Source organism: Salmo salar, chromosome ssa20 (assembly GCF_905237065.1).
Source record: "Salmo salar chromosome ssa20, Ssal_v3.1, whole genome shotgun sequence".
NCBI lineage: Eukaryota > Metazoa > Chordata > Actinopteri > Salmoniformes > Salmonidae > Salmo > Salmo salar.
Genome location: NC_059461.1, coordinates 18,665,771 through 18,726,718, shown reverse-complemented (window position 1 = coordinate 18,726,718; position 60,948 = coordinate 18,665,771). Strand labels below are relative to the sequence as shown.

The following is a 60,948-nucleotide window of genomic DNA, read 5'->3' as shown; positions in this document are numbered from 1 at the left end:
GAAGTACACTAATGGAATATTTTGTGCGCGTCACCCTTCTTTACCATTCAGATAGTGTCTTGAACGCACGAACAAAACAGAGGATGTTTGGACATAACTATGGATTATTTTGAACCAAACCAACATTTGTTATTGAAGTAGAAGTCCTGGGAGTGCATTCTGACGAAGACAGCAAAGGTAATAACATTTTTCTTATAGTAAATCTGACTTTGGTGAGTGCTAAACTTGCTGGGTGTCTAAATAGCTAGCCCTGTGATGCCGGGCTATCTACTGAGAATATTGCAAAATGTGCTTTCACCGAAAAGCTATTTTAAAATCGGACATAGCGAGTGCATAGAGGAGTTCTGTATCTATAATTCTTAAAATAATTGTTATGCTTTTTGTGAACGTTTATCGTGAGTAATTTAGTAAATTCACCAGAAGTTTGCGGGGCTATGCTAGTTCTGAACGTCACATGCTAATGTAAAAAGCTGATATAAATATAAATATGAACTTGATTGAACAAAACATGCATGTATTGTATAACATATGTCCTAGGGTTGTCATCTGATGAAGATCATCAAAGGTTAGTGCTGCATTTAGCTGTGGTTTGGGTTTATGTGACATTATATGCTAGCTTGAAAAATGGATGTCTGATTATTTCTGGCTGGGTACTCTGCTGACATAATCTAATGTTTTGCTTTCGTTGTAAAGCCTTTTTGAAATCGGACAGTGTGGTTAGATTAACGAGAGTCTTGTCTTTAAAATGGTGTAAAATAGTCATATGTTTGAGAAATTGAAGTAATAGCATTTCTAAGGTATTTGAATAACGCGCCACGGGATTCAACTGGCTGTTGAGTAGGTGGGACGATTTCGTCCCGCCGACCCTAGAGAGGTTAATCTATTTTCCTTGAAAATTGGATACAGAACTTTACGCCGTTTTGCAATTTCCTTCGGGAACTGGTCATTCATGCCAATTTTGGTCCCAGCAAGTCTTTTAACCATTAATTTATCTTTAAATGAAGCAAATATGGCAAAGATTGGGCGTTCATACCTCTGCCATCTGTCCGAAGCGGTGTACACGTTCAAGTTGGATTTTGTCGATAGTGTCGCATGGAATCTGAAGCGCTATTAGAAGGAACTCTCTAACTACAGATTCAGGAACTTCTTCTTTCTCTTGGATACCTGTAAGTACCAGATTCTCTCTCATGGATCTAGTCTGTATGTCAAGTAAGGCTTCTCTCAGAACGGTGTTCTCCTTTTTAAGTTGATTCACTTCGGTTTCAATCTTATTGACTGTCACTTTTAGCTTGTTTGTTTCCTTCTCCAATGTCGCAGCTTTTTCATCACTCATCTCGAGGCTTGCCTTCAACTCTTTTATATCCTTACTGAGTAATTCAAGTATACCCAGTTCGTCATTTATTGATTTTAACAGATCGGTTTCGACCTTTACCATTCCCGGTGGTGAAAATATAAAATCGTCTGTGTCTGTAGAAGAGTCACATTTTCGTTTTGAAATCAGTTCCCCTGTCTTACTCTCCGTCATGTTTGTGTTTTGCTTGTTTTCGTAATATTTGTCGATACATTTCTCTAGTCTTAAAATGTGTTTTGTATTTTTATCCAGATTGAAGGTTATCACCCACCAGATTGTGTAGTGCTAATAGTTAGTCTAACTTGCTGATATTGAATATTACGTTTTTATCTTGAGGTGCTCTACATAACTATCTTCAGTTCGCCATTACCTGTCTCAGTCCCGCCCACTAATAGCACTATTAGTGGTGAGGTGCGGTAGCGCACACACCTAGTTAGCAGATGTTATTGCGGGTGTGGCAAAATGCTTCTGTTTCTAGCTCCAACAGTGCAGTAATATCTAACAATATACAGAGAGAATGGCACCGGAGGGGATGGCTGCTGTTTTATGGGCTCCTAACCAATTGTGCTATTTTGTGTTTTTTTGCATTGTTTGTAACTTATTATGTACATAATGTTGATGCTACCGTCTCTTATGACCGAAGAGCTTCTGAATATCAGAACAGTGATTACACACCTTGAACAGGACCAAGATTTTTTATTTAATGTGTCTGACGCGAAGGATATAATGTTTCTCCCAGACAAGGCCCAAATCCCGTCATTCACATGAAGAAAATAAGGAAATATAGGGGGCGCAGACGAGAGAGCCTTGTGAAAACGTGCAATCACTGGAGAATAAACTGGATAAACTGGACACTTAGAAGAAATCCCGCTATGCCCTCAGACAAACCATCAAATAGGCAAAGCGTCAATACAGGACTAAGATTGAATTCTACTACACCGGCTCTGACGCTTGAAGGATGTTGAAAAGCTTTCAAACTATTATGGACTATAAAAGGGAAGCTCAGCCGCGAGCTGCCCAGTGACGCGAGCCTACAAGATGGGTTAAATGTCTTATGCTTGCTTCGAGGCAAGCAACACTGAAGCATGCATGAGAGCACCAGCTGTTCTGGACGACTGTGTGATAACGCTCTCCGAGGCCAATGTGAGAAAGACCTTTAAACAGGTCAATATTCACAAGACTGCAGGGCCAGACGGATTACCAGGACGTGTACTCCGAGCATGCGCGGACCAACTGGCAAGTGTCTTCACTGACATTTTCAACCTCTCCCTGACCATGTCTGTAATACCTACATGGTTCAAGCAGACCCCTATAGTCCCTATGCCCAAGAAAGCAAAGGTAACCTGCATAAATGACTACCGCCCCATAGCACTCATGTCAGTAGCCATGAAGTGCTTTGAAAGGCTGGTGATGGCTCACATCAACACCATTATCCCAGAAACCCTAGACCCACTACAATTCGCATATCGCCCCAACAGATCCACAGATGACGCAGTCTCAATCGCACTCCACACTTCCCTTTCCCACCTAGAAAAAAGGAACACCCATGTGAGAATGCTGTTCATTAACTACAGCTCAGCTGTTCATTGACTACAGTAGCGGGGTGAACAGGCCGTGGCTCGGGTGGTTGAGGTCCTTGATGGCCTTCCTGTGATTCATTGGGCAGACCGCACCACCCTCTTCACCACCACCCTGTGGTAAGGTGCACCTACAATCCTGATCCCCAAGGCTGCCATGAAGCTGACTTGTTAAATAATCAAATACCGAATCATGAGATAGTTGATTGTTGAATAAGGATTAGGCCTGTAGGAATTATGTAACATATATTGTTATGTTACCATGTTAGGCTACACTTTGACAAAAAAAGAAGAAAAGCAAGCAACCAGAAATATTATTATTTATCTAAAATATAAGGACAGCTCTGGATGAAAGATTTAATGTTCACAGGCCTGATGAGCGTTTTTACTTCTGGGTCTTAGTCCTGGATCTTTCAGTGTCTTTCTTCCTTTTCAAGGTTTACCATCTCCATTTGTATCTGAGTTGACGCTAGAGGATGGAGGGGATGGCTGGGACCCTGAGGGCCTGTGGCCATTGTCCTCAGAGTTCCTCCTTGACCTCTCTCGGGCTCCTAGACCTCCTTCAGCATCTCTCCCTGAGCATAGGTCAAATGTATCATCCTCTCCTTGACAGTCTGTGGAATCACATAGAGATCAGGAAAATAATCAATGAGAATAAAATGCATATATTAACACTTCTGATGTACAAATACATTTCAAAAAGTAGCAGATAAATGATACAATAACAAAACAAACATAAAATATCCAACTGTATTGATTGTGGTGTACAGCAGGTCAGCCACCAGGGGGAGACACGTCGAGGCCTGGTGACAGACGGAGTATACATCACGAGGCGACGGCTCCATCTACTGGACGTGCCAGGTCTCGACGGGCTCTCCGGCCAGGATTAATTGGGGCTGATTGGGAGTTCATGAGTAATCAAGGGCTGATTGCTCACCAGCTGTACAAGTCCCATAAAGCTGCCAGAAGGGCAGCACACAGGAAAGAGACTGGGGGAAGAAAGGACTCCCATATAGTTGGGGTCCATTCCAGAGGTAACAGGAGTGAGTTCAGTTTTTGATCCCCACATGATACAGCAAGACCCGGAGCCCAGAAGACGGTATCACCGAGAGGGTCTCATGGGGGAGACCTATTATTTTCTTTGGAACTAATATTTTAATAAACACCTTTGAAACTGCGCTAATCCTACTCTGATCTGTGTAAACGTTTTGACCCAACCCCCTGGTCTGCCACAAGTGGTGGAGAACGCGGGCATTCTGATAACATGGTCAGATCAGGGTTGAAGTTTACGCAGCATCAGCATAGACGAGTTGGTAGCGCAGTTCATCCGGGCCCAACAAGCCCAACAGGCAGTTCAGGAACAAATGCTGAAGGAACAGCGGCTACAAAACAGCTGCCTCATTGAGGAAATCAGGAAGCTACAAGGAGGAGCGTCTACAGAATCACATCCAAACCAGTTTTTAAATCAAGCTAACAGAAGATGACATCGAAACCTACCTCTGTACGTTTGCACGGACGGCACTAACAGGAAGGATGGCCAAGACAGAAGTGGGCCAGTCTGCTGGCCCCGTTACTCTCTGGGAATGCCAAAAGGCATATTGGGACCTGAACGATGAACAGGCGGCTAACTACAACGGACTCAAACGTGAGATACTCAGCCGCTACGGGTACAGCCTGGCCCATCGGGCTCAAATCTTCCACAACTGGAGGTTTGTAGCCGACGCATGCCCCAAGCCCAGATGAGCGACCTACTGCATGTCACCAGGGGATGGCTCCTAACCGATGTATCCACTCTCTCCATCCTAGACAAAGTGGTCCTGGATCGCTTCCTACGAGCACTACCCCACAACATGGAGGGCAGCGAGTTTATGTGTACCCCAGACCTTGAAGGGCCTCCTGGAAGCAGTGGAGACACATCAGAACACTCAGGCCCTGCTGAGTGGGAGCCAGGCCAAGTCGGCGACCCGTTCGAGGAGTCGGAAGGACAGCCCCACTGCTGTGTACCCCGAACCGACAGTCGGCAGGGCCAAAGGACAGCAAACCCCTGGAGAGACGGCTGCGGTAGGGCCGACCCGCCACCGACGACCCCAGGTAGATGGGAGACCAAAGGAGGTGTTTTGAGTATGGCGCCCAGGGGGCACATTGCCTGGAATTGCCCGGCTTGAGAGGAGTTGATGCCATCAGCAAGCCCCGGAGGCTAGGTGGTTCGCGCAGTGAACTACGTCACCTCCTGTTGGGCACACCACGAATCAACTGCACCCATGGTCCCGGTGAAGGTTGACGGACACAACACGGAAGCTCTATTAGACTCCGGAAGTATGGTTACCCTCGTAACCATGAGCCTGCTGAACCAGGAGACCGAATGTGGTAGGGAGATGTCCATTTCCTGTGTTCACGGGGACACAAAGCGGTATCCAACCGTATGGGCCAACATCGTGACGCCACAAGGGAGCTGCCAGATGAGGGTGGGTGCAGTACCAGAGTTGCCGGTACCTCTCCTAGTGGAACGAGATTGTCTGCTGTTCGCGGCCCTGTGGGGGCATGAGCTGAGGAAGAAGGTACGAGCCGCCCGAAGACGACCCATCACCTGTGCGGAAGCAAACGGTTGACCAACCTGTATCTACGGGTCCGGAGTCGGAGGGGGTGCCGGAACCCAACCCCCCTGGGGAACCACGGGAGGAAGAGCCCAGCCTCACCCTCCTCGATTTTGAGGGGCCAATCGAGACACCTGCTGAGGGCCAACTGAGGGGACAATTCGGGACGGCCCAGTGGGAGGATCCTAACTTGAAAGCCGCCGCAGCCCAAGTGATAGCGGTGGATGGACAGCTACTTCCGGGGGTGACTGACTGGCGATACCCCCATTTCCAAATCAAGAATAACCTTTTGTTTCAGGGGTCGCGCCAACAGGGGGAACTTAGAGAGGTATTGTTGCTGGCCCACACCCACCTGTTGGGGGCGCACCTGGGAATGGAGAACAACTGGGAACGGATCGCCGCACGGTTCCACTGGACCGGGATGAGAAGGGCCGTGGAAGACTACTGTCGCAGCTGCCTGGAGTGTCAAATGATTACCCCAAAGGCCCACTTCCGAAACCCACTGGTCCCCCTACCGATCATTGGGGTGCCCTTTGAACGCACCACCATAGTGGGACCCCTGGTAAAAACAGCACGAGGACACCGGTAAATCCTGGTAATAGTAGACTATGCCATCCGGTATCCCAACCCCCTTATGCAGCGTGGTAGAGCACGTGGAGACGATGAGGGAGCGGATGACAGCCATATGGCCAGTCGTGAGGGAACATATGGAGAAGGCCCAACGCGCCCAAGCCTACAATCGGGGAGCCCAGCCCCGAGAATTCCAGGTGGGAGACAGGGTGTTGGTCTTAATCCCCACGGCCGAAAGTAAGTTCCTGGCAACATGGCACGGGCCATACGAGGTGATCGAGAAGCTGGGACCTGTCAATTACCGCGTACAGCAACCAGGGAGACGGAAACCAACAGATTTACCACGTGAACCTGTTGAAGTGGCACGACAGGACAGCCTTGGCCGTGTTATGGTCGGGACCCAGGACGCCAACGGTACCAGTGGTGGTCCCGAGCAATGAGGACCTTGACTCGGCCCAGAAGCAAGAGTTCGTCGATCAGAACACGGCAGTGTACTCAGAGAAGCCGGGCCGCACAACCCTCATTGAACACCACATCCGTACCCAGCCTGGGGAAACAGTACGAAAGAGGCCATATCGGATTCCGGAGGCCCGAAGGAAGGCCATGAAACAGGAAGTGGAGGCTATGCTGAGGATGGGGTCATTGAAGAGTCCCATATTGCATGGTGCAGCCCGATCGTGTTGGTGCCCAAACCGGACGGTAGCCTCCACTTCTGTAATGATTTCCGGGGTGTGAACGACATAAGCTTGTCCAATGCCTACCCCATGCCGAGGGTGGACGAGCTCGTCGACCGATTGGGAACGGCTCAGTACATCAGCACCGTTGACCTGACCAAAGGATATTGGCAGGTACCATTGGCACCCTCATCCCGGGAGAGGAGAGCGTTTGACACCAGACGGATTGTATCAATGCAGGGTGCCCCCGTTCGGTCTCCACGGAGCCCCACCCACATTCCAGCGACTGTTGAACAAAGTACTTCAACCCCACCAGCAGTACTCAGCGGCCTATCTGGATGATATCATCATCCACAGCCAAGGTTGGGCAGAGGACCTGACGCGCTCAGACAAGCCGGGTTGACCGAACCCCAAGCAATGCAAACTAGTGTTCGAGGAGGTGGAGTACCTGATCGAACGGGGGGAACTTCAAGCCCCAGGAGAGGAAGGGTCAGGCAGTATGTGACTGGCCCGTTCCACGCACCAAGGCACAGGTCAAGTCCTTCCTGGGACTGGCAGGATACTATAGCCGGTTTATCCTCAAGCTATAGCTGCAAAGTTCCCACCTCACCGATCTAACCGGGGCCTGCCTCCCGAAAACAGTGAAATGGACGGATGAGACAGAAGCGGCGTTCAGGCGCCTAAAGGTCTACATCCGATTCTCGTAACACCCAATTTCCACGTGCCGATGTTGGTCCAGATGGATGCATGTGACACGGGACTAGGGGCCGTTCTGTCCCAGGTATACAATGGGGAGGAGCACCCCATTATGTACATCAGCCGAAAGCTGATACCCAGAGAGAAAAAAATACTCTATTGTTGAGAAAGAGTGTCTAGCGGTGAAGGGGCGCTAGACACTCAAGTATTACCTGTTAGGTACCCACTTCACCCTGGTCACGGCCAGGGGAAGGGACACAAACGATCGGGTCACCAGGTGGTTGTTGTCCCTTCACCGCTTCTCTTTTTCTGTTGTGCACCGGTCAGGGGCGAAGCATGGAAATGCGGATGCCCTATCAAGAAGGGAGACATACGTCGCACTGATGACAGTCCCCTCCCCGACAGAGCTAAGGGGGGGGGGGGGCCTACAGCAGGTCAGCCGCCAGGGGAAGACTCGTGGAGGCCTGGTGACAGACCGCGTATACATCGAGGCGACAGCGCCATCTACTGGACGTGCCAGGTCTCGACGGGCTCTCCGGCCAGGATTAATAGGGGCTGATTGGGAGTTGGTGAGTAATCAAGGTCTGATTGATCACCAGCTGTACAAGTCCCATAAAGCTGCCAGAAGGGCAGCACACAGAAAAGAGACTGGGGGAAGAAAGGACTCCTGTGTAGTTGGGGACATTTCCAGAGGTAACAGGAGTGAGTTCAGTTTTTGATCCCCACAGGACACAGCAAGACCCGGAGCCCAGAAGACAGTATCCCGGAGAGGGTCTCATGGGGGAGACCTATTCTTTTCTTTGGAACTATTATTTTAATAAACACCTTTGAAACTGAGCTAATCCTGCTCTGTCCGTGTCTGATCTGTGTAAACATTTTGACCCAACCCCCTGGTCTGCCACATGATATACTGACCACATCTGTCAAAGCTGTGTCCTGAAGAAAAATCATGGAATTGTAAGGTGCGATGGTGCTTAGAGGACATGTGAAATGAGTTTCAAATTCAAGGATGAACTTTGATTGGTTCATGCTGAGTGTGTTGGCTAGATTTGAGAGGTGAAGAGTCAGACACTTACTTGGTTGCAAAGGGTTTTGACAGCTGAGGTTGGAGCTGCTACAGAACCTGAAGGAACTGTTTGACACCAATGAGAGATGGCACTTGGACTTTGAGGCCAGTGGACCACCACCATGGCCCCGCCACATCCCATCCCATCCACACAGTCCAGGCAGTGCCAAACAGCAGGACCTGCAATACACACATTTTCCTCAACAACGTTCTTTGAAATATTTATCTCTATTGGTATCACACCAACACACCTACATGTATATATACACACGTTTGTTACAAATGAGCTCTTCTTTGATCAACTTAATCCATTCATTGTCAGATCTACAAATCTGTAAGCCTCCTGGCCTGCATGCATATGTAGCCTAGAGCTCCAGTGTTACCTATGGACAGAGGGTGGTGATTGAGCATGGCCTTAGGGATGGGGTAGAAGCCAAAGCCATCCCACAGCTGGCAAACAGTTATGGCTTTTCTCTGTCACAGTTGGGCGGAAGGTTGTGCTTTCTCCACAGATCGTCCGAGAAGCCCGACCTATCCCAGTCAATGCCATCCCCTCCAGTCTAGAGTAAGCGCTATGAAGACAGAAGAAAATGGAAATAATTTTGGGGAAACAAACTTATATTATTCTCAAACAAAACATGGGTTGCCAGAATTACCTTATTCAAGTGCGACACTACAAATGTTTATTTTCATTGACTAAACTAAATCCTATGAAATAGCAGTTCCTCTCCTCATTACACACACCAACAGGACATTACGATAGACAAGTGTTGTCTACAAGAAGCATACATCCCAGACAGTATATTTTGAAAACATTCAGTTAAGTTGACATTCTTTAATTCATTTGTTTATTAACAGCTGTTAAAAAAAAATATAAAAAAAAAAAAAGTCTTACATTCTTCCTAAAGCACGGATAATCAAGGAAGTACGTGACCACTGACCACTCTCTACATGAGATGTTGGAAAACAGAAAATAAACACAGTTATAAAACTAGGCAGAAAAGCTCACTGTAATAAGAGCTATCAGGGCCCGCATCTTCAGAACCAATGCCCAGTCTCACTCTCCCATGACTCTCCCTCATTGCTAGACATGTGGAGCCAAATCAGGGTTTTTCCCATCTCTCAACAAGCCTGATGAATAAGGACTGAGAGGCTGCAGCAAGTTTCACGCCTGTTAGTTACATGTACTCTACGCATTCCATTTCACTCAAAGAGCACTGGAGACACCCCTTTTAATGACCAGTCAGATCATAGGTCAGCCATACTTCGAGTTACAAAAGAATGCCATGGGGCAGTACTATGACAGTATGAGTGACCTTGCTGTCCAGTTTGTATGTTGAGCGATCCTGCTGGGTGTGTCGCCTCAGCACCCTCTCCCTAACACTGTGGAACACCAGAGGCTTGTTCCTGAGGAGGAAAACACTGGGGACCCTGGGTGCTGAGGGGGGGGGGCGTGTTTGAGCCTGGGATAGCCTCCAATGACAGGAGCTCCTGGGCCTGGGGCCTACCAGCATCCTCCTCCTCCCTCTGGGGGTCAGTGTCAGGCTTGGTCAGGACAAGGTCAATTGGGTGGACAGCTTGCTGTGCCACTAGGGAGCCCAACCCATGCTCACTTCTCAGCTGTGACGTCAACGGTGTCAGCTGGAACGGCACCCTCTTCCACACATTCTTGGACTTCTTTCTGTTCTATAAAACACACAATATAGATGAGTAAATGTAACTGGCAAACGATATAGGCATTTTCATTGACACTAATGTAATAAAGATAAATAACCTGCCACATACAATTTATGAAAGCAGTGAAAATATGGTACTCACCACTTGAGGTTTTTGAGGGCGGAAGGCAAATGAGCTCCTTGACAGCTACATGGGGAGACTTAGGCATGTGTTCAAAAAGGCAATTTGACAACAAAATCTGCATATCTGCCAAGTTTAATGCCTAAAAAGGTTGTGGTAAGCAAACAATACAATGTTCTAAAGTCTAGGGCTATAATATAAAAAAGATACAAAGTGACTGATATGACGAAAATTAAAGATAAAATCCACATCAAATACAATAAATCATGTGACCTATTTTAGGCGTGGCACTGAAGGATGTGTTGGGGATTGGGTATCCACATCAATAGGGAGCCAGAGCCGCATGATGCACTGGAGCAGCTGGCCAAATGATTGATCTGGGCTGTGCCGAGCTGAGCTGCAATAACATCCACAGACATTACACAGCATCAGCTCTACTACAATCAACATTACCCACCATGGAAAAGAATAGTCTACAAAAAAAAAATACTACTTTGGTATTCAACAAAGGGTGTAAGACAAAGTGAACAAGCCTTGCGTCTGACATTAGGCTTACCATCTGCTAGTGTAACTGTGACCAACCTTTACTCCCTTGTGTTGCTTGTCACTAGGACTATAGTCAACAGAGTTGAACCCTGGAAAGTGGAGATCTGCACTGCAAAGAAGAATGAGAGTTCTAATTGCTGCAGTGTAGACCCTTAATCGAATCGATTGTTTCAAACTTTTAAACATATTCAACTAAAATGTATGACTCATCATTTTGGGGGGTGTTTTCTGTTGCAGTATACTGGATGGCCAATGGCAATATACTTACTATATTGAATTGTATTAGGCTATAAATCTGTTCTGTTCTCTCTCACCTCTCCAACCTTGTGTTGTGCTCCCTCTGGTGGGCTTGTGACTGGCTGGAGGAAAGAGTTAGAGAGGCATCTGTGGCAAAATTCTCATCTTGTAGAGCAACCATCACTTTAGGGGTCTTTCGGCCTTCATTCCTCTATGATAAATTAACCACACTAAGGGTTAGAAACCTTTCCACTGATAACAGAAAGAACAGCACTCTCAATCAACTTTGACATAATGGCCCATATATGAACCTGCTCAATGCATTTTGTGGCACTGCTGTGTGTGTGTGTGTCTTTGAGAGCGAGGGATAGGGAGAAATTGAATACATGACTGACTACCCTCTACAGGGGAACTTCTGTATCTGATGTTCTGGACTTTATATGGTGTGGGATGCATTTGGCAATGTGCTGCTCCAACTCCCAGCAGCAAGGATGAGGACACATGGCCCAGAAACAGTGGGCCTCATCCAGACCCTCACTGGCAAGGCTGCCCATGGACTACACTTGAGAGAATGAGTGAGTGCAATCATTTAGTCCTGTACATGTGCTACACACTAGCTATTTCCAGTGTCCATGCTAGCATAACACATTAGCATTCCCAATACATTGGTTCAATCTAAGTAGTGTGCTATTATGTAAATCAGAAGAGAGCTGATTACTTTTTTGGCGAATCCCAATTCTCATTCATTGGAAGGAAACAACTTCAAAACATGCAGAGAAGCTTACAGTAGCTATCTAGGCCAGCCACTTCTACAGTAACTCTGCGGATATATATATTTTTTTTAGCAAAAACCATCCCAGTGCAACGCATACGTAGCTCATGGGAGGGCAAGCCAGACAAGTAAATGGAATAGGCTAAGAAAAATCAATGTAGCAGCTAGCTAAACAACTTTGTTTTTTGAAAGAACGCTAGCTACCCAAGAGCTACCTTTCAGAACTTGTGTTACCAAGCAACAGCGAGAGACTAGTTCTTCTCCACCTGCTGGTCAAAGTTGTTTTTACACCAACCCCCATCCTGTCTCGGAGGATGCCCTGGACAGCTCTCCATACTCATGACACTCATTTTGGGCATATTTCTTGATTATATGGTGTTATGTAAATGGCTATCAACACCAAATTCTGATCCAGTTTTTTTGTCAATGTGTTTTTAAATGTTTTAATTGCAAGTATCAGTATTCAATTTAGCAAGTTGTTGGTTTGATTCTGGATGTCGTCACCAAAATGATCCAGAAATCGCACTAGTGCAATATCTTAACGAAATACAAGAAAAGGTCAAGTTGGAAAGGAAACAGATGTCCACGTATTCTATGCATTTTATGAATGAATATCAGTTAGCAAAAATTTGTAAAAGTTAGAAGTTCTTGAAGAAGCAAGCTCTCTTATCATTAGCACATAATACATGACCGCCTTGAAACCCTTGAAAACAAACATACAATCATACATGACAGGGGGAAAAAAAATCTAAATAATCAGCTAGAGAACAAAATTATGTTAATTTAAGGCCTAATGAAGTCAACAAATTACAGGACTAAACAGATAGAGATCATTGATTTTGATTGACTGGGGGGGGGTTGTTCTGGTGGAAACCACCTTTAATCCATTCTTAATTGAGTAAAGGTGGTTTCCAGGCAGCAACAGTCAGGTCCAACCAAAAGATCTCAACACAGCACAGGTCTCTAACCACAGTGTTCAGAGCAGTCAGACAGGACGTCCTTCTCACTCACTTGAGTTGCCTTATCTGAGACAGAGACTGAGTTCACCACATGTCTCTTCCATGTAGCCCCTTTTAGGACAGTGGAAATGATATCTCTAGAGGGCCAGTCCCTCCATCTGGACTTTAGGACTCATAAGACTTTCATCACTTCAGCTGTTGCTCATCCCAGCCAGTCAAGATCATCATCTTCATCCTCTTCGTCGCCAAACAGAGGGGCTGGGGGAGGTTGCCCCTTCAAGCTCTGAGAAAACATGGGAAAAGTATATAAAATGTGAGTTGTGTTCAGTAATTCTCTGCTGACCACAAAACACTGTTCAGAAATGAAGTAATTCAGAACAAGTTCCTGTCATAGACTTTCAACAGTAAAGAATGGCACTGAATTCGATCCCGAAACCATCTTTGTGTTACCTGATGTACTATTCACAGAGTAAGCCACGAAACAGATAAACATAGGCTTCAATGACAAACAAGGGGAACAGAAGCAGTGTGTAGACATCTGAGAGAACTGGTGTGGCCCTACAGATCCTTTCTCACCAGCTCATCATCATCCTCCTCAGTGGGTGGGGGTTTGGTTGGGGCTGTGCTCAGGAAAAATGTCTCCTTCCCATTTTCCTCTCCTACTCCCTCAGTCAGACTGAGAGAATAGTAAAACACACGAGTGAGAATGGACGGGGGGGGAGAAATAGATAGATGCAGGAATTCATGCATATTAGCAAGGGACAACAGGCTTATTATGAACATAGATAAGGCTCAGTAAAATTAAACTTGGTTGAGTGTTAGTTCACTGGTCTCTCTATATGACTCACCTTGTTACTTTCCCAGGACTATCATAAAGAGGGCTTGGTGGAGGTGGAAGCTGTGTTTGAGGACCTGTGGCTTTGGAGCTAGTTCTTTTCAGTTCACCCAGGGGACCCTCAATAGTCACACTCACTTTCTTCACCTCCGGGCTACTTACATCACCTTCGGACTGAGTTTTCTGTCCTATCTCAGAGGGCAGACTCTCCTCAGGGTTTATGCAAGTGGGTTCAGAAGGCTCGGTGGTGATCTCTCCCTGTGGTTGGGGAGATGGTGGTCGTGGCTGGGTTGAGAGTGGTTTGTGCTCTGGATCTGTGTCGATGTCTGCCTCTGGCTCCACCCGAGTTGGTTTCTTCGTCTCTGGTACTGCCTCAAGGCGAGCCCTCTCCTGCACATCTCTGGGGTCTCCCTCCCTCTGCACAGAGGACTCACTAAGCTGCTCAGGATCTGTCCTCTGCTCCTCCTCTTCTTCTTCCTTCCCATTCACATGAGCATCCTGTGCTGGTCTCTCCTCTCTACGCCTCACGTCACTGTCCTCCACCTCTTCTTCTTCTTCCCTCAGATGTGATGAACTTCTCTCAGTACCGTTGAGCAGTTGCAAGGTAACACTCTGTAAAGGGACAAAGACCAACATTAATTCACCCACATCCTTTTCCGTCCATCTTCATTGTGAATAACACGTTATTGAGATAACAGTTTTGGTCATTGTCCTGAAGAGATACTGTACCTTTATGGTGTTGACGATTACTCCGAGCACAGTGCTGCCTGTGTAAGTCTCATGTAGGTCAAACTCCCCCCTCAGAGAGTGAAACACTCCATTCATTACACGCTTCACCTGCCAGGAAAACATGGCCAGGGTCAAAACATGAAATACAGTTTGATTTATTTATTTTTGTGTCGTACACCAATTAGTGCGCAGCCCGTATGGCCATATAAAACACTTTCTTTAAGTATGTGTGAACAAAACACACATATATTTTTTAATGCATAACAAAGTACAGCTTTCGTCTTGTCACATTATACACTTCTTCTCCCGAAGGCTATGAAAATAAAATTGGGCCATGTCAAACTCCCTTTCTGAAAAAGAATACTAGCCTGTGTTCATCATGTAGCCAGAAAACTTCAAGGTGAGCATTTATTAAAATGTATTTTAGACCTTTAAGTTCAGACTGACATATGGTTCAGGACTTTAGTTCTATTTTATAAAAATGTATGTTCTAAGTTTTGGTTTAAACCAAATATCTACTGCCCATTTTTCCAGGTAAGAAAGACACAGCTGTCTGAAAGAAAACATGGCTCTGTGTCCCTCTCACCTCCCCTGCAGTGTCCTGTCCTGCACTGTCCGCGTCGCCCCCTTGCTCTGCCAGCCTCCTTTCCAGCTCAGCCACTCGCCCCTCCAGCTTCTGTCTCACAGCTGACCACTGCTCCTCCAGGCCTGAATACTGAGAGAGCGAGAGAAAGAGGGCTTCATAACATTATGGCGAGAGTTAGCTGCTAATGCGATTACTAACACATAACCAGATCAATACCTTTTCTTGTAGGACCTGCTGCTCCTCGTCCTGTCCCTGCTGCTGTAACAAGCACTGCTCCTCTGAGTCCCTGGACTGCTTCAGAGCTGAGAACTGTTAGAATGGAAGAGCCAGTTAGGGTTCCGCACCACTACTCCCACAGATTAAGCTGCAGAATAAGTCATTTCACAGCCTTGTACTTATGTTGTTCCATTGTTGTAGAACAACAGTAACAAATCCCCCTTAGCCACACATAAATCGATGTATGAACTCAGGCGTCCAAAGTGGCGTCGTGAGAGAGACAGTTTTGTGTACGGTATAATATGGGTTAGGCTGTTGACCTTTTCCTGTAGCTGGGTCAGTCTCTGCTCCAGTGTGTCTCTTTGCTCTGCCAGTTCGGCCATCTCACGCCCCTGCTGCTCCTTGGCCGAGGCCAACGCCTGCTCACACTTCCCCTTCCACTCCTCCTCCAGCTCTGCTTGCAGTTGGGCTAGCTGGAACACACACCACAAACACAAAAATACAGGACACGCAGTCAGGCACACACACAAAATTACTCTTCATAGACCAAAAAAATATCCAAAAGGAGATTTAGCTGTGTAAATATTTGTGTTATTATTTATCACTCCCTCCCGATAGAAGATACATATACACCAGTGTTTACGGTAGGATTTATTTCAGCAGCGGTGGTGAAGTTAGTTGGGGGGGGTGGGGGTGTTGTGATGGGGCTGAAAATAAAATAAGAAATCCCAGTTATAAAGCTAATTTCCTGCAATGCTACACATTTTGCCATGGGGCTGAGAGAAAATGTGTAGTTTTAAAATAATTGACCAGTGCAAATCTCTTTTAAAAAGTTAATATTCTGTTAGCTCAAACACCAAAACAATGCGGGTAGGAAAATTATTTCGCTCCTATTCTAAGTAATTACAGGTCATATTTCATAGGAATCTGGAAACACTGAACAATTACTTTAAAGCTAATTTCCTGCAATTCTACAGTTTGCCATGGTTTGTGCCGTGTTCTTACACTATCTTAGTGACTCAAACATTATAATGAAATCAATAAGGGCCCCATGCCATGACATTTTTGAAATTTTAGATTCTCCCTGTGTAAGAACATTTCCATCCAACCATTTCCTGTGGATGAATTACCTGAGGCATGAAAAAAAGTCATGACCGGGCTGATTGTAACATGAAACGCCGGTACAATTTTAGAAATGCTGACAATTTGTTGGTTCTACATGGCTGTAAAATGTATTATGCTAGAAATGGCGGTGGAAACGCCTTTATGCGCAAATATTGATATAATAACCATCAAATCAAAGTAAACTTGGGAGTCACATGATATGGTTTATGGTCCTCCCACTACGACCCAGAAAAGCCTGCAGTTTACTAGGCTACAGATGAAATAAGTTCTGATGAACTTCACAGGGTGGTGAACGTGCACGGTGATGAGCTTGATGCTCCTTTCCAATAAATATTGAGGGTCTTATTCTGGTGACATGATGATCGATGCTTAGCTTCCATTTGACAAATACAATTAATATTGCTCATATCCATAATAATCTCATAATGTAGGTAGCCTATGGTGAGCTGTTGGTTAGGCTAGAGTTTACGTGCCAAGACCAGAGTGGACCAGTTATATAACGCAACAGATTTTGTGACAAAATCCATCAGTAAAGTTGAAAATGTGATGGAAACCCATTAACTTCTATTTTTAATTCGGTGCATGGGAATTTAACGTCATCACACACAGCCTTTTATCCGCAAAAAAAAGTAATTTTGATGGAAACATCTCTAGTGGGAAAATGCAGATTTTAGAATAGTCGCATGAAAATCTGTCGCAAATTGGATAGAAACCTAGTTAAGGTCTAGTTTTTACTCTGGTGGCTGTTAGTTCTCAAAGATGATCTTATTAAAAAATATATAGGTCCATTATCTTTTCTACATACTTTATATCTGGTTTTAGTTGTTTAACTTTAAACTGAAAATGTTTTACCATCACCCAAAAAGAATAAATAATTAAATATATATATATATATTCATATTTTTGGGAGTGGCGGCCATGATTTAATAGTGGAGCCCGCCGCTGCCGATTAATTTAGGGGAAACACTGTACAGTACCTGTTCTGAGGCTGCCTGGCCAGTGCTGGTCCTGGCCTTGCGGAGCTGTGTCCTCAGAATTTCCATGTCCTGCTGGCTGCTTCTCCTCAGCTCCTCCATCTCCTCATCACACCGCTGCCTCTCTGCCTGCCACTTCCTCTTCCTGTCCGACACCATCTGAGAAGAAAAAGGATGATGATACCCTTAGACACTGATCTAACGTCAGTTTTAGGTCCTTCTCCAATTCTAATGGTTAAGGTTTAGGAGTGAAGAGAGCTGAACTGAGATCTGTACGCTGATCCTAGATCTCTGCCTCTGGGCAATTTGTACCATGGACGTCTGAGAGGAAGCCCACGCACACCGACGTAAGCATTGGTGCCCAAATCTGAAAGATAAACCAACAAGAACATTTACTGTGTGCCATACTCACTCGTTCCATACTTTCTTTGTCAGCCTTCAGGTCCTGCAGCTCCTCCTCCATGTTGTTCACCCGGAGATCCATCCCTTTGCGTTTCTGCTTCTCTGTGCGGTACTGAGCCTGGCCTCTCTCTGCCGTCTCCTTCAGCTCTACACACACACAAACCCCTTTAGTGACACTTCCTCCGTCCTACACCAAGATGAACACACCCTCAAAACCCTCTCAGTGACACCTCTCTAAATAAAACACATTGTGTAACAGTAGTACCTTCCAGTTGGGTCTCTAAGGAGGAGATGCGCGTGCAGTGTGTGTCGCTGTCCTGCAGGGCAGAGGTCAGTTTGTTCTGCAGCTCTGCAGCCCTCTGCTGGTGAGACGTGGCCTCCTGCTGCAGCTGGGACACCCGCGCTGTGCACGTGGCCAGCTCCTCTGTCAGACGTACCTGAGGGACAGAGACAAGCACTGTTAGTTACCAGTGTTGTCTGGCTACACAATACACAGCCCAGAAACAGGCTGGTGTCCCAATAACCTCAGATTTGCTTATTTTCCTCATCTTCTTTCCTTTATGATCACTAATCTGACTGGAAGCAAAGCAACATGGTGGGAACTGTCCGTGTCTAGCCCTTTTTCCAGTGGTCATGAACGAAAGGCGACGAGGAAAGGAGGCCATCTCACATTTTTGGGACACGGCCATAGACAGGGAGTTGACAGTGGTGGTGATTGGCTGGACATGAGTGAGAGACAGAATTAACATGGACTCGAACAGCATGACCCTGTGGGAAGAAGATGACTGATAATGAGGAAAGGGTTGAAGAAAAATGAAATGAAAGAAAAGCTAGCGAAAAGGGGGATGGGGAAGATGACAAGTGGAGGGAGGTAGAGAGTGAGCAAACAGGCTCACCTGGCCCAAGCCCAGGTCCTGAGGCAGAGCATGCTGGAAAGAGAGAACGGTCACTACTAAAGGTCCTGAGACTAACACCGCAGGAAAAAGAGCCAGGAGCAGTGGCTGGAGGTGAGATTCTGTTAGTCCCAAGACACACCAAAGTTCACGTAAACGCCACTGAAATCCCCACAGCCATGTTAGATGTCATGAGAAGAATTCCTAGAGCCATCGCTATGGGACTAAATAATTACACCTCATACTGCCACTGGCTGGGGGAGTATAAGTGAACGTTTGTTGATCCTTGCAGGGCGGGTGATTTACCTTATCCTGCTCGGCCTGCAGCGCCCGGGCCTGGTTGTGTTCACTTGAGGACTTTAGGGAGTCATTCCTCTGCTCCATCTGCAGGTTACTCTGCTCCATGTACCTGGACGACAACAACAGGGAAATTCAGCTTGAATGGAAACATGGCTGTGCCTGAAATGGCTCCCCAACTGCTGATTCTGCTCTGGCCAAATGTAGTGCAGTATAGGAATAGGATGCCACTTCAGATATGCCCAATATCCGTCTCCTACAGCAGGTCAACGTCCGTCTCCTACAGCAGGTCAATGTCCGTCTCCTACAGCAGGTCAATGTCCGTCTCCTACAGCAGGTCAATGTCCGTCTCCTACAGCAGGTCAATGTCCGTCTCCTACAGCAGGTCAATGTCCGTCTCCTACAGCAGGTCAATGTCCGTCTCCTACAGCAGGTCAATGTCCGTCTTACCTCTGGTTCTGGTTGATGAGCTCCCCGATCTTGCGGTTCTGCTCCTCTATACGTGAGCTCTTCTCGTACACGTCCTTCTTTAAAGATTCATTTTCCTATAAAGACAGTTACACATTTAATGATCAATAAATATATATTTAAAGAAATTGAAAGCTTAAAATCCCCCCACCCCCAGACTATACCTGAATGATTCTTTGGATGTTGTGCATAATCATGGCAGTTTCCATAGTGACACTAGGCACAGCCAATGAGTGGCCTCCTTGCCTCTGAAGGTCATCAACCTGTCAAAACATGAGGATCGATGAGAAGTGAAAAAGTGATGTCTGATAAAACCATAGAAATACCCTTCATATTACTGCTGACCTTTGAAGCCAACTGGTCCACTTTATCTGCCACTTTGCCAACTGCAAATCGGATCTCAGTGTTATGCTGCCGAGCTTCAGCCATAAGGAAGGAAGTGACCTCGCCAGTGCCTCCCATGTATGGTACTGCCTGGCTGGGGTACATCTGGCCCATTGGTTGAAGTTGAGAGGGAGACATAGAGGACTGTGGGTAGGCGTAAGGCTGTGAAAGAACATAACGGACTGATTTAAATGACACAACAGAGAATGAAGAGAGCTTCATTAGAAAGGGAGGTTAGCCTTAAAGTCAATACAAAATAGCATGGAAATTAGTTACATTTTTGACAGTTGAACGATGAAGCCGACATGGGTCATTCTCACCTGAAAGGCATGGGCGGAACCTGACATCACAGGCTGCGGAGCAGCAGTTGTCATAGCAACAGGCATCAAGGCAGAGGGCGATGCCCCGTGAGGGTGAGAAAGCACTTGAGAAAAAAATTCATATGTACAAACTGAGAAATGTCATCCAAAGGCAACCTCCAGGGCATCAACAAACAGACACCCTGAAAAAGGAAGTTTTACAGCAATACAAGACAGTGGTCTTAAAAAAAACATGGGAGTGATGACTCCAGCAGAGGTTGTGGGAGAGCTCACCTTGCACTGGAGCTTGGGGGGCAGTGGAGCTGTGTACAGGAGAGGGAGCAGGAGGACGCTCCTTCACTCTGGGGTCCTGGAGGAAGACAGAGATTCTCTCTCGAATACTTATCTCAGCTAATATACTGTAGGTACAGCTATATGAAAATAAACCCTTCATCTCACCTCCATTTCTGAGTCACTGGAGTCTGGCTGGGAGGAGGGCCCTGCCATGAAGGGCAACATGGGCTGGCCCATCTTGGCCATGCGAGAGATCAGCTTGGCTTTGGTGGCATCTGGATTCTGGAGCAATGGGAAGATGAAGGAATAGGTTATACTTCATCAGGTCAGCTGTGCCTAGGGCTGTTGCTGTGAACAGTATTACCGCCACACCAGCAGTCATGAGTCAAGACCGCAGTAAAATTCCACGTGACCGTTGAGTCACAGTCAGGGCTCTATTGTCCCTCCATCAGGTCACTAATGGTCTGGTACTGAGGGTTCTATTGTCCCACCATCAGGTCCTAATGGTCAGGTACTCAGGGCTCGATTGTCCCACCATCAGGTCCTAATGGCCTGGTACTCAGGGCTCTATTGTTCCTCTAACCACTCTGACGTCAATGCAAATACAATCAAAAATCACATCAAACACTCATCAAAACAGTATTGTGATTTTAAAACTCACCTCACTGTGATTGATCAATTTGAAGAAAAAAGTTCAACAGCAGGTTGAAACAGTAAAACATGTTTGTTGTGGATATTGTTTCAAAGTCTAACAATGAAATGGACAGCACTTTCTAAGGTGATGATTAATTCAAAACACCCATATGCATATTACAGTTTATGCATACGAGTCCAAGCCCCCCCCAAGAAACTGAATTAAAATAATGATTTTGCTGTAATATAATACAATACATAGACTACCACATATTACGCATGGCAGAAAACATCAAACAAAACTAATTTAAATGTCTTTGATACATACTGTAATTGGTAGCCTATATTCCAAAATTAAACAAATTCAAGTAATCGTTTTTGGAGTGTGAACTGTATCATTATGCATACTGGATGGACTGGTTACCTTATGCTACTCTCCAAAATGTCTATCTGTGATTCTGGGAGAGAATGTATGGCCCTAGGCGATGCTGTTGGTTCACTGATTGTGCAGGGTGGCTTACAGTTCAAATACAAATGCACTCATTGTAGGTTATTTGAATAGCTTAGTAATAGGATAATTAATTGAGGGAACCCTTTAGGTATAACTAAACCTAGGAGATATAAATAAAATACTAATCTCTATATACATACAAACACAGTACCAGTCAAAAGTATTTTTACTATTTTCTACATTGTAGAATAATAGTGAAGACATCAAAACTATGAAATAACACATGGAATCATGAAGTAACCAAAAAATAAAAAGTGTTAAATAATTAAAATATATTTTATATTTGAGATTCTTCAAAGTAGCCACCCTTTGCCTTGATGACTGCTTTGCACACTCTTAGCATTCCCTCAACCAGCTTCATGAGGTAGTCACCTGGAATGCATTTCAATTAACAGCTGTGCCTTGTCAGAAGTTCATTTGTGGAATTTCTTTCCTTCTTAATGCGTTTGATCCAAGCAGTTGTGTTGTGACAAGGTAGGGGTGGTATACAGAAGAGGGCCCTATTTGGTAAAAGACCAAGTCCATATTATGTCAAGAACAGTTTAAATAAGCAAAGAGAAACCACAGTCCATCATTACTTTAAGACATGAAGGTCAGTCAATCCGGAAAGTGCAGTCGCAAAAACCATCAAGAGCTATGATGAAACTGGCTCTCATGAGGACCGCCACAGGAAAGGAAGACCCAGAGTTACCTCTGCTGCAGAGGATAAGTTCATTAGAGTTACCAGCCTCAGAAATTGCAGCCAAAATAAATGCTTCACAGAGTTCAAGTAACAGACACATCTCAACATGAGCTGTTCTGAGGAGACTGCGTGAATCAGACCTTCATGGTAAAATTGCGGCAAAGAAACCACTACTGAAGGACACCAATAAGAAGAGACTTGCTTGGGCCAAGAAACACAAGCAATGGACATTAGACAGGTGGAAATCTGTCCTTTGGTCTGATGAGTCCAAATTTGAGATTCAACTGGAGATGCTAAACGTGTTTATGTTCATTAACAGTCAATAACCGTGAGACCGGCAGTCTTTTGCATGACAATAACCATCTGACAAAATATTATGATCGCCACAGCCCTAGCTGTGCCTGTTTTATATAAAAGTCTAATGTGACTCAGATGAGAAAGAGAGAAAGCACTCACTGTCAACTGTTCACTGATGGAATTCGACTTTGCCCAAAGTGGTGGTTCCCTGAAAAAGAGATGGCGAAAACAATGGAAAGAGGAACAAAGACAAGAAAGAGCTGGTTGTGAGTATGTTCAGATAAACCCATGCTTTTACCCTGGTCTCCCGGGGCTTGTAGCACGGGGCAGAGTTGGCCCTGCCGGGAGGTCCAGACCCGGGTTCTCCACACTGGGGGCAGGTGAAGAGGCAGCAGAGTCCCGAGACCCAGCACTGGCACGGTCAGACCCACTGTCTTTCGCCAACTTCACCTGGGGACACAACAGAAGGACATGATGAGACAAAGACACTCATTAAATATTACATTTTGGCTTAGAGTTACAGGAGAGTCCCATTTGCGAGATGCTGGAGGTCCTACCCGTCGTAGCTCTGCCTCAAAGATGAGTGTGCTGTCTGCTGGGATGCGGTTGGCCACTCCCTGGGAGCCATAGCCCAGACTGGGGGGGATCACCATGAGACGCCGGCCTGACTTCCTCATACCCACCATGCCCTCCTCCCAGCCCTAGCAATCAGAGAGGACAGAGGAAGCTGTGCATTCCCCATGCAAGTCTGGTATGGAATGCCCCTACTATTCTTCTTTAGAACAGAGGTGGTAGCTGTGCCTATACGACCCACATTATTCACCCATTGTACATCAATGAATCACCTTAATCACTTTTCCAGCGCCAAGTTTCAGTCGTAGCAGCTTGTCTTTGTTCAGGTTGGAGTCAAACACCTGAAACAAAAGTTGAACATTACAAGAACACTGCTGTACCACTAGCTCCCAGGGCAAAGAGGACACACAGCAATGTGCGAAGCACTAATCTCAAATGGCACAACACACACAGCCATATCTTACCTGACCGACGGCATGGTTCTGCAGGAGCCAGCCTGTGTATGTCACCTCCAGGGAGTCTCCATTCTCAACTCCCTGCCCCTCCCCTAGTGTCAGGTCCTGCACCACCACCATATCTAAGGAGGGGGCGCTGTTCACTTTTGCCAAACACACCTAAATTAAAGAAACAGCCAATTTAAATCACTTTTATACCACTGTTAAAAGAAATTCTGCACAAAGCAATTAAACATGACCTAAGCTTAGCTGTCCATCACCTCTTTACAAAAGTCTACAGCAGCTTTCTCTGTGTCAAACATCAGGGACCAGTTCTGGCGTTGGTCATCATAAAAAGTGCAGTAGTTGTTGGGCTGAACCTGCAGGAGACAACGGGAGAGAGTGAGATTCTTTTGGAGAAGCTTACTGGCTCTCTTTTCACTTGCTCAGCTTCCTCTGACAACAACAACAAAAAACTCACCGTAAAGATGAAGCCAACATGAATCTTGGCCGCAGTCACTTGTTTCTGCTGACTGATGTAAAGCAAGAGTTTGTACTACGAGAAAACAGACAGGGAACTTTTAGATCAATGGCAGCAAACTTGCATGACGACAAGCATTTTCAAAGCGATAGAATTCTCATGAAAATGGACAGTTTCCAATAAAAGCACAACTCTGGTCTCACCTCTTTTGTTGTTTGGTTACCCAGGACTGCAGCTCCCAGCTTTCCTTGTTTCTGATAATGTCCGTTAAGACTAAAAAGAAAGATGCACCGTCAGTTATGGATTAAGTCAAAACCAATGAATGGGTCTAATGATGTCACAGGATCCACGGGGTGGTATTTCTAGTCATTTGTACAGTTTAAAGATACTCACTATTTGAAAGCATGGATAGCTGTAGCCAATAGTACTGCAGGAGCACCGGGAGGGACAGCAGGTTTCTGGGCAGGAGGACCTGGAAATGAAAACATGTGGTAAACACTTCTCAGGTTCACCTGAGCATATTAATCAAACTTTGGTCACATTTCCTTGCATCGGTTAAGCTATGTTTTTACCTGGATTTGAGGTCTTCCTGGGCTGTTTAGGGGCTGTATATTGAAAAGATTCATTCCCCTGACTTGCTGCTTGGTCCAGTCCAAAAAGTGATGCCAGCTTTGCGCTGAAATAACACAGAGGAAGTGATATTTAGGTTATTTCTGTAAGCCTATTACCTGCGATCGGCCTATTGGTGTAATGAGATAGGAGGTAGGCCTAGTAGGCCTCCCTCCTAAGTTCACAAATATTTTATCAAAGATATCAATAGACCATGGTATGTTCCATAAAGACAAAAACATCTCATTGAATGAAAAGCTAAAAGTCTTGTGTTATTTTCAGCAGCTGTCCTGTTTCATGGTTAATCATTTCCTGGCTCACTGTTCCTGATTTCACCAAACACAACAAAAAAAAAAGTTAGTGAAAAAAGTTTATGTATATTGAGCAGAGAGAACAAAAGTCCCATGCCCAGTTGACACAGCTACCACACACTGTATATCAAGACCCATGCCCAAACAATAGAGAAAAGCTGCTCTTATGAGCCCTTTCGTCTGACAGACTGAGGATATCTGAATCCCAATACAACTGCCTCCAACAAGTCAGCATTCTGTAGTTAACATGAACAAGTCATTGCGGTGTTAGGTCAAGTAGCCAACTTCCACATTTAACAGGTCGTTGAATGCAAGATGACGAAAACACAATACCATTAGTGTAGGTCATTTTATCACAGCAGCTCTTACTACGACGACACACTAGAATAGCCTATATCATCATGTATTGCAAAATCTCTAACAATATCACGTTGCCATAAATGAAGGGTAAATAGAATGATCACAAGAACATTTTCCCAGTGGCTACTAGAACCAGGCAATCACAAATTAAAATAATAAAAACGCCCCATAAACTTCCTCAACTGCTACAGACAGTCCACCAGTGGCAAATTAGTCTTATGCTGTCATCAAGATAAAACATCAGGTTTTCCTTTAACTCTTCCCACCAGAGCAGGACAATACTGACCCTTGGATCTCCCTCCACAGGTAGTCATTATTACTAAGAGCAGAAGACATGGTGGACACCTTGAAGCCTGTCTGTTGCTTACGACTGGTGGTGAAGAGTAGGCTCTTTAGCCTACATGTGTAAGGCAGGCATGGGCCACCAAACACACTGCGTTTCAGTGTTCCCACCCTCAGTGATGCCCTCCACTCCTTTCCTCAATGTCTTGCTCCCCAATGCAGTCACACATCCATGGCAGATTTGACACCAATATCACTGGAAGAGCTGTGGAGCTCCGGCTCAGTCTGCAGTCCAGAGTGTGCTGAGCTGAAGGAGCAGGCAGCCCTCGCCCTACTGGCCCTAACTAGCAGCATGTGAGAGGAATTAGGAGCCACAATGCTCGCCTCCCCCCCTCCTTCTGGCCCAGACAAGCTTCATTCCACCAAATCATATTAGCTGAGGGAACTATTGCCCTACTAGCCAGGAAATGTTAGAGAGCAAAACACATAGGCCGTAGTTGGCAGTTAGTCTGCATTGTACAAGTGATTTATAGTTATCTATTTCAGAGCAGACATTACATTTACATTTTAGTCATTTAGCAGATGCTCTTATCCAGAGCGAGTTACAGTAGTGAACGCATACATTTCATTTCATACATTCCGATTAATCCAGCAACTAAAAACTGGACTCGCAGGGGGGGGAAATCACAAACGACCCAAAGCATAGGATCTAGCAACTGAATGAGTTGCATGAGGCACCTCCTACTGTACCTTCAAATCCCGTGCAGTACTGTGTCTCTGGGTAAGAGGTGGAGGACAAAGACTGTCTCACAAGGCTCTGACTGAGGATGCGCGAGGAGTCAGGTCACCCTTCCCATCGATTATTATTTTGCAAGGCATAGATGCGGTAGAGGGTCAATCGAACTGGACCAAAACAATGGAATTGACATGAAAACACATGGGGGAAAGATCCTGAGACTCCTCATTGCCCCCCCATTAAAATGAACCTACATCAAGGCCATTGTTTGTGTATTTCACACTAATTTGAGGTGAAAATCTGAGCATAACGCTTGCCTGGATGTCAATCCAAACATGTTCATGTCATGGTTACCAATCAACTGCATTAAAGTTAACGAATTTGACAACCACCACCGATTAATGAAGGCTAGTTATGAAGCTTATATGAACCAGAGGTAGCATTTAGCAGTCACTGAAAAGAGACAACTTCTACATGTTATGCAGCGAAAACGGCCAAATATATCAAAATCGGACTTAAGTAACAACATTATGGGCCTCTTACAATACTTCAATCATGACGAAACCACGGGGGAAACAGAGGTTTGACTTAGATTGTTGACAACATGTAATCTGGATTTCGTCTCCAATGTTTATTGAAAACAAAAATATATTTGCACAATGACCACTTGTTGTCTCTCAAATACATCATTATAGTTGTTGGTTCGTTAGCTAGAGAATATTTGGCCATATTAACATTGACAGGAAATCAGTCAAAACAAGACATGGTATCAATGACAATGAAACAAAGCTGAAACGAGAAACGATTCCCCCACATGGCAATTTCTTGTCATTCTTGCTAGAAATCTGTCCAGAAAAAGAAAGGAAACTTACTCACCCTCCAGTAGGTGACAGAAAATCTCCATCCTCGTCGTCAGGGGCAAACATTATGAATGGATTTGTAGCAGTTCTGTTTTTCTCAGATAGTATGATGTGTCTTGGGGTGAGAACTATAATACTTATTGAGAAATAACGCTATGACTGCCACCGCTCACTGAACTTGGATCGCTTCCTGTTCAGATCAGCTGACATACCACCTGATCCATGGTGCTGTAAATCTTTCTGCTCCGGGGTAAATTGAGGCACTCTTTAAATTCCATTTCCGGTTGACACACAGCGGTAGCTTTTCCTTTAGGTCTGACTGCAGGTCCAGGGTCAGTTTATCCAAAATTGCTTTATTTGGGCTTGTGCAGAGAGGAAGCGGCGAGGCGGTAATTGACTCCATTAAAGCGGTAATTGAAAACGGTAATTGCCCCATTGGGCTGATCTAGAGTTATTATATACCGGAAGCTCTGGCTTATCCTACCAAAAGCACCTGAATCAATCAAAAATGACTTTAGATAAGCCCAATGGGACAATTACCGTTGCAGTATACAATGATAACCACTAGAGTGAACTGTTACTCCAATTTAAACATCCCAGTATTTGCAGGTTACCCCCCAAAAGAACAAAACTGACATTATAGACCACTTATTACGAGGGACACTGTAATTAGGATACTTATTCCATTGAGCTACATTTGCATGTGTCAACAGGCTATTTTATTTGAGAACTATTACAAAAGGATGGGGATCAAATGTATTCTGTCCCTATAATAGCATTAGCAGGGTATATCAATATGGTCCGAGTTTAATCAGATGCTCTTATCTGACTTTTGGCGATGATTGAAATAAAAGACAGATGTGGGGGGAGGATGGATCAGCACCTCTCCAGTGGGGCCGTTCAGATAGTGGCTTTCATTAGGCCTACATTGACAAATGGTTTTCCTAAAAAAGAATCTGTCATCAGGTTGAAAATTGATCTCATTTATATTACATAAACATGACCACATGTCTTGCTATTAAGGATAATTAATTTTAATACCCATGTATTACTTCCTTGCCAACTTTATTACAAGCGATAATCTCACAATATTACTGGCCTATTCCTTGATAAAGGGGTTAGTGCAATATAATTTTGGGTCTGCCAAAACAGTACCGTAAATCCATGTGATTGATCATTTGGAATAATTTGATGTTTTATTTGTTTTTGCATAACAAGTTCATCCTACACAGAACATGAATGGTGTTATGAGTTCGATTGGTGTTGTTGCTCTTTTGAAATATTTTCAAAGAAGCATTTACGTAATTGTACAAAATGGTAGGGTTAGGCAACATCATTAATATCATGGAATTGAGTAAGTATAAGTACATGTCTCACTTTGATAGTAAGCAATGAATTCATATCCATGACCAAAAGTAAAGTAGCTAGGCTACATATCAGTAAATAAATTGAAGATTTGAGCCTGAGAAATGAATATTGTCTTTGCATAGCCGTTTGTTAGAATGATATGCCACTTGGCTATTGATTTTTATACTGGATAAAAATAGATGCACCTGTTGTGCACACTGATCAGCGAAACAAGAACATTACTAGTTCCTGTACATTTCTGAAGAGGTTTTGTTAACTCAGAAATCAATTTCAGCACACGTACTAAGAAAGTAGTCATTTGAGAGACATGATCTAATGGTAAGATGTTGCATTTGTCACGCTTAAGTTTTGTGCAAACCAAGTTGAACATGTTTATTAATGTACCTATTTCCTCTCTGTCGCGTCACCACTCCAAAAGGTAAATAAAACACATACACACAGTCATATTAAATATATACATCAATCTCATTTACTCTCTTACATTATTTACATGGGATCATTTTACAACAACAATAATCCTTTAGACTTTTGAGCATTTTAAGTATCCTCACGTATTAAAAATATAAAGTTCCATATTTTTACTCAATAATATGAGTCCAATTTGTGTTGTACTAGGCAGCAGCCTGTGATTTCCTGTTCCGTTTCGCGCGACGGGTGGGGGGAAAACTGATGAACTCAAAGTGTTTGATTCTATCCATGTTGGGGAAAGGTAGTGGGCCCTTGTGTAGCCTCTTGATGAAATGGACCTCTCTCTGGTTCTCCCTCGTCTTTGAGGCTTTGATGGGTCTCCCTTTCCTGGTGAAAGCCACATACCAACCCTCATACTTGGCATTCTGGAAGGCAGTGTAATTGTTCTCCAGAACAATCTCTGTGAAGATACAATCCCTGCTTCTTCCATTAAGCTGTTGAGAGGATGAGAGAGAGGAAAGACATCAGGTCAGAGTGCCACTACTAGAAGGCATATAGATCAAAACAACAACATCTGGATAGGTTAATTAAAGTATGTCCCTCTGAACTACATTGCTATCTATTGATTTTCAAGCTCCAAACAAAATGGAATACTTCAATGTTCTCCTGAAACACCGGAACAGACTAGTTTACAGTTATGACGTTTACTTGAGTTGTATCACCATCAAACAAATGCAAACAATGTGTACAAGACAAGCTCACATCCATTGTATCTACATTTTCAGACGGTTTCATAACAACTACAATGAAGATATCATATCAGTAGAGCCTCCTCCATTTCTAAACAATAAACTATGAACAGTGAATGTTAAATACATATCTAAACCACAATAACTATATTGTTGGATTTGTCCAAAGGACAGTTACTGCCAGAAAACTACAGCCTTCATCTGTACTTATTTATTCACTAGATGAAACCAGAACCTAGTCTTTCAACACCCCAAAAAGATGGAGCGATGAAACCCTTTACTTCTCATGGCAAGCAGACAACACTGAATACATATTTTCCATTTCCATGCAGGAAGTGGAGGGTTGACTTCCGACCAACCACCAAAGGGAATGAGGAGAGTTTATCCCATGCCTTGCAACTGTAGATCTGCTACAGTTGGAAATACACGTTGGTTGTCTCCCCATCACCGACCCTATCCAGGCTAATGAATAACATTACAAACAAGTGTCATTATAACACACTGTGAGCCAAATATGTCTGCCATATGACAGGGAGAAACACTGGTTAGTAAATACATCCCTTTTATTGCAGTTTCACTATTTCAAACTATTTTTCTATTTGTTGAAAGAAAACTTCACTTAAAGAATTTACAATCACAGTTACATAACAATGACCATATAACTATGAAACAAGCAAGCTGGAATTTGTTCAACTTTGAAAGTGATGTGGATTTGACATTATACCTTTCCAACTAGTTTCCCCTTCCCGTTCATACAGAGGTAACGTCCACTCTCTGCACCTTTGATCCGAACCCGACTGCCAAAGGTGTCCGTTTCTACAAAGAGACGTGCTACCACACACATATCCATATGAAAATACAACAATGGTGTGATAAATCCAGTATGTCAATTAACAATATTTTGTACACTCCTTATATCATATTACAATTCTTATATAGAAGTGGAATGAAAATACAAAACCTTACGAAGCTAGCAATAAGCTGACCTAATTGGCCTATAAACAACTGGCATGTATTGAAGAGAGATGATCTTAACAGCCTATGATGTGAGATATTATGGGTTTTGGGTTGAGACATTAACAAGCCATTGCTATGATTAATTAAGTGTTGTTATGCATGTTTGAAGACAAAAGTAATCAGGGTGGAATACACAAATACCAATTGCATTTGTTCTATTGGTCCATTGATTTACTCCCTCTGGTTAATTAGGGCTAACAACAGGAATGTGTATTGGACCTGGACAAAAGACTTGGCCTGATTCGCCAGACGAGATTTAGATATCCCGTAGGTAGGCTAAATTACCATACAGCCCTATACAGAGGGTGGAGGCAGAATTGGGTGGGCAAGTAAGCCTAGGCTACAGACCTCTTAGACAGACAGCACATTGCAAATGCAGTCCTCGTCAAAAACTATTAATAAGCCTTGCATGCATGCGTCCGACTGGTTGAAAACAGTGTCATGGTCCTCATGAGAAGTGAACAATTTACCGTAATTGTTGCCGTCCTCAGCAGTAGCAGTGACCCTCTTGCCCTGTATCTGGACGTGCTTCCCGCTGGTCCGGCTGTATAGTTGGTAAACCCTGACCTGTCGCCGGCTAAACTGGTCCGTCACTGCGCCCTGCTCCCTCACATACTGGTTAAAATTAGGAGACGGGTGATTCTCCCCCTTTTTATGTAAAGGGAAAAAATAATCACTTATAGGATTTTCTTCTAACCTCTAATTGAAATGTTTTCTAAAACAAGAGACCACTGCTTGACTCCAGAGCTTCACTGAATAACATAATCCCAAAAATACAAAATCTGGGTTTGTAAATTATTTGGTAAAAAAAAAACGTTATCAACTCTGGTAGGACAACATATGGCGTTGCATTAGGCCTATAATAAATGTATTCAGAGGCAAGAGGCCCACTTAAAAATAACAAGCAAATCAAGACATTTCAAATTTTACATTTATCATCAAATGCTTATTAATAATAATTTGTCTAAACTATCTGCACGGGACTTTGAAAGAGGGTTTACCTGAGCATGGCACCACAGCACGAAGAAATGAAAAGATCTGCGAAATGAAATCACAATAAATAAAACATCACCAACAATAACATGTTTTTCGATAAGGATGTTTCAAAAGGTAAATATTCTTACATGTAAATACAGCGCTGATTTATTCCATACATTCTCTTGTTATGTAATCCAATTGCAAATGTATTTCTTCACGGAGAGCAAGAGACCAACGGATCCAAAGTAATCCAACAGAGTCCCCTGGTTTCGGATATCCGCTTGACCTGTCCACTCTGTGTCCCTTGTTTGTTTAGGAGTTTTATTCCATTCACACACCAACTTTCAGATGTGAAACACCTTCTTCAACGTGTTTAGGAGAAACACATCATGGTACGCATATGAGGAAAATGGTAGGCCTATCTATACTCCAATTACAGCAGGTGTGTTGAAGTGTGAAGGTCTTCCTGAGAGTATCCAAAAAGTAAGCAACCAAAAGAGTCACCGAGATCCATCATACAAGTCCAGTGGAAAAACTATTAGGCCCTAACTATTGCCATTTGGATGTTTTTTCAAGAGAAAATATTGTTCCCCATACGTAGCGCAATGTAGCCTCAAGTAATTCCAGGTTTAAAAAGCCCTCTTACTCATAGCGCGTCTTGGCCTCTTGCTGCGCAGTGGTTAAATGTTGAAAGGCTGGTCCCTCCCATAAACTGGTTGTCGGAGGTTTTGGATTGTGGGTGGGCAGGGCACTGTGGCCTGTAAAGAAATAATAAAAAGGGGGCAAAAAGTTTTAATAGCACACGGGTAGGCCTACAGATGATAATGTAATTCACTTTGGGTATTAAGCACAATATTACGCAATCACGGCAAATTAACCAACATACCTTATGCATATCAGCATGTACTTTATCTGTTTTTATTTTTTTATTTTATGGAAATACACAACATTAAAAAAATACATCCTGTTTTTCATCTCTTGCGCTCGATCGCTCTCTCTCTCTCGCTCTCTTTCTCTCTCTCACCTCTCTTTCACGACGGATGTAAATGCGAGTTATCTACTACGTTATAATGCATTTAGATCCTAATTAATCGCTGTATTTAAAAGTGAGTAGCTTAATCTCACTAGAAGGGGTGGGGCAATGAGGTGTAAAATCCATTGCTTTCTCCATTCTCTCTCGTCGAGAGGTTTACGGCTAAAACAAATCATGTTAGCAATAGTCTAGTAGCCTAATCAACATCACTAACTGATGACTGACTGATGTGACCAGGATGCTTATTTCCCGCTTGTTAAACTGGCATTAATTGAATGATGGTCTATTTTTTGTCCAAGTTTACACCAGTGTCAAAGTCGTTTTGAGATTATGGACATGTCTCTGAGAGATTGTGATAGTTGCATAATTTATTGTTTCACTGTTTTTCACACTGTGCATTCATATCCTGTATTCTTCACATAGCTCATTATAATACTGTACATTGCATTTTTGTTACAGTGTTTATACACGCCATAACTCTCTATAATATACAGTGCATTCGGAAACTATTCAGACCCCTTGACTTTTCCCCCCAAAAATTTACATTACAGCCTTATTCTAAAATGGATGACATAGTTTTTCCTAATCAATCTACATTTACATTTACATTTAAGTCATTTAGCAGATTTAAATCTACACACAATACCCCATAATTACAAAGCAAGAACAGATTTTTAGACATTTTTGAAAATGTATTAAAAATAACAAACTGAAATATCACATTTACATAAGTATTCAGACCCTTTACTCAATACTTTGTTGAAGCACCTTTGGCAGCGATTACCGCCTCGAGTCTTCTTGGATATGACGCTACAAGCTTGGCACACCTGAATTTGGGGAGTTTCTCTCATTCTTCTCTGCAGATCTTTTCAAGCTCTGTCAGGTTGGATGGGGAGTGTCGCTGCGCAGCTAATAACAGGTCTCTCCAGAGATGTTCCATCAGGTTCAAGTCCGGGCTCTGGCTGGGCCACTCAAGGACATTCAGAGACTCCTGTATTGTCTTGGCTATGTGCTTAGGGTTGTTGTCCTGTTGGAAGTTGAACCTTTGCCCCAGTCTGAAGTCCTGAGCGCTCTGGAACAGGTGTTCATCAAGGATCTCTCTGTACTTTGCTCCGTTCATCTTTCTCTCTATCCTGACTTGTCTCCCAGTCCCTGCCACTGAAAAACATCCCCACAGCATGATGCTGCCACCACCATGCTTCACCGTAGGGATGGTGCCAGGTTTCCTCCAGACGTGACGCTTGGCATTCAGGCCAAAGAGTTCAATCTTGGTTTCATCAGACCAGAGAATCTTGTTTCTCATGGTCTGAAAATCTTTAGGTGGCTTTTAGCAAAAGGGCTGTCATGTGCCTTTTACTGAGGAGTGACTTCCGTATGGCCACTCTAACATAAAGCCCTGATTGGTGGAGTGCTGCAAAGATTGTTGTCCTTCTGGAAGGTTCTCCCATCTCCATAGAGGAAGTCTGGAGCTCTGTCAGAGTGACCATCGGGTTCTTAGTCACCTCCCTGACCAAGGCCCTTCTCCCCTGTTTGGCCGGGCGGCCAGCTCTAGGGAGAGTCTTGGTGATTTCAAACTTCTTCTATTTAAGAATGATGGAGGCCACTGTGTTTTATGGGGACCTTCAATGCTGCAGACATGTTTTGGTACCTTTCCCAAGATCCCCAGACCTTATATAGACAGGTTTGTGCCTTTCGAAATCATGTCCAATCAATTGAATTTACCACAGGTGGACTCCAATCAAGTTGTAGAAACATCTCAAGGGTGATCAATGGAAACAGGATGCACCTGAGCTCAATTTCGAGTCACATAGCAATGGGTCTGAATACTTATGTAAATAAGGTATTTCTGTTTCTTATTAATAATACACTTGTTAAAAAATGCATCTCTGACAATTTATTCTGCCCAATGGGTGGCAGACTTTGTAGCAATGTTAATGTCACTTCTTAAAATCTGTCAGTCAGTCCATCCATCAAGTGGTGTTGCAAAGCTGTAGTCTCTGGCATAATTTGACAACAACCAATGTTTATTTTTTAGGCAGGCAGGCAAGCAAGGTAACATTCATAATTTGAGATGAAGGAAACATGCTTAAAACACATTTGTATGTATACATATAGATGCACATACAGCAATACAGAAATAAACCACAATTTCTTACGCAGCAGTAATAGACACCACATCACCTGGAAAACCTATTTGCTTCTTCAAAGAATGTTTGCCAGGCATCTGTTGATATTTGATCCTGTCTTCAGCGTAGTCTGCTTGGACAATTAAAATATACTATTTTTAAAGCATATCAAACCAGTAAACACCACTTCAAGCTTACCCACTTAGCCAGATCACTCCACCCCAACAATTGACCTTTCACACATAAAATGAGCATTTATGGTTGCTTCCATAATGTATTATTCATACCTAATTACCTATAGTCTTTCCTATTTTTATACTCTAGTACAGTGTGTGGAGTGATGTACTCTATAGTTGTTCCAACGGGGAATAATTTGATGAATATGACCGTAGTTCAAAAGGGGTGTTACATACTGCTATACGTAGAAACATGGCAACGTGGGATGTTTAGCTCTGTGACTAGACTCCAATTATAGGAGCTAACTAGAAGAAATGTTTTTTTTGGGGGGGGGGGGGGGGACTGAGGGGAGAGAGAGCTTTTGCAGTAGCTAGCCTCATCACTGTGGAATTCATCTCCAGCAGGCTGCCTTGCTTGGGTGTCAGATTTTTTGGAGGGGGAGTGGGATGTACATAGAAAAAAATGATGTGGCCTCATGAAATACAAAGTGATGGTGAGATCTGAGGCCTTGCAACCTGATCTAATTTATTCGTGTCTCCGGCTCTGGCTTTACTGGCGCTAAGGCTGTGATGGAAATAACCGGACATTCAATGAAAAGCAGGCACCTAGAGCCACCCACAGAAAAGGTATAGAATTTTTCCTGGTACAAAAAAACACTAACACTCCTTTGAACCTCATGAGAGAGAGAGAGAGAGAGAGAGAGAGGGTGACACTGCAGAAAACCATGACAGGTGGACAGAGAGATCTGACATGCTTCAATGTGAACTGATCATATATGTGATTGTAAATGTATACTACAACCTGAAAAAGTTATTCTTCATGTTATGCAATGGCTGTTTTTTTTTACCTACCTCAAATTTTACCTGCCATCACTTGACCGAAGGCTTCTTGCATAAAGTAATGGACAGCTTTAAAACATCACTATACAGTATCACTACATGTAATTATTATATTGGAGTTACTTTGTCAACACATGATTATCTTTATCCAGTATACTTCAGAGTTGCTGTACCTCCAGTAACAAGTGAAAGGACGATTGGTGGTCTCCCAACAGCTCCAACCACATCGTAAAGATCTCCGCCATAAAGAACAACTTGTCACTTTTTTCGGACCGTGCAAAAATCGAGGAGGCGATGGTTTAGAAAGTGGGTGGTCCTCTTTATGAATAATAAAAACTCAGATTGTTTCAGAGGATGAGCTTGGAGAATAGCCCTGTTGCTTCCCCCTGTGGATTTCTGCACAGCAGTTGGGCACCTTCACTCATGCCACCCAAACCCCTGCTATTAGGTCACTCAACAGTGCTCTGGTGAGAGGGCTCCATAGACTCATAGGAGGGCCCTCACCATTGCTCTGTATAATGACAGAACGTACATACTTGCCTCTTATGGAATGTTATGTCAGAGTGGACTTTTTCTAGAAATGTCACACTCAGACATGATGGGGTAAATGCTGAAAAAATAGTACAAATGTATCAACATGTAACATACGTTCCTGAAATCTAGTTAATTAATCACACTTTTTCATTTATACATTTAGAGTGCTAAAAATGTACAGATTTGCAGTTATTAGAAAGGCCTCTGACCCCTAAGTACACCCCAACCATTTGCAAGCTGACCATTTGAGTTTGCCAAATTTGACACAGCTGAGACAGGCAATAAATTTGAACTAGTTTCCACACCCCCTTTATCTGTAATGAGCCTTGGCCTACAACTCACAAACACACAATTTGAATGGGACCACACTTACTGCCAGCACAACAAAAATAGATGATATGCTGCTTCATCAGAGTAAGTGCATTTCATAGTATGGGAAGATACAGTTCTGTAAAAACACCATATCGTTTAAAAAGTATATCTATATAATACATTTTCCATATGATGTAACTAAAGTCTATCTTTGTGTAATAATGAGAACACTAGCAAGGGGACTATAGACTGGGAAGTCCCAGACCGCTGGGATGCTCAACAGGTGAAACCCGAGTTGTTGATCCACGATTAACACCCGCCAGTTGCAGACAGGGTTTGACCACTTCATCTGATGAGGCCAGAAGCTGGTAACATGTCAGGCTTCAAAACTAATAAAGTGACTCAGACAAGAGCGATTCACAGAGAGGCAATGAAAATAGCTGGACGCTGTCCAATTCCAATGGCAGGAATCAGACTGGCCTGCCGATGGCGTCAGAGCATCTGTGTTATTTTTAAGGAGCAAAATGTCACTGAGCAATGAACATGCTCAAGGCACATATGTAACAGGGTTAGGCACAAGGTCACGTTGAAGCCGTATCACTTTCTGAAGATAGTCACTGTTGTTAATGTGGCATAGATCAATTGCATATAAGGTCCAACCAGAGCTGCTGGAAAACATGTGGCGAGACATCATTTACCCCAGTACCTTTCAATCTGGTGCGGCGGCACCACACCACTTTCAAAGCAGCAGCACTGAAAACTGAAGACCTTTACCAGACAAATAAATTAGTTCACGTCATAGAAAAAAAAATTGCAACGGAAAAAAAGCAAGCCTTTCTTATTGGACAAGTTGACACAGTACCTCCCCCTATTTCAGCCCGTTTGCCTCTGTTTTGTCTAGTGAATACAACTCTGTCCCTGGCATTTCACGCGGTAACCCCCCACCCTTGCTGCGACAGGCGGATTCACTTGTCAGTCACAGTGGTCTCTTAGCTACAGCCTACAGAGCCTCATCACCCATGCCTCTCAACAACTATTTGGTTGCACCAGCAGCACCTTTGACTTGGCTTCACGCTCGTCTCCGGTCTGTGGAATCCTGGTGGAATCTGACTTTGTGGCTGTGTTATCTAATGGAAAACCCTCCTCTCCTGCCTGCCTGGTTGCAAGGTCGTCAATAGCTACCACAGCCACAAATGGCTAAACCCTGCCAATTTCTTCAATGTATCTTCTTAAAATCTGATTTTAAACCTAACCCTAACCTTAACCCTAATCTTAATCACACTGCTAACATTATGCCTAACCCTAACCTTAAATTAAGACCAAAAGCAAATTGTTGTTTTAATACATTTTTAAGATATAGCCTATTTTCACTTTGTGACTGTGGTAACTAGTGACAACACTGCTTGCCTGCCTCATAAGAGGGCAAACACAAATGTTCATGGAAAGGAATGTGTTAATAAAAACGGTTAATAAAAGCAGTTTAGTCGTCCTCTAAAACAATCTAGAATGATCCAATTTATAGCTAACTAGAAAAACTACTAAAGATAGCTTTATAGTAGCCTGGCTAGATAGCTAGCTAGCTTGCTAACCTTAGATAGCTAGGTTGATGCAATCATGCTGACAGCAGTTAACGTTCATAATTTAGATTCACTGAATAAATATGTTTGGCACAGGATGAAGAAGATGAAATTATCTGCTGCTGCTACCCAAGGCCAATGAAGTTCCTGAAAAGGTTAGTCAGACAGTTTGTTAGTCCAATAATGTTCATTTGCATATTATTTTATTTCCACTGCTGGTGATTATTCACACATGTTTGTAGCACATATTTCACTCTTCAAAGTAAAAAACCTACAAATTCCCAAGCAGAACAGTCTACACAGAGAAGAACATGTTTGTCCAACTATAACAGATGGATGGCTAAAGCAGAAAGAGAGAATTGATAGATTCTTGCACCACCATAACTTTCACAAATACAGAGACAGGCAGCCATGGCAACACCCTTTTTTGACTAGCTAGTGCATAGTGACGTCTACTGATATTAACTGGTAATGCAGGTTTGGTTAGAATAGAGTGTAATAGAATGAGCGACATTCACTTCATGAAAAGGGAGATATTTTCAATTAAATTGGTGAAAGTCAGGGCCGCAACTGGGGACAGGGGACATTCTGAAATAGCATCTTTGTCCGTCTCCGTCCCCCCCCAGTTCTATCATTGGAATGTAATATAAAACTAGGCAACGGTGTGCTTTAGGACCATCCGGACGCCTTCGAGTGGTCGGGTAGGCTGTTTGGGGTGTTTATCCGACTGGATAAAATCCCCCCCACTTCTAAAATCAAAGTTGTGAAATTAATATTTAATACATTGTAACCATTCTTTGCATAACGCTCAGCCGTGCAATGGTAGGTCCCTAAACTACAGAGTATACTTGTCCATTGAAGTTGTTGTCCCTGGCGCTTTTGATATCAGATTCAGGATGAATAATATCAAGGTTTGTGATAGTTTGAAAGGGTTTGATCCACCAGGCCAGGAGTGTTTCCAATTCACATGACTCGACAAGAAAACCCCCAGCCCTATAGTCATAGCACAGATGAAAAGGGAAGCTATCTATAATAATAATAATATATTCTCATAGCCCCAGAATAAGACCCAGAATTGTACCTGATCAGGTCATGAGATCAAGAAAAACTCCAGGCCCCAGAAAAGACATAGACCAATTTTGCCATACCACTTTGAACCTGGACCACTTCTGGGTCCAAAATTTTGAAAAAATACATTGTTAAATTTGATCAAGTTATTGTCAACACAGTATTGGCAGGAGCTGTTCCAATACCCTCACAAGAGAGAACCTTGAAGTCCCTGTATGAAAATTGCATCCATTTTTATGGAGATGCTTTGCGGTTGTCCCTCATTCACGGACAGTATTTATGGATCTTTTGGGAAACTCAGGGAAACCATGAGTCATTAAAAATCTAAATGATCAAATGTATTATTCAACAGCTTTTTGGGGGCTCAGCAGAGCAAATCTAGGACTGCTCACATCTCACGTCTCAGTGAGAAAACAATCTTTGGAGAAGAGAGACTGCAGCAACAAAAAAAGCATGCAAACAATGTGACCTTGGAACACTGGCACTAGGAAAAATAGCCATTTATTAGAAATTTGTTATGCATACAGAAACATGTGACCTCCTGCTCCCCGAGGACACACTAAGCCATTATACTGTATTTGACTGGTTTTGCGTTTCAAGATCTCACTGATTGGCATTTTTTAAATGTATTTTCTCATCAGTTGACAGCAACACTTCAGACATATGTCGTTGATGTCACTGGGCCTTGTAGTCAAAACAATAAATTGCTGAGTATATTCCCTGAGGATTTTTAGACGGGGGATTCTTTTGAAATTCACACCCGGTCTTTTTGTAGAAGAGGGATAGTATGCTCATACTAGTATACATTTAGCAGGTAGTTGATTCCTTCAGCAATTAAACATTTGAACAGAAATGCTGTTTTCAAAATAAACCGTCCTTTGTTTTAAAAAGGACTTTTTGTGCACATCCAATTATGATGAAAATATTTCATCATGGAGATAATACAATTAATAAACTGCCAGTAATTGATTAACTTTGTCATTAGTTGATTGTAATACACACACCTGGTTGCCTGCTCGAGCCCCTCAGCCACAACATATCATTTGATGTTGTACATTTTAATGTTCAGGTAGTGCTAATAAACATTCCATACACAAACATTTTTTGCAAAATATAGATTATGTAGATTCTGAGTTATAGGTCCTCCTTCACCTTACTGTTGTACCTTGTGCAAATGGTAAATGTGAAACAACCAAGCAAAACATGCATCTGCTTTTTTGACATTATGACTTGTTGATACATTCCAAACAGCGGGAGCCAAATATCATGGGGGGAGTTTTGAATATTCTACCCCTGGATACAGTTTAACAAGCTGTCAGTCATCAGCAAGTGATTGCACATAAAATGTTGTGTGTCTCAACCACAGGAGGTTGGTGACACCTTAACTGCGGAGAACGGGCTCGTGGGAATGAGTTGGTAGAATGGTATCAAATACATCAAACGTTTGATGTATAGTTTCAGTACGGCGCCGACAGAGATGGCCACCTCGCTTCGCGTTCTTAGCAAACTACGCAGTATTTAGTTTTTTTATGAATTATTTCTTTCACTGTTACCCCAGAAAATCTTAAGTCTCATTACTTACAGCCGGGAGGAACTATTGGATATAAGAGCAACGTCAACTTACCAACATTACGACCAGGAATACGACTTTCCCGAAGCGGATCCTCTGTTTGGTCCACCACCCAGGACAATGGATCGGATCCCAGCAGGCGACCCAAAACAACGGGTAGACGGAGCGGTCTTCTGGTCAGGCTCCATAGACGGGCACATCGCCCACCGTTCCCGAGTATACTACTAGCCAATGTCCAGTCTCCTGACAACAAGGTAGATGAAATCCGAGCAAGGGTTACCTTCCAGAGAGACATCAGAGATTGTAACATTCTCTGTTTCACGGAAACATGGCTCACTCGAGATACATTATCAGAGTTGGTACAGCCACCTGGTTTCTTCACGCACCGTGCCGACAGAAACAAACATCTCTCTGGTAAGAAGAAGGGCGGGGGTGTATGCCTTATGATTAATGAGTCGTGGTGTGATCATAACAACATACAGGAACTCAAGTCCCTTTGTTCACCTGACCTAGAATTCCTTACAATCAAATGCCGACCGCATTATCTGCCAAGAGAATTCCCTTCGATTATAATCACAGTCGTGTACATCCCACCCAAGCAGACACCTCGACAGCCCTGAAAGAACTTCATTGGACTCTATTTAAACTGGAAACCACATATCCTGAGGCTGAATTTATTGTAGCTGGGGATTTTAACAAGGGAAATCTGAAAACAAGGCTCCCTAAATTTTATCAGCATATCGAATGCGTGACCCGGGCTGGGAAAATTCTGGATCATTGTTACTCTAACTTCCGCGACGCATACAAAGCCATCTCTCGCCCTCCTTTCGGCAAATCTGACCACGACTCCATTTTGTTGCTCCCAGCCTATAGACAGAAACTAAAACAGGAAACGCCCGTGCTCAGGTCTGTTCAACGTTGGTCCGACCAATCTGATTCCACGCTTCAAGACTGATTCGATCACGTGGACTGGGATATGTTCCGGATAGCGTCAAACAACAACATTGATGTATATGCTGATTCGGTGAGCGAGTTTATTAGCAAGTGCATCGGTGATGTTGTACCAACAGCGACTGTTAAAACCTTCCCCAACCAGAAACCGTGGATTGATGGCAGCAATCGTGCAAAACTGAAAGCGCGAACCACTGCTTTTAATCAGGGCAAGACGACCGGAAACATGACCGAATACAAACAGTGTAGCTATTCCCTCCGCAAGGCAATCAAACAAGCTAAGTGTCAGTATAGAGACAAAGTAGAGCTGCAATTCAACAGCTCAGAGACGAGAGGAATGTGGCAGGGTCTACAGTCAATCATGGACTACAAAAAGAAAACCAGCCCCGTCGCGGACCCCGATGTCTTGCTCCCAGACAAACTAAACAACTTCTTTGCTTGATTTGAGGATAATACAGTGCCACCGACACGGCCTGCTACCAAAACCTGCGGACTTTCCTTCACCGCAGTCAACGTGAGTAAAACATTTAAACGTGTTAACCCTCGCAAGGCTGCCGGCCCAGACGGCATTCCTAGCCACATCCTCAGAGCATGCGCAGACCAGCTGGCTGGTGTGTTTACGGACATATTCAATCAATCCCTATCCCAGTCTGCTGTTCCCACATGCTTCAAGAGGGCCACCATTGTTCCTGTTCCCAAGAAAGCTAAGGTAAATGAGCTAAACGACTTTCGCCTCGTAGCACTCACTTCCGTCATCATGAAGTGCTTTGAGAGACTAGTCAAGGATCATATCACCTCCACCCTACCTGACACCCTAGACCCACTCCAATTTGCTTACCGCCCCAATAGGTCCACAGACGACGCAATCGCAATCACACTGCACACTGCACACTGCCCTAACCCATCTGGACAAGAGGAATACCTATGTAAGAATGCTGTTCATCGACTACAGCTCAGTATTTAACACCATTGACCCTGGGTCTCAACCCCACCCTGTGCAACTGGGTCCTGGACTTTCTGACGGGCTGACCCCAGGTGGTGAGGGTAGGAAACAACATCTCCACCCCGCTGGTCCTCAACACTGGGGCCCCACAAGGGTGCGCTCTCAGCCCTCTCCTGTACTCCCTGTTCACCCATGAATGCGTGGCCATGCACGCCTCCAACTCAATCATCAAGTTTGTAGACGACACTACAGTAGTAGGCTTGATTACCAACAACAACGAGACGGCTTACAGGGAGGAGGTGAGGGCCCTCAGAGTGTGGTGTTAGGAAAACAACCTCACACTCAACGTCAACAAAACAAAGATCGGGGACTTCAGGAAACAGCAGAGGGAGCACCCCCTATCCACATCGACGGGACAGTAGTGGAGAAGGTGGAAAGTTCCTTGGTGTACACATCACGGACAAACTGAAATGGTCCACCCACACAGACAGTGTGGTGAAGAAGGCGCAATAGCGCCTCTTCCACCTTAGGAGGCTGAAGAAATTTGTCTTGTCACCAAAATCACTCACAAACCTTTACAGATGCACAATCGAGAGCATCCTGTCGGGCTGTATCACCGCCTGGTACGGCAACTACTTCGCCCACAACCGCAAGGCTCTCCAGAGGGTAGTGAAGTCTGCACAACGCATCACCGGGGGCAAACTACCTGCCCTCCAAGACACCTACACCACCCGATGTCACAGGAAGGCCAAAAAGATCATCAAGGACAACAACCACCCGAGCCACTGCCTGTTCACCCCGCTATCATCCAGAAGGAGAGGTCAGTACAGGTGCATCAAAAGCTGGGAACCGAGAGACTGAAAAACAGCTTCTATCTCAAAGCCATCAGACTGTTAAACAGCCATCACTAACATTGAGTGGCTGCTGCCAACATACTGACTCAAATCTCTAGCCACTTTAATAATTAAAAATTGGATGTAATAAATGTATCACCAGTCACTTTAAACAATGCCACTTTATATAATGTTTACATACCCTACATTACTCATCTCATATGTATATACTGTACTCTATACCATCTACTGCATCTTGCCTATGCCGTTCGGCCATCGCTCATCCATATATTTATATGTACATTTTCTTATTCATTCCTTTACACTTGTGTGCATAAGTTAGTTGTGAAATTGTTAGATTACTTGTTAGACATTGATGCATGGTCGGAACTAGAAGCACAAGCATTTTGCTACACTCGCATTAACATCTGCTAACCATGTGTATGTGACCAATAACATTTGATTTGATTTAATGCCATTCCATTTGCTCCGTTCCAGACATTATTATGAGTCATCCTCCCCTCAGCAGCCTCCACTGGTCTCAACAACTTTGTTTGACACTTTGCAGATAAACAATCATGCTGATGCATTTTTATGTGGAGCACGCTATGATGGTTCATGAACAAGTAGTACCACGTCACAAACATGGTTTTTACTAACGAAAATCACTTCATTCATTTATCAGACGTTTTCAAAATCTCACATTCTGCAAATATGAATGTGCAAGTGTAGGCGGATGACGGAGGTTCCCTGCCTTGCCTTTTTCCATTGGCTGCCTCGCCTCCCCTTGCCCCTTGCCCTCCAGTAGATGCGTGACTGTGGTCCCAAATCCCAGCTGGTGTGTGGAGTGGTGGAGGGCTGACTGGGTCTGGAGCAGCTGTCTGCTCCCTCCACCCCTAAGTCCTCTGATCTCTGCTCTGCAGTTCACACCTGATCACCAACGACTGCACTTCACACAGGAATTTTCCATTTTCTATTTTCTCTCACCCCGGGCCCACCCCCACCGGCAGGACAAGTGGTGCCCTACAACTCCCTGACTGGCGACGCCCAAACCAGGCTGTGACACAACGGCATGCCTGGTATTTCAGTCACACTTCCATGACTCAGTTGCCACTGGAGTTGAAGGCTATTCTCTCTCTGTTTGTTGTGACTCTAGAAGTAGACTTAAAGGCAGTAGACTTAAAATCCACTCCAAAACTATCTTTTGGTATTTGTTTCATTAGTCCACTGTTTATACAGTCCCAAAATGTTTAGCATGGCAGCAGTTAGGTTTTCAAGATATTGGACTTTCAAGAAGCAAAACGTCACCGCTACATCATCATGTGATGTGTTTTGCATCATCAGGATGATGGGGCTGGTGACACTTCTTTTATGGATATGCTTTGAGGCTTTTGAAAAGCCTTTCCATCTGAAATAATTGTCAGTGTGTTCAATGAGCAACATCCCCTCATTATCTCCTAACTCATCACCTCCAATCATCTCTTCCCAACAGGCAAAACGTGTTGAAATGGTGTCATTACAGCCAGACACTTCTAGTCGTAAACTGGTTGTAACGACATTATTTCACCAGCTCGCCCGCTGAGTTGAAGCAGTTTAATGTCACAATAGCTGAGAAAATCAGACCATATCTGAGACTGACCCCTGAGATATCCTTGTCTAGAGGTCACACGCTACTGTGAGCTGTACGTCAACCCACCAGTCACTGCCGTGAGAACCAAGCTGTCCTCGGTCAGCCATGCTGTGTCTTACCTGCCTGTGACCTCTGAGAGGGCTGCCGTTGACCCCCGTCAATCTCTCCTCACATCTCTTTACTCTGAGCCCCATGTCCCTCTCAAAGGCCTCTTCACATCCAATCTAACACTGCATCTCTGAACCCAGGGCAGGCCTGCTTCCCCTGGCTGGTCTGTAGTGCTGTGGACGAGTGCTTACAGCCTCTCAGTCAGTCCTTTATCTGTCAGTCACATACTTCACAGACATAATGACAAAGTCATACAAGGGCTGGTGACACATGGCCTTCTGAAGGTCTCTGACACATGGCCTTATGAAGGCCGCTGCCAGAGAGTGTGTTGGGGGAGTGTGTGTGTGTGGTGGTGCAGGTGTATCCTTTCATGTGTAAAGGCGGCAGTGTCAACCTTATTAGAAAAAGTTTAATTTACTTTTAAAGTCAAGCTCATTATTGCTCATCATTGGGATTTCTGCATTGGAAGTGAGGGAATACAAATTCTGTACAAGTCATTACCCGAACTGGGGCAGTTGAGGTTAACAGTCATGACAGAAACAGAAATGAGATTAAACAACGTTTTATATCAGGGGTTTATAAAAAATCATTCAAATGGCCTGCTGCTTAGATACAGATCTCAGTAGGCAGAGCAAATCAATAGCTTACGATTCCATTGACAATGCCACACTAAAGTAATGGAAGTAATTGGCTTAGCTTTGATGCAGGGGGAGGGTCAGAGGGTTACAGAGGGAGCAGCGTAACAGGAGACTTCCAAAGGCAGCACTTAAACTCTTTACAAAAACACAAGTGCAGCTCCTGTTTCCACTCACCTGCACAACCCAGCGAAGAGGCCCTCTCTCCCAGCAAGTCACTACAGGACGGGCCCTCACGTAAGCTGGAAACACAGAGGTCGCTTTCAAATCAAAAATAGACACAGAATACCATCAATGAATCTCAGAGTTCTTAGTTCATTAAGACTATTGTTACTGGAGTTTTGTATCCCTGTGTTGAATCACTGTCCATTTACTGTGCTTTGATTTTGAAAGCGATGTGTGAAGAATAATGAACAATGGAAAGTAGAACTACAGATGTAGGATCTTAATTTGATCACCCTGTTGCAGGAGAACATTCCTGCAATGCAGGAAATTTAAGGTTTTAAAAGGCTTCTAAAGTTTGTAATTTCCCCTTTTGAAATTTCTAACTTGATTTTGACTTATGAAAAATGCATCAACCCCTACAAAAATGTCCATTAATTATAATCCACAGAATGATTCACATTTCCTGTTGCTGCAGGAAGACTTTACTCTCAAATTAACATCCTACATCTGTACTACATGAAAATAAACGGTAGATTCTTAGTATTCTCACCATCTACCGCAGATGAGAATACTAATTAAATGGACATTTTTATATGACTAAGATTATAGAAATTCCTGTCTCAACAGAAACACAGATTTAGGAGCCATTAAAAACCATGAATCACGTTCCGGTTCCCCTATTAGAGATCATCCTTTATCAATAATAAAATGAAAAGCTCCTTTTCCTATCACACCATGTCATTACAATCAACCAACCAAAGAAGAATGTGCACGTAGGCCACCATAATGACTACAGAGGGGCCTAGTGGACCATTCTGTTAACGTGACAGACAGCTAACCATCCTTTCCTCTTGTTAAGGTAACAGCGTAGGTGAAGAGAGAGGACAGAGAGAGGCACTTCTTTCCAAGGTCCTGCTGGGGTTCAGATGGTAGATATCAACAGATGCAGGATGACTAGTCAACAGGCACAGAGATAAAGCCAGACATTTGAGAATGGCTATGGTTACATGTCAGTTCTGATAGCTTCTAACATTCCAGAGAAAATGTCTCCCTCACCACTCCCTCTGCCCCCCCCCTCTGGTTTGGGCTGTCAGATTGAGCTGAGGACAGAGGCGTCCACAGCAGGGGGAAACTCTGCCTGCCCATCACTGGGCCCCCCATAGTTCCCAGTGTACCCTGTCACACTCCAATTAAACCAGAAGCTGATCTGAGGGGCACTTTCTTAGACAAGCTGCAGACAGCCATTTGAAATGGGACACAGGGACCCGCCCTTGCAATGTTTGTCTTTACACTAGCTATCACTTTGACACATTTTCAGCCACAGATGAGCTATGATAAATGTCCACCCCTCCGTAACACATGTTTAGTTAAATGGCATTCAAAAGTAAAACAATTATTTTATTCTGGATATGTCAACTGCATAATTTATTATCAAAGAGAGACAGTGAAAAATCATACAGATAAATATGAATATGCATACTGACATACTACCGAAAATTATGATTATGAACGATGTGAACACATTTAATGTTTTAAAATGTAAATCTTAGGGCTAAAAACATGCGTCAGTCAAATTATTTTAAACATTCTTTAGTAGAATAGTGTCAAGTGACTTTGTCAAGACATCATGAACAGTGAGTAATGCCATTTCGACAAGGGAATAATCATTCTTCCAGCTAAAGTACAGTAGCACTGATCATGTATTCAACAGACAGCTCTTTAAGACTTTTCTGTTTACACTGTCTGAAAAGTGTCAGTTGTTGAATGTAAAACATATCATGTTACCTTATAGGCCTTATAGGCAGATAGTCTGGAAAACATGGCTTGAAATTACAATTCCATGCAGAGCCTATAAAGCTTGGGCTTGAAAGTGGGACAGACACCACTTGAAAGAACCTAAATGACAAAATTACCAAGTACTTTTGATCAAACAATGACAAATATATGACTTTGTGGAAAACATGTATTTCAAGTCTCAACAGTTTTCAAAGTCAGGAACACGGAAGAATACAGGATTATTTTTTCAAACCCACAAATCCACACCCTTTTGTACAAATTCCAATAAAGGAGGAAGCTGCCAATAATTGACATCCTGTGATGTACTGTATCCCTCACCCAACCCTCCCACCACAGATTCTGAATGCCTCAATACACAAGTGCACCTGAACTGTGAAAGGAAGATGAAATTGAAGTCTACTTTGGGGCATAAAAAAATGGGTTTATCTCCCGGGTGGAACGATGCTCTCCCAATCTGACACACAAGGAGCCGGAGCCGGAGAGTTGACCTGAATGGGAAACAGCATGGCCTTTTACAAAGACCTGTTACAAACAATTAGTCCTGACCGCCGGGTTTGATTTGGACGGCTAATTGCCGGTTCAGGCTGAGAGAGTGTGTGAGGTGGCTGGGAAGCCCGGTAGCTGTGAGGACCCTGAGGGTGAGCGATGCCCAGACAATAGCTGCTTTTATTTCACATTCAGGTTCTACAAAGTAGGTGTGCTCAAAAGGTTTAATCCCTAATTCAGAGCCCACAGGAAAAGTCATTCATATTGAAAGGTGGTACAACACTGTTTCAGGTATGCTCCCCTCCCCTGTCTTACCCCCCAACATCTCCTGCTTTCTATGTCAAAAGAAAAGAAAAAACAATTACCTAAATTATAGTGATTTCTTATAGCTTACGCAGCAGGAATTTTTGCCTTCCATTTCCAGAACAAGTGAAGGGAAACCTGATCCTGTTGGCTTGTCCTGTCTGGAGCACCTCAAAATCCTTCAGTCATGCTGTCTCAAAGACTTTCTTTTTACTGAGACCAATTTGACCAGGATCAGGACTCTAATTTCACATTTTTCATTGGTAACACTGGTGCTCTCATCATAAAACAGTTAGAAGCACACCATAAAATCTAGAAGATGTGTATTATTATCATTGATAGAAATATAGCATATTGGGCCTACAGTGCCTTGAGAAAGTATTCATACCCCTTGACTTATTCCACATTTTGTTGTGTTACAGCCTGAATTCAAAATGTATTATATTTATTTTTTATCTCAACCATCTACACACAATACCCCATAGTGACAAAGTGAAAACATGTTTTTAGAAATTTTTGCAAATTTGTTGAAAATGAAAAACAGAAATATCTAATCTACATAAGTATTCATAGCCCTGAGTCAATACATGTTAGAATCACCTTTGGCAGCAATTACAGTTGTCCCTAGATAGCAAAGTTGACGAAATCAGGGCAAAGGTTGCTTTCCAGAGAGACATCAGGGATTGTAACATGCTCTGTTTCATGGAAACATGGCTCTCTCTGAATATGTTGTCGGAGTCGGTACAGCCACCTGGATTCTCAGTACATCGCACCGGCGGGGGTGTATGTTTCATGATTAACGACTCATGGTGTAATTGTAACAACATACAGGTCCTCAAGTCCTTTTGTTCACCTGACCTAGAATTCCTCACAATCAAATGCCGACCGTATTATCTCCCAAAATAATTATCTTCGGTTATTGTCACAGCCGTGTATATCTCCCCTCAAGCCGATACCACGACGGCCCTCAAGGTACTTCACTGGACTTTATGCAAACTGGAAACCATAAATCCTGAGGCTCAATTTATTGTAGCTGGGGATTTAAACAAAGCAAATTTGATCAAAAGGCTACCTAAATTCTATCAGCATATCGACTGTAGCACTCTCGCTGGAAAAGCACTGGACCATTGTTACTCTAACTTCCGCGGTTTATACAAGGCCCTCCCCCGCCCTCCTTTCGGCAAATCTGACCATGACTCCATTTTGCTCCTCAAACAGGAAGTACCCATGCTAAGGACTATTCAACGCTGGTCTGACCAATATCGGAATCCACACTTCAAGATTGTTTTGATCACGCGGACTGGAATATGTTCCGGGAAGCCTCAGAGAATAATATCGACGTATACTCTGATTCGGTGAGTGAGTTTATAAGGAAGTGTATAGGAGATGTTGTACCCACTGTGACTATTAAAACCGACCCTAACCAGAATCCGTAGATAGATGGCAGCATTCGTGCAAAACTGAAAGTCCGTACCACTGCATTTACGCATGGCAAGGCGACTGGCAATATGGAAGAATACAAACAGAGTAGCCGCAAGGCAATCAAGCAAGCTAAATATCAGTATAGCGACAAAGTGGAGTCGCAATTCAACGGCTCAGACACGAGATGTATGTGGCAGGGTCTACAGACAATCATGGACTACAAAATCCAGCCACGTCGCAGACACCGACGTCTTGCTTCCAGACAAACTAAACACCTTCTTTGCCCGCTTTGAGGACAATACAGTGCCACCGACGCGGTAGTGGTGGCAACGTGACAGCAGTGGAGAAGGTAGAAAGGTTTAAGTTCCTCTGCGTACACTACCAGTCAAAGGTTTTAGAACACCTACTCATTCAAGGATTTTTCTTTATTTTTCTACTTTCTACATTGTAGAATAATAGTGAAGACATCAAAACTATGGAATAACACATATGGAATCATGTAGTAACCAAAAAAGTGTTATTATGTTATGAGTGTGTCACGTCCTGACCATAGTAAGATGTTATTTTCTATGGTAGAGTCGGTCAGGGCATGACGGGGTGTTTTTCTATGTTTTGTATTTCTATGTTCATGTTCTAGTTTTGTATTTCTATGTTGGTTTTGTTTGGGATGATCTCCAATTAGAGGCAGCTGGTCCTCGTTGTCTCTAATTGGAGATCATACTTAAGTAGGGTTTTTTTCCACCTGGGTTTGTGGGAGATTATTTTTGAGTAGTGTATGTTTCACCTCTGCGTCACGGTTTGTTGTTTTGTTAGTTCAGTTTATTGTTTATGTATCGCATAGTTTCACAGTGAAAATAAAATGTGGAACGACACACACACGTTGCACTTTGGTCCGCTTCTCCTTTCGACAACCATGACAGAGGGGTCCTCCCCTCAGCAACCTCCTGTGGTTATGTTTCGTATGGTATTTATTAATTTGTGGGAGTCCATCATCTATTTCGCATGATATGTTAAGAATTACAATTCATATATGTTACGAATTAGCAAAACCTACAATATGGCATGAAATAGTTAAACTTATGATATGTTACGAATTTCAATTTGTTGTGGTTAGCTACAGTGGGGGGAAAAAAGTATTTGATCCCGTGCTGATTTTGTACGTTTGCCCACTTACAAAGAAATGATCAGTCTATAATTTTAATGGTAGGTTTATATGAACAGTGAGAGACAGAATAACAACAAAAAAATCCAGAAAAACGCATGTCAAGAATGTTATAAATTGATTTGCATTTTAATGAGGGAAATAAGTATTTGACCCCTCTGCAAAACATGACTTAGTACTTGGTGGCAAAACCCTTGTTGGCAATCACAGATGTCAGACGTTTCTTGTAGTTAGCCACCAAGTTTGCACACATCTCAGGAGGGATTTTGTCCCACTCCTCTTTGCAGATCTTCTCCAAGTCATTAAGGTTTCCAGGCTGACGTTTGGCAACTCGAACCTTCAGCTCCCTCCACAGATTTTCTATGGGATTAAGGTCTGGAGACTGGCTAGGCCACTCCAGGACCTTAATGTGCTTCTTCTTGAGCCACTCCTTTGTTGCCTTGGCCGTGTGTTTTGGGTCATTGTCATGCTGGAATACCCATCCACGACCCATTTTCAATGCCCTGGCAGAGGGAAGGAGATTCTCACCCAAGATTTCACAGTACATGGCCCCATCAAATGATGCGGTGAAGTTGTCCTGTCCCCTTAGCAGAAAAACACCCCCAAAGCATAATGTTTCCACCTCCATGTTTGACGGTGGAGATGGTGTTCTTGGGGTCATAGGCAGCATTCCTCCTCCTCCAAACACGGCGAGTTGAGTTGATGCCAAAGAGCTCCATTTTGGTCTCATCTGACCACAACACTTTCACCCAGTTGTCCTCTGAATCATTCAGATGTTCATTGGCAAACTTTAAACGGGCATGTATTCTTGAGCAGGGGGACCTTGCGGGCGCTGCAGGAGTTCAGTCCTTCACGGCGTAGTATGTTACCAATTGTTTTATTGGTGACTATGGTCCCAGCTGCCTTGAGATCATTGACATGATCCTCCCGTGTAGTTCTGGGCTGATTCCTCCCCGTTCTCATGCTCATTGCAACTCCACAAGGTGAGATCTTGCATGCAGCCCCAGGCCGATGGATATTGACAGTTCTTTTGTGTTTCTTCCATTTGCGAATAATCGCACCAAATGTTGTTACCTTCTCACCAAGCTGCTTGGCGATGGTCTTGTAGCCCATTCCAGCCTTGTGTAGGTCTACAATCTTGTCCCTGACATCCTTGGAGAGCTCTTTGGTCTTGGCCATGGTGGAGAGTTTGGAATCTGATTGATTGATTGCTTTTGTGGACAGGTGTCTTTTTTACAGGTAACTTGCTGCAGTTAGGAGCACTCCCTTTAAGAGTGTGCTCCTAATCTCAGCTCGTTACCTGTATAAAAGACACCTGGGAGCCAGAAATCTTTCTGATTGAGAGGGGGTCAAATACTTATTTCCCTCATTAAAATGCAAATCAATTTATAACATTTTTGACATGCGTTTTTCTCGATATTTTTGTTGTTATTCTGTTTCTCACTGTTCAAATAAACCTACCATTAAAATGTCTTTGTCAGTGGGCAAACGTACAAAATCAGCAGGGGATCAAATACTTTCCCCCCCCACTGTAGGTGGCTAATGTTAGCTAGCTGGTTAGGGTTAAGGTTAGGAGTTAGGTTAAAGGGTTAGGGGAAGGGTTAGCTAAAAGAGTTAGGGAAAGGGTTAGCTAACATGCTAAGTTGTTGCAAAGTAGCTAAAATGCCAAAGTTGTTCATGATGGAGGGTGGCATCTTAATTGGGGAGGATAGACTCGTGGTAATGGTTGGAGTGGAATTGGTGGAATGGTATAAAATGCATCCAACAAATGGTTTCCATGTGTTTGATGCCATTCCATTCGCTCCGTTCCAGCCATTATTATGAGCTGTCCTTCCCTCAGCAGCCTCCTGTGTTTTTCCCCCGATGTCACGGTTGTCGTCGGGAATGGAGGACCAAAACGCAGCAGGAATGTGGATACTCATCTTGATATTTATTTTAAATAACAAGAACACCAAAAACAACAAAACGAAATGCACGAACAACAAAACAGTCTTGTAAGGCTCACACAGGCAAAACAAGAAACAACCTCCCACAAATTACAAACACAAACACACCCTAATATATAGGACTCTCAATCAAAGGCAACTAGACAACACCTGCCTTCAATTGAGAGTCCATACCGCAATTAACTAAACATAGACACAGACTAACTAGAAAGAACATAGAAATAGACTAACATAGAGCAGTGACCAAAAAAACCCGGAATACATAAATCAACTACCCTCTACATAAATACACACACCCCGAACCACATAAACCAAATACCCTCTGCCACGTCCTGACCAAACTACAATAACAAATAACCCTTATACTAGTCAGGACGTGACACCCGAATAGTATGTATTAATTTGTGGATGTCTTATTATCCATTTCGTATGAAATGTTACAAATTACGATACAGTAGGTTACGAATTTGCAAAACGTACAATAAATTAGGAATTTGCTAAATGTATGATATGTTATGAATTCCAATTTGTTGTTGCTTACGCAGGTAGCCTAGTGGTTAGAGCATTGGGCCAATAACCGAAAGGTTGCTGGATTGAATCCTGAGCTGACAAGGTAAATCTGTCGTTCTGCCCCTGAGCAAGGCAGTTAACCCACTGATTAAGACAGCCCCCTGCACCTCTGATTCAGAGGGGTTCTGCATTTCAGCTGAATGCCTTCAACTGAAATGCAGAGACACATTTCAGTTGAAGGCATTCAGTTGTACAACTGACTAGGTATCCCCACTTTCCCTAGGTGGCTAATGCTAATGTTAGCTAGCTAGTTAAGGTTAGGTGTTAGGTTAAAGGGTTAAGGTTACGGAAGGGTTAGCCAACATGCTATGTCGTTGCAAAGTATCTAAAAAGTAGTACGTAGTTGAAAAGTTGCTGAAATGCAAAAGTTGTTTGTGATGAGATTCAAACATGCAACCATTGGGTTGCTAGACGTTCATGTTATACGCCCACCCATCCACCCTCTTTTTGTTTTTGCATCAAGTAACCTTCTGTCATCTGTAACCATACCAAACGTAACATATCATACTCATTTAAATGTGCTGGATTTACATTTACTATGTTAGGTCTAGTCTATGAGACCAGGCTGCATGTACAGGTAAAAGGGAAAGAATTTCAGAACAAAAGTGAAGCAATCCATGCAAGCCACAACTGACATGTCCTACATGGAAACCATGAACTTTCCTTACATAGAAATACTTTTTCACAAAAAATTCCAGCATGCAATAGATGGATTAGTAGACTTTAGTGATGAACCCTCTAGAAGTCCCAAAGATTCCATAGCTTGACAAGTGTGGTATGCAATAGCTCCATTAGTTCTGCTCCCTGTCTTACAGTATGCATCACTTATAAGGGACTATTCATAAAAGTGTCAGCGTAATGACATAACGTAGTTGTTATCGTTGATGAAACTACCTCTGTCTATTTGTGTTCTACTTAAATGTATTCGACTTGGCAAACTGTACAGTATAGACATGATTTCTTACACTTTGTTGATTAATTTCCGTCTCTTCATATGACTTTTCAAGTGGACGAAAAAAAAATGTTCTCCTATAGTATATCTTGTCTGCCTGTGTCCCTTGCCGATATGCTGTATGCATGTCGGCAATGTTGCATTATTCACATCCATAAGGGATCATCGTTCTCCATCACCCTGCTCCATGGAGAAAGTCACTTCAAAGGCTTGCCTTAGTCACAGGGGCAATAGAGGACTGGGACTGACAAATGCACAAGTTGTAAAACTTAACAAGGTGTGAACGCCCTCCCAGTGCCCTGGCCTTCCAATGTGCAGCAGCAGCCTATGTAAGTCCTCAGGGACCTGGTACCAGGCCCGGGGGATGGAACAGTGACAGTGTTGTTCTTAGAGAGGAAACATCAGGTTGTTTTTGGTTGGACCAGAGCTGGTCCTGCAGGAGAGAGGAGTGGCCTTGCCTGACTGGCTGGACACTCCTGATTTATCTGTGCATTTCAGAATTATGCTCCTAACCTCTTCACCTCTACGCCATTTATATTATGTTTTCCCCCCTGCTCTGTTCAGGCAATCAAACACCCGTGCGTCTCACCCATCGCCCAACTCCAGTACATGTTACCAGCTCCAGTGTCATCTACAGTTCGGCATGAACACCACACCACACACTGTCTTCGCCACACTGGAGAGCAAGTATTGGGGAGGCTTGGATAAATTATATTGTACTGCTGGACATTCTGGGACACATCAAACAGCATACTGTATATACTTTGAAACTGGTTTTAAATGATGTTATAGATTACCTATGCCAATCAAACCACACATTCATTCAGCCTTTGAAGACAGACTAGAAAGCACAGCTCCTCTTCATCAAAATGAAACCTCAGCAAACACACAACCTGAGGTCACTGACTCCCTGGGAGGTGTGACATTCTATTCCTCTCTTGAAAATCAATCTCCTTTGAAAATGAATCATTTGACATCTGCAGGCAGATGAGCAGAATCATAGGCCTAATTTGTATCGATCTGACAGCTGCCTTTAACCCAGGTCGCCATGCTATATTGATGGATGGTTAGTCTCACGATCTTTGCTGTTGAAAGAAGCATGGACACCAATGAAGAAGATAGACATGGAATGTAGGTTACTGCTGGTTCCGTTGTGGTTGAATTAACCAGAGTTGGGTAATTTTCTCAAAGCATAGACCAGGGTATGCCTGTAGGTTGCCTCACACAGAATTGTGAGAGAGTAGCACCCTCTACTGGTTCAAATTAGAGAAACATTTCAAATGGCGATAAATAAAAAGACAGTAATATAGTACATATAACAAAGATTTAAGGTCATAACTTTTTCAAAAGTCTAGCATTTATATTGATCTTGATATGGAATTATTCCACTCTTTCAGGGCAGCAAAACCTGACCAATAGAGATATCAAGTACAGAGCGAACATTTTTACCAATCAAGAGTTGAAGTTTTGCATCATCGATCAAAATCTGTCAATTAGCTTGATATTCTTATTTATCACAATTTTACCTGATTCGTCAAAGAAGTTGTGATGACAACATTGTGCCACAAGAGGGTGACTTATAGTCTTCTTCCTAATGGTATTTTTCCTAATGGTATTTTAACAGGAAACATGTTTCTATTACATGTGTGTGGACCTGCTGTAGGCTAATATGATCAAAATATCAAATGGCGGCATGGTGTTGTTGTGTGTGTGTCCTTCCAGACTTCACTCTCACTCTATGGCGATCATGACCAGAGGAGACATCTGTAGCTTCAGACCAACTGCAGGGCACCATTACACCATCCTTTCAGATGTGGCTGACAATCTGCATTTAATATTACCCAGAATGCCTCTTAGAGAGAAAACAGTAATGGGGTGTGAATGGCAAAAAAGAAGAAGTCTTCCAACCACTGAAGGAACATTTATGGGTAAAAAGAAAGCATTCTTCTGGCCTTTATGACATGGTTCTGTTATCACTTCAGCTGAACAAAAGTTACATGTGACTAATGTGAATACCAACATGACGTCATCAACTCACTGTGAACATCATAGGCCTAGTAGTCCTTGTTTGGCATTTCAGTGTATTTCTAACTGTAGAGATGTAGTTTGTTGGTGGTTACTGTACACCTTAAACTAGCTGCAGGGCTAGACATGCCATTTTATAACCTGTTCTAATATGCATTCTCGTTGGATTCTCTATTACTTACCCTCTGAGTGAGTATCCAAAACAATTATATTTGGTCCCCTTTAGGACTTTCATCCTACTCAACACTGTCATTCAATCAAATAATCTCTTCTCCAGAGTAAATTCAGGTTTTTATCACTGGTGTGTTTACCACCGCTGTGGGTCTATCATGAAAACATATCAAATTATCAGGGCATGTGTTGATAGGACAATGGGTCTGGCCAAGCCCACATCTGCACTCTCCCACTCAAGCCTTTCGCTTTCCTCATGCATGGGTTCGCTGTTATTCTTATTTTTCCTGGCAACGGCTGTGGCACCAGCAACTGGCTCGTTGTCGGTCTCTGTGTGAAAAGCGACAGGGCAGCCTCATGAGTACCCAGTACCGTCAAGTCATAGCCCCGGCCGTGTTCCTGCTACTGGGAATAGCAGGGATTCTACTGGTCGTCATCCCGATTGACGACGTGAGGGAACCTCCACGATTCATGGTAATAACGTTCGTTACCCTTTCTCATGTTTACGGGTGAGAAAATGAAAGTACCTACCGTATTTGCATACACCTGTCGATGAGTGGTTTAGCCAATAATTTCACGACATAGTCTAGATAAAATGAGAGAAAATAACGTTAGGTCTGATGTGATAACAGTATTATTTAATCTTACTTAATCATTGCAGGGACTGATCACTACACAGGTTGTTTAATGCACCTGTTGGTGCCAAGCTGTTATAAATATAATATTGTATGTAGACTATAGCCCTACAGCTGGCTTGTAGGACTGAAAAGATGTTGGTTATAATGTTATCAAGGCATGCGATAATAGAGGCTAGGAAAACATAGGAGTATTTTGAGTATTTTTGCTAACAACATAAGATATAATAGCATTTAGCCTACTATAATAACATTTGTAAACAATATTCTTGGTGTTTTTGTACTATGGGGTCACCAGGGTTGGGTAGGTTACTTTTTAAATGTAATCAGTTACAGTTACTGTTACCATCAGTAATGTAACTCTTAGATTACCCAAACTCAGTAATGTAATATGATTACATTCAGTTACTTTAAGATTACTTTCCCCTTAACAGGTATTAGAAGAAGACAAAAATGTACAGTACCAGTCAAAAGTTTGGATGCACCTACTCATTCAAGGGTTTTTCTTTATTTTTTAATATTTTCTACATTGTAGAATAATTGTGACGACATCAAAACTATGAAATAACACATGTGGAATCATTGTTTGGGGTGGCAGGTAGCCTAGTGGTTCGAGCATTGGGCCAGTAACTGAAAGGTTGCTCGATCGAATCCCCGAGCTGACAAGGTAAAAATATGTCGTTCCTCACTGAACAAGGCAATAACCGCACTGTTCCCCGGTAGGCCGTCATTGTAAATAAGAATTTGTTCTTAACTGACTTCCCTAGTTCAATAAAGGTTACATGTTGTAACCAAAAAATGATATTAAAATATATTTGAGACTCTTCAAAATAGCCACCCTTTACCTTGATGACAGTTTTGCACACTCTTTGCATTCTCTTAACCAGCTTCACCTGGTTTGTTTAACAGATTACAGTAATCTATTTTTTGTAATCCATTGCTCCCCAACTCTGGGGGTCACTGGGAAACCACCCAGAGCTACAACTCAACTGTTATTCCAAAGTTTTTATCAGGGGTCCATTCACCAACTTGCTATTCCTCACAATGTAATCCGTGTTTTTTTAAATCCACTGTTTGATTTGAATGTGGGTTTAATGTTGCTTTCCCTCTTAACACAAAGGAGCAGGTGGAACTCCTAAAGTGGTGATGATATGCATTGCCGCAGGGTTCAGAGTTCTGCATTAGTGCGTCACAATTGCAATTCATATCCAAGCTATTGTTTGTCAATTGAAGACTTATACTGAACAAAAAATATAAAAGCAACATACCCTTCATGTAATTTAAAAGCAACACACCCTTCATGTAACAAGACACCATACACACCCAAACATGCTCAATAGGTGATATGTCTCATGAGTATGCATTCCATGGAAGAACTGGGACATTTTCAGTTTCCAGGAATTGTGTACAGATCCTTTGGACATGGGGCCATGCATTATCATGTTGAAACATGAGGTGATGGCGGTGGATGAATGGCACGTCAATGGGCCTCAGGATCTCGTCACGGTATCTCTGTGCATTGAAATTGCCATTGATGAAATGCAATTCTGTTCGTTGTCCGTAGCTTATGCCTGCCCATACCATAACCCCACCGCCACCATGAGGCACTCTGTTCACAACATTGACATCAGCAAACCGCTTGCCCACACTACGTCATACACGCTGTCTGCCATCTGCCCGGTACAGTTGAAACTGGGATTGATTTTTGAAGAGCACACTTCTCAAAGCTTACCAGTGGCCATCGAAGGTGAGCATTTCCCCACTGAAGTCAGTTACGATGCTGAGCGGCAGTCAGGTATAGACTGTGGTGAGGGCGACAAGCACGCAGATGAGCTTCCCTGAGACGGTTTCTGACAGTTTGTGCAGAAATTCTTTGGTTGTGCAAATCCACAATTTCATCAGCTGTCTGGGTGGCTGGTCTGACGATTCCGCAGGTGAAGAAGCCAGATGCGGAGGTCCTGGGCTGGCGTGGTTACACGTGGTCTACGGTTGTTAGGCCGGTTGGACATACTGCCAAATTCTCTAAAACAACATTGGAGGCGTCTTATGGTAATTTAATGTTAATTTCTCTATCTGGCAAATGCTCTGGTGGATATTCCTGCAGTCAGCATGCCTATTGCACACTCCCTCAACTTGAGACATCTGTGGCATTGTGTTGTACAACCAAACTGCACATAAGGCACACCTGTGTAATGATCATGCTGTTTAATCAGTTTCTTGATATGCCACACCTATCAGGTGGATGGATTATCTTGGCAAAGCAGAAATGCTCACTAACAGGGATGTAAACAAATTTGTGCACAGAATTTGAGAGAAATAAGCTTTTTGTGCTTATGGAACATTTCTGGGATCTTTTATTTCAGCTCATGAAACATGGGACCAACACTTTACATGTTGTGTTTATATTTTTGTTCAGTGTATTTTATGCCTCATTCAGTAGAATACGATTCATTCTTGGAATCTGTAGAAACTATGCTCTCTAAAGCATCCCGAACCGGTTATATATATTCCCCATTACAAAGGAAATACAATAAACCACAAATGCAATATTATTTATACTATGGATGTGCATAATGTGGAGTTAAAAAGTTGGATTAAATTTAACGAGACAGACAGATACCGAAACTTGGAGATGAGTAAACCAGCATTTCGGCAATGCAATGCCCCTGGACTGCACACTTGTTCAGATACAGATCTGCCTGACATGCAGTAATCTTGCCTAATAAACCCAACCTCAGAGCATTCACTGGAAACCCTTTTTGAAATCAAGCCCAACTTCAAAGAGAAGCATAAAAGGAAGGGATGAAAGACCAGAAAATAAAGGGCGAAAACGAAAGATGTAGAGAGAATAAAAGATAGGCCTCTTTTATTCAGCAAATGTTCTATTGTCCCTTTTGGTTACTTTTATCCTTTCTTTCTGTCCTCATCAGTTACTTTGGTGACCTTTTGTGGCCATACTGTATTAATGAGAAACACATTTTGAAGGACCAGATGTTGGTCAGCGATACTTTGACTTTGCTGTGGGAACCTTTCACTGTGCAGGGGAAATAACACACATTTTGAAAATAAAAGCACTGAAATGTCAACAGGTGTAAGATGCTCAATAAATAAAAAAAGTACTGTAGTATTGCCAGGTAAATTCTGAAACGTGTATTGCTTATTTTCATTTAGCCTGTTACTCTGACTTTTCCAACCGTTCTGTCTGTTTCAGTATGGAGTAGTCCTGGATGCTGGCTCGTCCCACACTGCCATGTACATCTACAAGTGGCCAGCTGATAAACAAAATGGCACTGGCATTGTCACTCAGCACAGCGAGTGCCATGTCAAGGGTAAGAGCGCTTTTGCTAC

The 60,948-nt window shown here is 43.3% G+C and overlaps 3 protein-coding genes and 1 long non-coding RNA gene across 8 annotated transcripts in view; 1 reads left to right on the top strand and 3 right to left on the bottom strand.

The window, feature by feature from the left end:
- Positions 1-3,234: 3,234 nt before the first annotated feature.
- LOC106580014 (uncharacterized) lies at positions 3,235-9,893 on the bottom strand. The gene is made up of 3 exons (XR_001322783.2): positions 8,912-9,893; positions 8,539-8,708; positions 3,235-3,542 (listed from the first exon to the last, which is right to left on the bottom strand). It is a non-coding gene; the product is annotated as an uncharacterized lncRNA (long non-coding RNA).
- Positions 9,894-10,442: 549 nt separating this feature from the next.
- LOC106579996 (FK506-binding protein 15) lies at positions 10,443-27,354 on the bottom strand. Of its 3 annotated transcripts, none has more exons than XM_014160522.2 (28): positions 27,123-27,353; positions 24,525-24,628; positions 24,346-24,424; positions 24,156-24,225; positions 23,953-24,027; positions 23,753-23,851; positions 23,502-23,651; positions 23,310-23,378; positions 23,022-23,165; positions 22,763-22,914; positions 22,624-22,672; positions 20,507-20,623; positions 20,342-20,417; positions 20,069-20,172; positions 19,710-19,910; positions 19,529-19,627; positions 19,347-19,441; positions 18,906-19,008; positions 17,972-18,143; positions 17,717-17,853; positions 17,308-17,463; positions 15,526-15,678; positions 15,206-15,298; positions 14,990-15,118; positions 14,404-14,511; positions 13,688-14,286; positions 13,416-13,515; positions 10,443-13,122 (listed from the first exon to the last, which is right to left on the bottom strand). In XM_014160522.2, exons 1-28 carry the CDS (start codon positions 27,152-27,154, stop codon positions 13,042-13,044), a joined length of 3,546 nt encoding a protein of 1,181 aa, XP_014015997.2. In that variant the 5' UTR covers positions 27,155-27,353; the 3' UTR covers positions 10,443-13,041. The 3 variants fall into 3 exon arrangements, with proteins under 3 accessions (XP_014015997.2, XP_014015996.2, XP_014015998.2); XM_014160521.2 differs by having other exon boundaries at positions 27,127-27,353; XM_014160523.2 differs by lacking the exon at positions 13,416-13,515 and having other exon boundaries at positions 27,127-27,354.
- Positions 27,355-28,791: 1,437 nt separating this feature from the next.
- On the bottom strand, positions 28,792-32,527 carry LOC106580010 (fibroblast growth factor 17). Of its 2 annotated transcripts, none has more exons than XM_014160546.2 (5): positions 31,777-32,527; positions 31,654-31,690; positions 31,123-31,267; positions 30,360-30,466; positions 28,792-29,380 (listed from the first exon to the last, which is right to left on the bottom strand). In XM_014160546.2, exons 1-5 carry the CDS (start codon positions 31,806-31,808, stop codon positions 29,090-29,092), a joined length of 612 nt encoding a protein of 203 aa, XP_014016021.1. In that variant the 5' UTR covers positions 31,809-32,527; the 3' UTR covers positions 28,792-29,089. The 2 variants fall into 2 exon arrangements, with proteins under 2 accessions (XP_014016021.1, XP_014016019.1); XM_014160544.2 differs by having other exon boundaries at positions 31,123-31,300; positions 31,777-32,508.
- A 24,317-nt stretch (positions 32,528-56,844) lies between these two features.
- Positions 56,845-60,948, top strand: part of LOC106580000 (ectonucleoside triphosphate diphosphohydrolase 2) — a 13,018-nt gene continuing 8,914 nt past the window's right edge. The window contains exons 1-3 of one of the 2 annotated variants that reach the window (XM_014160531.2): positions 56,845-56,983; positions 57,275-57,439; positions 60,812-60,929. In XM_014160531.2, the coding sequence (XP_014016006.2) occupies positions 57,323-57,439; positions 60,812-60,929 (235 nt within the window). In that variant the 5' untranslated portion in view covers positions 56,845-56,983; positions 57,275-57,322. Of the gene's footprint in view, positions 56,984-57,004; positions 57,440-60,811; positions 60,930-60,948 lie in introns of those variants that run through there. The other variant, XM_014160530.2, reaches the window with a different exon arrangement.

Bases quoted from the DNA above. Each gene is read 5' to 3' on its own strand.
- LOC106579996 (XM_014160521.2), bottom strand. From the start codon at position 27,176: ATGTTTGCCCCTGACGACGAGGATGGAGATTTTCTGTCACCTACTGGA. The intron at 19,442-19,528 runs GTATAGTCTGGG...CTGTCTTTATAG, and splicing joins ACATCCAAAGAATCATTCAG to GAAAATGAATCTTTAAAGAA. The intron at 13,516-13,687 runs GTGAGTCATATA...CTATTCTCTCAG, and splicing joins AGTCCTGGGAAAGTAACAAG to TCTGACTGAGGGAGTAGGAG.
- LOC106580010 (XM_014160544.2), bottom strand. From the start codon at position 31,808: ATGTATGGAATAAATCAGCGCTGTATTTACAT. The intron at 31,301-31,653 runs GTAAACCCTCTT...TTACATAAAAAG, and splicing joins TGCTGTGGTGCCATGCTCAG to GGGGAGAATCACCCGTCTCC. The intron at 30,467-31,122 runs GTAAATTGTTCA...TGTGTGTGGTAG, and splicing joins TGAGGACGGCAACAATTACG to CACGTCTCTTTGTAGAAACG.